This window comes from Folsomia candida, unplaced genomic scaffold, assembly GCF_002217175.1.
Source record: "Folsomia candida strain VU population unplaced genomic scaffold, ASM221717v1 Fcan01_Sc002, whole genome shotgun sequence".
Lineage (NCBI taxonomy): Eukaryota > Metazoa > Arthropoda > Collembola > Entomobryomorpha > Isotomidae > Folsomia > Folsomia candida.
In genome coordinates this window covers 171,939-222,939 of record NW_019091194.1, presented here as the reverse complement: position 1 = coordinate 222,939, position 51,001 = coordinate 171,939, and the positions used below count along the sequence as shown (strand labels likewise).

Sequence of the window (51,001 nt, the reverse complement as noted above, 5' to 3'; positions counted from 1 at the left end):
TGTCCCCACAGCCTCCGCGGCCACTGTGCGGGATATTGTTAAAGGTAAAACCACACGGAAATCTGTACTATGGTTCCACAGGGGATTGCATTCTTTTTCGAGTTTTAACATGTTCCTGAGACCCTTCTTAATGGGGTTTTTATTATATAAAAGATTATAGAAATTGTTGATAAATTGTTCAAAGGAAGGAAATTCAATAAGTATTGGTTGCTGTTAGGACATGCTGAGCGTTTCATATTCCCGCTGATACATGACTTTGAACAAGGAATACAGTCCAAAAACCAGCTTAGAATGGAGGTCTCCCAGCGTATGCTGTCAGATTTATTGCAAATTAGTGTCAACAATCGATTAAAACTTTAATTGATATGAAATTTGCGGAAGACACGATCTCTCATTGGGCACGTTTGGCAGAGATATTTGCATCCGAAGAGGAGAAAGCGTGCAGTAAATTTGAAAAGTGTAAAATGTGTCAACTTTAAGGCACTCTTTCTCCTCTTCAGATGCAAATATCCCTGCCAAACGTGCCCATTGTGAGATCGTGTCTTTTGCAAATTTCATACTAATCAAATTTGCTACAAATTGGCACTACTTTTCTCAAAATCAAGGAAGATCCCCTGGGAGACCTCCATTGTTAAGTGTGCATAGTTTCATTTTTTCGTACCGTACTTCTTCTATTTATATACAAGAAGAAAAAACAGTTAGAATGCGCAATAACTGCAATAAAATAAAACCAAGTCAAGGGAAACCCTCTGTGCAATTCTCTATTCAAATCTATCCCTTGAATTCAGTCGACCGGACTTTACTGCTCAATCGACATCAAAATAAGTAAAATGTTACACGAGATTCAACTTTTTTTTCAAGTGTCCATCGCAAATATGGTTATTGAGTCGTATGCAAGGTGCTGATCCTTCGTCTGGCATTGATATGAACGTTGAATAATTTGCATTTTGCACTGTTCATGACTTGATTCCCTGGATCCTCACGGGGGAGGAGAAACTTCATCCTAACGTGAAACGAGACAAGCAGCCATCCACACAAAATCGATCAGTTCCACACATGTCTTGTCGAGAAATGGAACAATGTTCATTGGATTGGACGGGTAGATAGCGACCCTCCGCAACACCACGCACTAAACAGAATAACATTCCCTCGTCGGACCTTATTGTTTCCTCGGAACAAAATACAAATTACTCGACCAGTGGCCGCGGAAGCTGTGAGGACATTTTGGTACAACATAGATAAATCATGTACATGCAAGTAAACGGGTAGCTAGTTAGTTATTAGAGAGTGCCTCTCTTTATGTAGCATCAGATATTGCATATCTTAATAATCTTCACTTGCTCGAGTCCAATGGCCGCGGAAGCCGTGGGGACATGTGGGGACATTACTATTTTAGGATAAAGGAAGAACGGTTTGAGAAGATGATGGGGACATCGAATATCCATGTGGACATTGTCCTTCTATCCCCACGCTTCCGCGGCAACTGGTCCCTACATATTTTGTGATCATGTACCAATGGCTGCGGAAGCCGTGGGGACATCTGGGGACATTGCCATTGTAGGATTGACGGGTTTATATAAGATGCGCGAGTGATTAGGAAATCGAATAACCGTAGGGACATTGTCCCTCTTCTGACCCCACCCTTCCGCGGCCACTGGTCCCACATATTTTGCCATCATGTCCATAAAACCCGGTGAAACAAAACTACCCGCCTGTCCATTCCCAAACCCACATCGTATAAAACACTGTTGCTTTCACTGGACAAAAATAGGTCGGAGAAAGTAACGAGATTCGTGCCAATTTTACAATATTCATTGTCAGCTTAACCGAGATCCTGCAAATAATAAAACTTGCACAGATACAAGGGTAACAATAGACACCCATTAAAATGCACATCTGGTCAAAATCTCTCTCCACGGAAAATTTGATTATTTTGCTTTCACCCTTTAAAGCTCCATCAATAAAATGGTGTGTATATATTTCCGACGGGAATCTCTGAGTAAATGTTGGATTTAGAAGACAAAGCTCCTTCATTTAGGGGAGCATAGGCCGCGGAAGATGTGGGGACATTAAAATTGTAGGATAGGGGAGGGACGGGTTTATATAAGATGGCAGATGATGCGGACATCGAACAACCGCGGGGACATTGTCACCCTTCCGCGGCCACTGAATTTGTCCCAACAGAATGGTGGAGAAAGCAGAGGACGACGACGAGAATCCGTGCAATTCGTGTTTGTATTCTGTTGTGATATTGCAAAGTATTTTCCACTTGAGTCCACTCACTGATTTATTCAAAGTCTTCTCCAACTGGAGTCCGATTCGGGAGGAGAAAGCAGACAAAAGGGAAACAGTTGTGTGGTTGGGAATTCATGAGAGGTGAAGCAGCAGCAGCAGCAGCAGTGGTCCCCAAAGTATTGGATGGACGGAAGGTAGAGCAAATGCAGACACGGGCTGAAAAATAGCAACCTTTATTCTTCGTAGAGGATCAGAGGTGCTGCATTGAAATGATGATGATAGCGAAACCGGAAAATGACAGTGTTTCGTTTTTTTCGGGGTTTGCAAAACTTGTTGCAGTGTAAAAGAAGGAATACAAGATATGTAAGGTGCTAGAAAGTGCGAAAAAGTGCAAAAAACTGCTATGAAGTGCAAAAAACTGCGATAAAATGCAAGAAACTGCACGAATCGTCTTATTAAGTCAGAGAGGATGATCACTATAGGAGCATATTTCATGCGATTTTTTTTACATTTTTTGCACTGAAAAATTTGCAAGGTGCAAAAAAACTGCACGTGCCGTATCAAGTAAATCAGAGGGGCGGATTTTCTTGCACCTTGCATTTCTTACCTAGCTGCAAGAAACCACTTTCCCCAAGCTATTTCTTGCACTTCTTGGTTACTTTCACCCGAAACACTGCTCCAAATACTGTAAAACTCGTCTGGGACCTAGTGGCAAACAACCTGGGTCGAACAAAGGTTGCATAATCATCAACATAATTTCTAAGCCTAGCAAAAAAAAACGGTAACCTGCCAATGAAATATTCGAGGTGGATGTGAAGCCAGAAAAGTAGAGACTAATTTTTTACCCAGGTCGTTATATAAATTTCCCCTTGTAGATATAATGTCACACACGACTGCTTTCTTCAATTAGTCAGCATTACAAAGTGGAGCCACCTAATTAATTAAGAAGCAAACTTTTCCAGTCATTAAAACTTTTTAGAAAGTGAAAGTGAAAACAAGTCTGAGAGACGAGCCGTATAGTGAAAGCTAAGGTATGTGATCTTTGTGTCCCTTATAGAACAAAAAAAGTAGCTTCTCTACATAAATAAGAAATCTTTTTACCAGGAATCTTCCCAACTTTGAAAGAAAAAAAGAGTGTTATTTTAACACCAAGACGAGAACATCCTCATTCTTCCGTGTCAGTGGCCGCGGAAGGGTGGCCACTTAGGGAAATATGTGTAACGCATAAATTACCTGGACACCAAAATTTCTCAAAAATACGAATATTTATTTTCTATGTTGTGGAACGTTCGAAGATAAAATTGGATTTTTCTGGATATTTTTCTTCCAAAATTGTGGAATTTTCTCTATACCGACCAATGTTAAAAAGTGGATTTTTGTGGAAAATCCTCGAAATGAAACTGGTTGAAAATTTTAACTGGTTGTTATCAGGTGTAAGTATGAAATTAACATCGCACAGAAAAGAAATTTTATTTAAAAATCAGTACAACAAAAGACGCCTCACGGCTTCCGCGGCCACTGCTCAACCCAACCACTGCTCTACCCAACTATCTGGTCAAGTCTGAAGTTCTTCCTCTTTTTTTAAGAATTTCTTAACCAAGAAGAGATGACACAGCGAAAAAAAAATCTACAGATGTTGTGTTAGCCAACCATCCGTCACCACCACCACGAACACCACGGCCACATTTTTCTCCTCTGTGCTACCATACCGTACCCGCTATTAGCGTACTTTCTCCCCCTCTTACCACCAGTTTAGTGTAGTAATACACACACTCCTGGTCCATACATAAACTAATGGCGTAAGAAAGGAGTGAGGAACAAGCAACACACTTCAACCCATCCAGCACCACGGCGGAGAAAGCAGTGGCTGCGGAAGCCGTGGGGACATTAACATTGTAGGATAAGGGAGGGAAGGGTTTATATAAGATGGGCAGATGATGGGGACATCAAACAACCGTGGGGACATTTTCCACACCCTTCCGCGGCCACCGCCTCGAGAGTAATGGTCCAAGGAGAAGGTGGACGGGAAGAGAAAGTGGGAAGGAACGTTATCTGCATCACCATCAGCATCGTGTCCACAGCTAGGATACAACTTTGACCAGAGGAGATCATGTTCCGCTTCACATTTCAGGGGAAAGTGCACATTCGATTTTCTCCTTGAGCAAATAACGGGCTAAACCAACATTCATACTTTTAAACCAAATCCAATCCAATTCTCCAACCGAACACGAGAACAGAACAGTGAACATGGAAAAAAAACTAATGCCATTTCTATATTTACTTTCTCTTATTCCACCCCGATGCTTTCTCCTCGTTCAAGAATAAATACCAAGTTCGTGCTTTTTCTGTGGTTTGGTTTTGTGAAGACGGAGGAGATCGAGGCTCTGAGGTGGCAAATAAGAGGTAGGTGAGTCTCTACTTGGACGACATAAGTGGCCCAGCCAATGACACTGTCCGTATGGACATACACGTTCATATCCTACTTATAGATTCTTGGAGAAAGCAAGTGAACGGATTTTCAGCCCGATGGAGAAAGTATATAAGTAGGCGAGGATGGATCTTATAATGGGACAATGTATACAGTGGCCGCTGAAGTGTGGGGACAGAGGGACAATGTCCCCAGGGTAATTCAATGTCCCCTGGGTAATTCAATGTCCCCAGGGTAATTCAATGTCCCCTGGGTAATTCAATGTCCCCAGGGTAATTCAATGTCCCCATCTTATACAAACCCCTCCCTCCCCTATCCCACAATGCTAATGTCCCCTCACAGCTTCCGCGGCCATTAAATGTACATGATTATGCCTGCCCACATCTCCGTTTTCCTTTACAAGGTTACGAATTATTTTCTACATTCGTCCCACGTCTCACCAACCACACAGGAAACCCCAACCAACTACCAACATGTTTAATTCATTAATCTACAATGTACATATAACAACCCGCTATGGATAATTTGATGTGGATGCATTTTTATTACCCGAAACCAATTCCAGGAGAAAGCAGCCCCTTGCGTAATCATATAATTGGCTTTTTGAGTCCTTCACCACCTCGAAAAAAAATATAAAAAGGAAACTTTCAAACCTTTATTACTCTATCGTTATTATTAAATAGCGGAATAATGACGGCTTTTTTACATTGTTATCATTTTATTACTGCGCGAGCCAGACAAGGACAGCGGTGTGGTGATGTGATGACCCATATAAATTATTCAGGACGGAGACGAGGTGTGAAAAATTAAAGCCCGTGGAATGGATGTACTTACACTTTTCATAAAAAAAGATCAACCACATTATACCGAGGGATGATGGCCAAAGTGAAAGTAAGTGTGTGTATACTTACTTACTTTCACCACAGTGTATTAAGCTTTTGTATGTATACACGGTGAACTAAGTGGCCGCGGAAGCGAGAGGAGTCACGGTTGTTTGATGTCCCCATCATCTCCCCATCTTATATAAACCCATCCCTCCCCTATCCTACAATGTTAATGTCCTCACGACTTCCGCGGCCACTGCTGCCAAGCAAGTTGCTTCCCGTTTTTGCCATATAATTCACATAACGATCACCCTTCAAGCATTTCCAGTCATTTGTTATGTCCCTGATTCTGAGGTGGTGGCCGTAAAAATGGAGAAAGCGAGCATTTACTGGGCAATTAATTGGGACTGGATTAAGCTGGATCACGTTTGTGGTCATGAGTTGAATGCGGTCGCTATCTACAGACTCACACACACAAGGTAACGTAACGTAAAGTAACGTAACTTATTATGTGGCGGTGCTTTCTCCGCCCTCGCTTTTTTCGAGGAAGAGAAAGTATGTACACGAAGCTGGGACAGGTTCCTGGTAGAAAATTGATTGAGAAAGGAGAAGGAGGAGGAGAACTAACCACGTACTTTTTACTCCTCGGCTCAAGTTTGAGCTGACGACGAGAAGAAATTGGACACACAACGATGAGTGAAAGTACGACATGGTCTGTCTGCCCGTGGTGAACTGAACTGTTGAATACATCATTAATTAAAATGACATCCCTGCCCAGATTGTATCATTTTGGACTTGTTACGTAACGTAACTGACTAATTGACTTTGGACAAGTATTATAAATTCATTGAAAATAACTCACTTTGAAGTCTGGTTTGCTAGATACATTTATATTTATGTAGTTCAGGGAAAGTTAATTGGTTAATTAATTGACACGTTCATAAAACACTCACTCATGCGACAGCTTTCACTGGAATACGTGCTATTTATACGTGTCATAATTATTTGTCGCTACATATGAACACTTTTCATTTGGGTGAAAGTCATCATCAAGCGAATGGGATTTTAACGGATTTCTGTTCTTTGTTGTTTAACCGTTTTCGTAGTACTGAAATTTTAACAAAATTTAATATTTCAATTTTATAATTACACTTGATAGCAACCAATTGAAATTTTAAAGTAGTTCCCAATAAGTGAGCATTTTGGTGAAAAACACGAAAACTCCACTTTTTAACATTGGCCGGTATAGAGAAAATTCCAAAATTTCAGAAGAGAAATATTGAAAAAATTTACTTTTTACCATCGAATTTTCCACAAATAGCAAAGAAATCCTGTGTTTTTAATAAATTTTGGTGTTAAGGTGTTGTATGCCTTATAGATATTTGTGTATTTCGTCCTCAACGGTAAATAAATTAATATTAAACTGCATGTTCTCCGTTTTTAAGAGGTTAATTTTAACGTTAATTAGGAAATTGTCAGAATTAGTGTTTGTCATAATTAGCCTAAAATCGCCACTGGCAATATATGTTTTTTATCCTGGATAAAAATACAAAACCTTTGAAATAAAACATACTCCATTTCTCCATGTGTGAAGTTATTGTCGGTCTGATTCACTCAAATGTTGGAGTACTTTTCATCTCCTTTTGTACATTTATTCTCCTCCAGCTTTGTCGGAGGAGAATTTACTCATCAAACGACTAATTATTCTTTGGTGCGTGTAACGAACATTTGTTATACTTGATAACAAGGCAGCATCCAAATTTAGTCGGGGAAGGGGATAAATTATGGCTCACATTTTGTGGCACATGCATATCTGCAATTTTGTCCGTACGTATGGCTGGTCCCATTTATTCCGCTAAATCTGAACGTTCGCATGATTTGGTACCATTGCCAAAATTAAGTTGAGTAGATAAAATAATGAATCTCGTGGCATCTCTCGTGCAAATAAATGTCATATGCGTGTTATATTGTAGCCTTAGAAAACTGGTATTAAATCATTACCGACTGGAGTACATATATGATTCTACCAGCCCTGGTAATAATGGGCGTTACCGTTTAGTAGAATTACAGTACTGTAAAATTTACCACTCAGAAGCAAATTCTCTACTACAAATCTGGTAGGAAATTATTACCAAATCTATACCAGAAAACTGGTATTAAATCATTACTGACCGGAGTACATATTTATATGACTCTACTGACATTAATTTTCTGTAATGGTGTGGTACTGAAAAATTTACTACTCAGAAACAAACTTCTATCAATCCGGTAACAAGTTATTACCAAATCAATACTAGTACGAAGTATATATGTCACTCTACCAGATAAACTACTACCAATCCGGTAACAAGTTATTACCAAATCAGTGACTCCGCCAGATTTTTAACAGTGTATAAATATACCTTTCCCCATAGTCAAATTGCATCCGAGATACCATCCATCCAACCACCACCACCACGATTTTCTGATGAATGATGATAATGACGATCAGACCGGCCTGGCTGGTTAAGCTGGATTAACCCTGAGCGAGATTTTGCTTTCCACTTCTATCAAATATACACCACAACTTAAAGTACATAACGAACGAACGCTAATCAGATTACTTTGTCAACCCATCATTCATCCTCCGCCTATACGGACCTCGCTTTCTCTTTCTCTCTATATAAATACGTAATGCTCTGTAGACAGTCTGTTATATTGCGAAAGGCAACCCTAAGGAACCACGGGCAAAATTTCTGCGGTGTTCGGCTCCTAATAGCAGTGGCCGCGGAAGGTTGAGGACAGAGGGACAATGTCCGCATCATCTTCGATGTTAATCACTTTCGTGCTACTGATAGAAAAAAATTAATTATAATTTTTTATCAGTTTCCAATTTTTTTACGAAAAACAAGAAAAATCTACTTTTTAACATTGGTCGGTATAGGGAAAAATCCCAAAATTTTACACGATAGATATTTAAAAAATCGACGTTTTACCATTTTCCAGTTTTTCACAAAATATCAAAGAAATACTCATATTTTTAGAAATTTTATTCTCAGTACACATATTTGTGTGCATATTTCGTCGTTTTCCCCATATGTCCCCACAGCTTCCGCCGCCACTGCCCCCCTCACGATGAAGACAACCAGCATCCAAGCCAACATACATAGTTGGCTTGGATGGATGTAAGTATGTAGGTCTCTGTCAAAAGTTGAGTGGAAAGCTTAAATTGCATTAGTTAATAGTTATTAGCCTTTAGTCTACTTTCACCACAATCTTGCCATGCCCCCTCAAATCTCGACTCGGTTATTATTGCATTTTCTTCTCAAGTGGAGGATTCTCCCATGCAATTCCAACCCAACGAGGACGATGATGATTAATAATTGCAAATTGTAGGAGACAGTAGACCCAAGATTATTTTCTCCGTATTTATGAAGATCCTCTCAAGCTGCATGCACCACTTGTCGGGAAATGAACAACTTACTCCACCCTGCTTGACAACCCTGTTGAATAAGTAACACGTGTAACAAGGAAAGTAAGGAACTTTAGCTTGAACTATCATCCCATCAGGGGCCGCGGAAGGGTGTGGGGACAGAGGGGCAATGTCCCCATGGTTGTTCGATGTCCCCATCTTATATAAACCCCTCTTTCCCCCATTCTACACTGTTAGTTTCCCCCCATATCCCCGCGGCCACTGTGGACGGCAAAGTCAAGCTGTCTGCTCCACAATCTCTTGCACACTTTCCCCTTCAAGTTTATAGACAAAGCCGAGTTTATAGACAAAGCCGAATAGGCCCGATCAAATAATAATAAATGACAGTGATAAAGGAAAATAGGCAAAGTCACTAAACTAAGCTAAACTCGGTCTACTTTCTCCTAGAGTTTCATGGGTAACGAGTTGTTTCTCAGGTGTTCTTGGAAAGGCGACGTCGTATAAAAAAACATGGTAAAACATTTCGTCAAAAAACCATGGTACAAAACGGGCATGCATATTTATTAAGTATCTAGTGGTGTCAGCCGCTTGGTGGGATCGTTTTGTCCGTTCGTCTGTCCGTCTGCCGGTCGGATACGTTTAGAACGCATGAGGTGAAAGTTCGAATGTAGTGTTATTTTAAATTTTGGTGCATGCCACCACTTTCTTATGTTCGTTTGATTCAGTATATTTATAGATTGACAAGGCTGAGCTAAAGATATTTTTCAACTATTGAGTGTTTCTCGGTATTGAAGGGCTTTCAAGTTTTCAATGGTTCATTCATGGTGAAAGTCGACTATTCGACCATTAGCGTCTCTTTTTGCTTGCTTTCTCCTCGTGCCTACGCATATGTACATATCGATAAGTGGGCTGTTTTGTGATATGTATGCATATTACATGCAGTGGCCGCGGAAGCCGTGGGGACGTCGGGGGACAATAACGGGGGAGGCAAGGGTCTATATAACACAGGAAATATAAAAAACCTTGGGAACCTTGCCCCTCTGTCCACACCCTTCCGCCGCCACTGGTTACACGGCCCCCACAATTTCCAAAATATGGAGTCGAGCAGCCCAGCCAAGTTTGTCAATTGGGATATAAATCATTATAATATTTTGTGTGCGACACGGACACCAAACTTCACTTTGCATGACTACAATTTACTCTCAGTCGTCGTCTCGGGCTGAATCACATGCAAGCAAGAGGATCGGATCATGAGGAGACTAAACAGCGATTTCCACCGACTTTCTTTTTTCTCATGGAACATTGCCCGATTTTCGTCTGCACAGCTGAGAACAAGGTGATACTTGGAAGAAAGCAGTCGGTAGTTCATTGTATAAGCAGCGAACACGTGGAGAGAAAGGGAAATAATTCCACTGAGCCGTGACGGCAACAACATAATACAATACATACAATATAATACTTCCTTTCCTTGATGATGATTCAAGTCGGATGCAATCTCATGACACTGACAGACGAAAGTTGTTGCTCACTGCACTTTAACAAATAAGTCTGGGGATGGAGGTGGACCAACGAATGCTCCCAGATTTTGGGCAAATTAGTGTCAATCGATGGCAAATTTAATTAGTATGATATTTGGGAAAGACACCATCTCGAATGGGCACGTTTGGCAGAGATATTTGCATCCGAAGAGGAAAAAACGCGCCTTAAAGTCTATAAATTTAGACACTTTTCCAATTTACTGCGCGCTTTCTCCTCTTCGGATGCAAATATCTCTGTCAAACGTGTCCATTGGGAGATCGTGTCTTTCGCAAATTTCATACTAATTCAATTTGCCATCGATTGACGCTAGTTTTCTCAAAATTAGAGAGCATACGCTGGACCATCTCGCTTGTAAGTCGGCCTGAGAAAAAAGTAATAGGCGGAGAAAGTAGCAACCTACATAATTCCAGAACAAACTTATAAATCCCATTGACAAAGAAATCCATATTTTAATACGAGGAAGAAAAAGTTTAAGTTTGTCTCAAAAAATATAATTTCATCGCGAGAAGAAGAGGAAATTGTCCCAACTTTTTGCTAATCCGTGTTCAAGCAAGGAAAGTGTGCCCCGAAAAAAAATCTGGTTCATGAATTGTCTCCGTTTTAAATCTTTTCCTCGCTCTTTCTCTGTTTCGAAATGAGCTGCTTCCTACATACGTCTTCCCCTCCAATGGCCGCGGAAGCCGTGGGGATATTAAAATTGTTGGATAGGGGAGGGATGGGTTTGTATAAGATGGGCAGATGATGCGGACATCGAACAACCGTGGGCAAATTGTCCCTCTGTCCCCACCCTTCCGCGGCCACTGTTGCCAAAAGTTGGTGGGCTAAAGCGTAGCCACGGGTTCAACTACGTTACTTTTATCATTTTCATATCTCCGATTAAAATTCTGTCCATGCAGTTAACCACGGACTTCATTAATATGAAGTATGGGTCCCTATTTCTTGCCAGATTAACGGACAGATAGCACAAAACCGAGGGAATGTGGGGGAAAGTGGAGAAAATAAGGGGAATTTCAGTCACTTATAATTTATACCATTACCACTCTTAAACTTGAACTGGCCAGTTTTCCCTTGAAGCACAAATACTTAATGTCCCAACTCCTCAGTGGCCGCGGAAGGGTGGTGGTGGACAGAGGGACAATGTTGTCCGGGTTGTTCGATGTCCCCATCTTATATGAACCTGTCCCTCCCCCATCCTACAATGCTAATGTCCCCACAGCTTCCGCGGTCAATGTTCCAACTACTCGGTTGAGACAAGAAGTTGGTTACCAAATCAGCTCGGAAATCTTAAAAGTATGATGTACATACACCACGGCTGCTGCTTTCTCTCATTTGAAAATGTGCGAATTCAGATACATAAGGCAGGCAGGCCTCCTCACCAGTGGCCGCGGAAGGTGTGGGGACATGTGGGGACACTAACATTGTAGGATAGGGCGAACGAGGGGTTAATGTAAGTTGGGGAGATGACGGGGACCTCGAACAACCGTGGGGACATTGCCCCTCTGTCTGCACCCTTCCTCCGCGGCCACTGCTCCTTACATGAAGGAGTGGTGTGGTGGTTCTTGTACTACATGAACAGGCTGACTCATCGCTCATCTATAATGCATAAAGTAATCCCTTTGTTCCTTTTCAAAATTCCAAACTTCCTTCACTTTCACTGCTCCGTCGTGCCCTTCATGATGCAGTCAACTGTTCGTCTCTTTCGACTAACTAACACTCCTCGCTTCGTTCCGCCTTCTTCTCGTCCGACTGTAACCATCTAATCCGTAATGAGTTTTCTGTCTTATCTTATACACATCCATAATATGAGGGAGAATGAGTAAGTTACTTAGAATGAAGGTCTCCCAGCGGATGCTCTCGGATTTTGAGTAAATTAGTCGAAATCTATGATAAATTTGATTAGTATGAAATTCGTAAAAGACGCAATGAAGCACGTTTGGCCGTAGAATTTGCATCCGAAGAGGAGAAAGGGCGCCTTAAAGTTGACAAATTTTACGCTTTCCAAATTTACGCGATGTGCTTTCTCCTCTTCGGATGCAAATATCTATGCCAAACCTGAGAATTGGGAAATAGAATATTTTGAAATCTGTTTATGATCGATTGACACTAATTTGTGAATACGTTTTGTCGAGATATTTGTGTCCTAAGAGGAGAAAGAGGACGGTAAATTTGATAAATGCAAAATTTGTCGACTTTACAGGACCCTTTCTTCTCTTTGGATGCAAATATCCTTGGAAAACCGTTTTCCAAGGATATTTGCACGTTTTCCGAAAACGTGCCCATTACTTAGGACATCGTGTCTGTTGCAAATTTCACTCTAATTAAATTTGTGATCGGTTAGATTAACTCATTGTCCAAAAATCGGAGAGTATCCTCTGGGAGGCCTCCTTTGTCCAGTAGACCCAAGCAAATTAAACGAAGCAGCCGTATACTCATGGTAGTCAAGCCAGCCAGTCAACTCTCTCTCTTTCTCTGTCGTATTGTTGGGCTCACGTCTTTTAAAAAAGTTAACATTTTCTTTGAAAACAAAAAGTGAGTAGGAAATATATTCCATAGGAAAAACTTTTTTTTAGTAAGAAAGCCCACAATGTTTGTATCCATCGTAATGCCACGAGCTATGCATTGAATCCATTCGTGTAGGAGAGATTACGCTGGATTTTCTTGTTGTTCATTAAATTCCAGACTTTCTCCATTTGAACATGGTCGTTTTATAATTGTGACAACAATGCCGCATTCTCAATCAGTTTATCGATTTGTTTTCTTTGTCCGATCCTACGATCCGTGCATCATCTGGATCCGGATAACGCAATGTTCTTCAAAATGGCTTAAATCCATAATGCTTGGGGAGATAACATGAATTGCACTATTACCGTTACCTCTTCACGGTAATGCTGGCAGTGGCTACGGAAGCCAACTGGGGACATTTGGTTATCTTTACCTCTTTTGTACTACATACTGATTCTCGTAATAAAATTTCTTTGCGACTTCATAATTAATTGCACCTGATAGCAATCAATCAAATTTTCAAACAGTTTCAAATTTTTCGATGAAAAACATGAAAAATCCAGTTTTTAACATTTCATAATCCCATCTGATGGCAACGAATTAAAATTTTCATTGTTTCCTATAAAAGACAGAATATTTATTTCAACCAGTTTCGAATTTTTTAGTTTTTGACGAAAAACACGAAAAATCCATTTTTTAACATTGGTCGGTATAGGGAAAATTCCAAAAATTTGCGAAGAAAAATGTCGATAAAATCCACTTTCTACAATCTAGTTTTCCACAAAATACTAAAGAAATACCCTTTTTTAGAAATTTTATTGTCAAGGTAATCTATAAATGTGTGCATTTCTTCGTCAACCGGAAGTAAAATACCACACAAATATATGTACTTTGTCCTACGGAGGTTAACATTGTAGGATAGGGAAGGCCGAGGTTTGTATAACAACGGCAGATGAAGACATCGAACACCCATAACGACATTACCCCTCTATCACCCCCCATACCCTTCCGCGGCCCCTGAATCCTACCACTCTCACCTGACACGACGATCACGTCATTCAGTAATCGCACTCATAATGTAATACTGCCATTGCAAACCTGCTCCAAACCCTTGTTCAGATTTATCTTACTTACCGACTTAATGCTCTACATGCTTTCACTCTCTGTCTCCGTGTCCCCCACTGCAAAGTGATATGTCCTTTGGGACTGAAAATTGAAATCTCTTCGAGAAGTGAAACTTGAAGCGAACCCGCAGAAAAAAAGAGAGGACTTCGATTCGAAAATTTTCTCCGACATGTGCGGGTACACATGCAAATTTTTTTTATCCGGGCATCCCCGCAAAGTTTCAACTTTCTCTTTTAAACTTTTCCGATTTCCTAGAATAATTTGTCATCTCGGAGAGAACAAACAAGCCGGTTTTAGCATGCGGAATATCAAGATAGTTAGTTAGTTAGACTTTCCTTAAGTGAAAGCGCCCTAATGGAACATAAGTTGGAACAGTTTTGTCTAATAAAATGCAACACTTTGTCAATACCAACGGGGTGGTGGTGGTATAGGTTTGATTTAAGGAGTTGGTTACAAAAAGGCTACTTGGGAGGATGAGCAGAACGGGAGAAAGCACCTCTTAACTTTCCAACCACAATATGTAAGTTGTTGGCAGTAATGTATATGTACATCAATCAAAAGGGTTATTTTGCCAGGGTGTGAGGAGCGGATAGGGAGCAATATTAATATTACACGTATGAGCAGAGGACGGTTATTTAATTATTTGTGAAAGAGTTGAGTAATATTTGCGAAAAAATGCCAAAATATTTACAAAACTTTTGACAAAAATTAGAATTTTATGTTAAAATTGTACTTCCCTCTAAAATATATACTATTTTTTCGCTCAATTTGTTTGAACAGAAAAATTTCATACCGCATGATTGAAATATTTTAAAAAGAAATTATTTTCGAAAACCAAATATATTACAAATTTACGCATTTTTTTATAAACGACAGAAATATTTGTACGTCTGGACATATAGAAATATATAAATAACAGTATATGAAAATATTTTGAAATTTTTATGAGTTAAGAGACACCAACAAAGTCCAACTGCTGATCGTCATCAAATGAAGATAAGTAAATACATATCCACCCTCTGAATTCCACATCCTCCAAAAATACCCTTACGCCCTTCACCCACTTGCTTCTCCCAATCAGATAAAAAAGTTGAAAATTTACAAATGCATAATATCCGCCCTCTGCATATGAGGCAACACAACCACACACATTCACATCCTCCAAAAATACATCTCCCATTCGCTCTGCCTGAACCGACTTGCTTTCTCGAAAACGAAGCAGTAATCGCAGCTGCTCCCACGCCACATACATGGCCACGCATTTGGGAGGAGTAGGAACGTTGGTATGATAATGGAAAGGGCAAACATGAATATATCGCGAGCATTATGTCGTCATCTATTCATTCATTCAAATTGCAATTCATTATATATGCATATTGGTTCATTCCACTTTCTACCCACTTATACACGGACACTTATCCCTTATTTTCACCACCAGGAAATTTACCAGACGCCATGCAACCAGTGGCCGCGGAAGTCGGAAGGGGACATGTGGGGACATTAAGATAATAGGATAGGGGAGGAAGGGGTTTATATAAAATGGGGAGATAATGGGGACATTGAATAATCGTGGGGACATTCCCCTCTGTCCACACCCTTCCGCGGCCCCTGCATCATGTTCATACGTTCGAGCCTGAATTCTTCCAGTGGCCGAGGAAGCCGTGGGGACATCTGGGGACATTGTTGGATAGGAGAGGGAGGGGTTTATGTATATAAGATAGGCAGATGATGGGGATATTGAACATCTGTGGGGACATTGTCCCTCTGTCCACACCCTTCCGCGGCCACTGCACGCCACTACAACATACATAGATTCAGTGGCCGCGGAAGCGTGGGGATAAAGGGATAATGTCCCCACGGTTGTTCGATGTCCGCATCGTCTGCCCATTTTATATAAACCCGTCCCTCCCCCATCCTAACAATGTTAATGTCCCCACATGTCCCCACAGCTTCCGCGGCCACTGCCAGCATACACTCATCTCATCACAAGCGAGTAGGCGCTTTCTTTCGCGTATCCAACCAGCAGCACATACTTAACAACTTGACACGTTCAGCCTCAATTTTACTATGATCTCCGGAATGGGTTTAAGTGCTTCAAGTGAGAGAGGCTTCAAAACACTCATGAAATTCAAATTGCGTTAGATAATGCGGAGATTGAACGTATGAAATCCATGTAAAAATTGGGTAAGAAATTTAACCCCGAATTTGTAAATTTTGTGTCGAGCATCTTTTACTAGATCAATTCAGGTGGTTAATTTACAGTGGCATGATTTTTTTATTACTGCCTGAAAACTTGGAATCCGAGGACTTTACTATTTACAAAGTTTGTGGGATAGGTGCACTGTTAAAAATTTGGTGGATATCTACTCCATACTGGTATTGATTTGGTAATAACTTCCTACCGGATTAGTAGTAGTTTTGTGCCTCACAATGGGAGCCCAAACCATGTTCAACCCAGATTATTTTTTGACCAGGTCAGTTTGCAAGAATAACTCGTTTTAAAAACAAATCTGCAAAATTCAGCAAACTGTGGGCGCCGCAAGCTTGCAAAAATACTTTACTTCTTCCAAATTCCGCTAGAAAATAGAGCCTTTTTTGCGAGCTTGCAGTTCCCAGAATTCGCAGAATTTTGCGCATCTGCACAAGTTTCGCAGTAAACGTTGTTTTTAAAGAGTTGGTCTTTCAAACTGGGATAATCAAAAAATATCTGGGCTGAACATGGTTTGCGTCCCCATTGTCAGTGCTAATATTTTCATTACCACGACATTACTAAACGGAAATGCCCCGTTATTACCAGTGCCGACAGAGTCACCTATGTACACCAATTAGTACTGATTTAACCCCAGTTTTCTAAGAGTGTGCCTGTTACGTTACGCCACGCCATGTTACGTAAGTTGTTGATATGTGAGCAGACTCACCTCCAAACTTTGAAATTCTATTGGTATCTAACAACTAAATAAATACGAGTTGGATATATCGATAAGCCTCTCCTCGAATGTCCGTGTAGACACATAGAATCCGAAATAACGAGTGATTTGTTTGTTTCTATTTGTCCAAAGGTTGATTGGGTCAACATTGCAGGGAAAGAATTGAATTCACAAAGTCTCGACTTTGTTTCCTGTTTCCTGCCCAGGAACGATGAAGGGTTGGTAAATACCTCAAACCCCAAGTGAGTGAATGACGACAACTATTTCCTCCTTTATATTTTCACCAATTCTCGATCCTCATCTAAAAGTCGCCTGATTGTATTCTATTGACACCTCTCGCCAACTTTCTCTCTTTCGCTTTCTCTCTCTCCATTGTGGATTATGTTGACAGACATCACACATAACAGTTCTAGGCCGTGCTCGAGCTAACCAACGAGGCCAACGAGAAGGGTGCCGTGTGATCAGTGGTGGCGGAAGTATGTGGGGACATAGGGGGACATGAACACTGTGGGGTAGGAGGAGGAGGAGGGACTTATTAAGGAAAGATAAGATTTAGTCGAATTTATGGGGGGGCAATTTTATCCGCCGAAAATTCGAATGGCCAGTGGCTGCGGAGACACGGGGATAGAGGGACAAAAGTTATTCGATGTCCCCATAATCTGCCGATGTTATATAAACCCCACCCCACCCTCCCCTATCCAACAATGTTAACCTCATTCGTACTACTAATTTATTCACCAAAATTTCGATTTCGATTTCATAATCACATCAATAAAATCAAACTTTCATGATTTCCTATAAACGACGGAATATTTATTTTAACCAGTCTCCAAGTTTTGCCCCTTTTGACAGAAAACATGAAAAATACGCTTTATAATATTGGCCGGTATAGGGAAAATTCCAAAATTTGTGAAGAAAATAAACCACTTTTTACCATAGAGTTTTCTACAAAATACGGAAGAAATATTCTTATTTTTGAGAAATTTGGGTATCAAGGTAACATACACATATTTGGTATTTTCTCGTCAAAGTAAAATAAAATACTGCACAAATATATTAACTACGTCCTTAAGAGGTTAATGTCCCCACGCTTCCGCGGCCACTGCCTACGACAGCAAGAAGCTAAAAAAGCATTGTTGTATTTCCTGTCATACTACACGACCGAACTCGAAATTTAATCCAGTAGGCTGGCTGGACTACGAAAATCTGACCAGAGGCAGCCCATGAGCTTTAGCCGGGCTGAGCTTGATCCTCTCCGCCAAGCCATTTCATTCACCCATTTCTTCCTTCACCCATTCTCCGTCGAGAGAAAGTCTTATTTTCGGGCGGACGGATGTAGCAAAGCCAAGGATGAAATGACTTTCAGCTGCAATAACTTTCTCCCCGTCAAAAATGAAGTGCATAGTAGGCGTCGCAAGTTATTTAAAGATGTGGATGTATGTGCAGCTATTTTTATACATTTAGTAATCGCCACTCTGACATAAAAATCATAAACTAGTCTAGCTGCCCAATACCTGCTTAAATCGGGAGGAAAAATAGTGATCGGCAGGAAAAATGGGTGATTTCATGAAAATAGGTGAAATAAATGCAATAACTTTCTCCACCTTAAATACGGCGTCAAGTTACTTAATGGTATTTTATACGGAGCTATTTTTATACAGAAATAAGCACATTTGGTAATCGCCATGCTGCCACACCAATCCGAGTTTGCCTTATTTTAACTGCTAAATCAGGAGAAAAAATGAATTATTTCGTCAAAAATGAGCAAAATATCTGTAACTTTCTCCACAATATCAAGTTATTTAAAGATATTGTACGTGTAGCTATTTTCATATAAAAGTACATTTAGTAATCGTCACTCCGACACAAAAATCAGACACTAGTTCCCCCAACCTGTTTAAACTTAGAGGAAAAAATAAGCGAAATAGGCGAAACTTTCTCCACATCCAAAACAGCGTAAAGTAATTTAAAGATTTTATTTTTATCCACAAATGCGTACATTTTGTAATCACACAAAATCAAAACCTAGTTAATCCACTTAAACAGGGAGAAAAAAATGTATAATTTCATGAAAAACAAGTCAAATAACTGCAACTTTCTCCAAATGCGTAACACAAAAATCCAGTTCAACTTACCTTCAAAACTAAATCATAATGAAAAAAATGCACGCTTTCATGAAAAAATATTTCATTCAATTTACTTCCATGAAAATGAAAAAAATCCTCTCACGGTTTTATTTGATTTTGAGATTTATATCCTCGAATGACTTAACCAATTGCATCACCCTGTGCTCTATTCCGTCCCATTTCTCGTCGACCTATGTAGGTTAACTCGGTCAGACAGCCGAGAAGTGCAGCATATCCAATATGTTTACCTCCTCCTCCTCCTCGTACATAGATTCATCCACATCACTCCTCAACTTGTGGATTTACTTTCGGATTTCAAAGCGGATCGGATTGGATGAACAGGGAACAAGAAAAGTAGTAGTAAAAGGATGATGAATGTTGAGAGGAGTCGGCCGGATTGGATTATGTTGTTGAAGCTGCGGCGGAAATTTAGGAGACCACGGCACCTATCTCGAGATGTGTGTGTGTGGGACATGCACAGTGGCCGCGGAAGAGTGACAATGTCCCCACGGTGGTTCGATGTCGGCATCGTCGATGTCCCCATCTTATATAAACCCGGCCCTCCCCTTATCCTACAATGGTAATGTCCCCAGATGCCCCCACGGCTTCCGCGGCCACTGGATGTACTCATACATGAACACATACATACCTTGGAGCACTTACGAATTCTAACTTGCGGTCGCTGGTTTGCTCCTCCAATCATAAATTCTTCAGTCCTGATTCTCAAACCAGGCTTTTAGCCAGAGTGGCCGCGGAAGCTGTGTGGGGACATGTAGGGACATTAACCTCTTAACGACGAAGTACACATGTTTGTGTGGTATTTTGTTGTTCATTTAAGACGAAATAGAAGTGTGCATCCTGCATAAATTAGTCTGAAACCAAAATTTCTTTTAAAAAATGAGCAATTCTTTTGCATTTTGTGGAAAACTCGATGGTAAAAAGTGGAAATGTTCTTCCCAAATTTTGGAATTTTCCCTATACCGACCAATGTTAAAAATGGGATTTTTCATGGTTTTGGTAAAATAAACTAAAAAATTGGAAACTGGTTAAAAATTTTATTTAATTGGTTACTGACAGGTGAAATCAACATCGTACCAAAGGAAAATTTTATTAGAAAATCCGTAATACGAAAGAGGTTAACATTGTAGAATAGGGAAGAGAGGGGTTTATGCAACTGGGAACATTGCCCCTCTGTCCTCCCCCTTCCGCGGCCCCTGTTTACCCAGGATTGAACAGAATTGAACCATGATTACGACCACAGTCTGCTTTTCCGTTATTATCATTCTCATCCTCTATTTAGACCCATGGCACATATAATTGTGAAATGATTGACCTTTTCATTATCCTCTGCGGTCTTAATTGCCTCCATGGTTGAAGGATTTACTATTACGCCAAAGTAAAAGCTAACTTTCCAATTTAAACAAATGGTTCATTTGCTCCCCAATCCAGTTGTCTTTGCCAGATCGAATCTCCGCCTACGAACGAATCCTGTTTTTAGATTTCGTAGTAGTAGTACAACTTCTTTATTGAATGAGCATTCATGGAACGACTTTAAGCCAAAATTTGGAATTCCACGAGAGAACAGGGAGCGAACGGGACGTGGTACATGGTTCTCGAGTGCCTGATAAGGTTCGTTGGTTGGTGGGTGGGTGGGCGGGTGGTAGTGTATTTTCTGCGGTTATTGCTATTAGTCCCAAGCCTCGTGCTGGCAGCTTAACGGCATTAGCACGTCTGATGACTATTTCTTCGTACATGGCCCCTTAATGCATACATATATACAGTTTGTAAGCAGTGGCCGCGGGGGCTGTGTGGGGACAATTCTGGGGACACACCCTTAGAAAACTGGTATTGAATCATTACTGACCGGACTAGACATTTGATTCTACCGGTACTGGTAATAACGGGTAATAAAAAATTTAACACTCAGAAACAAACTACTATAAATTCGGTAAAAAGTTACCGACGTTGCCGAATTCAGTAAAAAGTTACATTACCGTTCAGTAATATTGTGGTAATGAAAAATTTACCACTATGAGACAAACTAATACCAATCCGGTAAGAAATTATTATCAAATCAATACCAATGCGGAGTATATATGTAATTCTACCAGATTTTTAACAGTACATGGGCAGGTGATAAAGATATCGAAAAACCCTGGGGACATTACCCCTCTGTCCCCCCCCCTTCCGCGGCCACTTCTTACAAAGCTAATACTGTAACCAGGACTAACTAACAGTATTCTTGAAAACTTTCTCCATTTTCATTTTCACTTTCACCACCCGCACCCATCCACCCAGCTTTCTCCAGAAATGGAAATATTTCCAGTGGGAAATTAATTTAGTCGAGAGTCGAGCAATGCTATCTCCGCCATTATGAAGGCTAATGTTTTCTTTGAAATTTAGAAATGAAATAAAGTCCTTTATCGACCAAGGAGGAAGGAATAAAGTGCATTGCGAGGAAGAAGAAGATCACGGGAAAGAGGAGGAAGGGACCAGTTGCATCTACTTTCTCTTTTCTTTTCCTGTAATGAAATTCTCCACTGTTGCTCCCCTCTCGGCAGGAAAAAGGGATAAGTTATGACTTAACATTAATAATGTTTGTCTTGTCTGGTTCAAGTTTGGCTTGGCATCCTGAAAGTGGTTCTATTGCTGTGTGGGCCAAATCTGATCCTCACTCAGTGGCCGCGGAAGCCTGGGAGTGGACGGAGGGACAATCTTCCCACGGTTGTTCGATGTCCGCATCATCTCCCCATCTTATATAAACCCCTCCCTCCCCTATCCCACAATATTGGTGTCCCCACATGTCCCCACCGCTTCCGCGGCCACTGTCCTTACTCGAGTGGATATTAGGATCCGGGTGGGTGGGTGGAATGCAGCATGGGACGAAATCAAGATCGCATTGCGGTGAAATATTGGTTTGGCTACACACCGACCGGCCGTCCGTCCTCTTCATCTTCACGGCGGGGTGGATGGGTGGATTGGAGTAGAGTGTGGTATGTATTTTGTGCAAGTTTGGGGAGGCAGAGAGCACCAGGATTATTAGCCTATGATGGATGATCATGTTGGATAATGATGATTAGAAGTTAATTTCCATTTTCTACAAGGGCCACCACGGCTCGCCTACCCACTCGCAAAAAAGGAAAGCATCTTCCTCCTTTGTTTTCTTAACGGCAGTGTTTCGGGTGAAAGTAACAAGTTGCAAGAAATAATGGGGAGAAAGTGGTTTTTTTGGGGGGAAATATTTTGACCTGCTAGAAATGCAAGGGGCAAGAAATTACATCTCGTTTCTGCACTTTGTAGGGCGCATATTTCTTGCACCTTGCATTTCTTGCATTTATACAGTAAACACACAAGAAACGAAACCCTGCTAAACAGATAAGTTCTATATCTTCCCCAGGAGAAAGTGGCCAGATACAAATATCGGTTTTGATTCCGATTAATGTAGCAGGATGTTTCCGCTTCTCGGAATAACAAAGAAAACCAGGAATGATCACTCATTCGGAATACAATTGTTAATTGTATTTTTCTTCTTTGCCAAGTTTTCTTTTTTTAAACGAGTGAGTTTTCGAATAAAAATATACTTAAATTCAATCCAATATTTGATCTCTCTTTCTCTCTCAACATGAAGGTAGAAAAGTGCCCTGCTTCGTTCTCACGGGGTGTCAAAAAAATCAAGAAATTTAATTAAAAATATTCACTATCAGATTTCCTTGAATCCATTCAGAAAACCTTCTCTTTTCCTCTGATGAGGTTTTTTAGTCTTGACGACTTCTTCTTCGATGATGATGATGATGACGACTTCTCCGGCTTGAAAATCAACTCTGTAAAGACGTCTGAAAGTCGAGTTGTGAGTGATATGACCTTTTGTTAAAAGGATTCGAACACTAGGAAAGTACGAATCGAGTTTCGAAAGGTGCTGGTGTATGTGCGGTGCAGTGGGAGATCTACAGAATCTAATTCCAAATCGGGTCTCCTTCTCACATCAGAGTCGGAAATTCTTCAAACGAGAAAGGAAATCAACCTAACTCGTTCCTTTGACAGTTGGTTGGTTGGTTGGGTGCTGGTGCTGCTGTCTATTTCACCCTTGTAGCCAGCCACTCAGCGTGCTGATTATTATATTCTTCACGGGGTGAAAGTACACACAGAGAGAGAAAGTTTATAGACACACGAATTTACGTTACGTTACGTTAGTTAGTTAGCATACAAATAGACAGAGCGGAATAAATACAGAAAGGAAGGAAGTAAGAGTAAGCGTAGAGAATAAAAACAATATGTATAACTTCTTCCCAGTGCCCGCGGAAGGGTGGAGACAATGTCCCCACGGTTATTCGATGTCCGCATCATCTCCCCATCTTATACAAACCCCTCCCTCCCCTATCCTACAATGTTAATGTCCCCGCAGCTTCCGCGGCCACTGCTTCTTCCCATAATACACTTGCTTTCTCCAAGATAAAAAAAACTTTCCTTCTCCCCAACAAATGTGTAGAGACGTCTTCCAGTAAAAACTTTACATTTTACAAATAACTGACACGAACGAATTGTGACATATTGTTATTGTTTTTTTACCTCGTAAGCCTTTCGTAGAACAATATTTACAAGAATTTTTTTAAAACGCCACAAACTTACTTTTGGAGACAATAACTCGAAATTATGGCAGAATTCTTATTCACTTGGTGTCTGTGATCTGAAAAAATGAGAAAGCAGCAACAGCAACATTAAGGAGAAAGCATTGTGTTTCTCGTGTGATGGAATGTTTTGGATCCAAACGTGAATCTACACATACACACCGGAGAAAGTAAAACTGGATGGAGAGAGTGAGTCGTTTTCGTTTTTGAGTGCCTTGCCTGCCTTCCAATGTGTAGAGAAAGCCGAGGTGGTTTGGTTGCCGTGCGTACATATATGTGAGCTCCAGAGAAAGCATGCAAGGGTTGAGAAGAGCGAGATTTCCAGCTCCGGTCCATTCCATGCCAGCAGCTCTCTCGCCCGCTTTCACCATACCAGAGAGACTCGCCTCCCAATAAAGTTTCATCGATTTCTCTTTCAAACTCTCTGCTTTCACTTCTCGCTTTCTCTCTCTTTCTGCTCTGGGACTTGGATGAGCTGAGTCTCGCCAGACCGACACAGACATCAACGAGAGCCAACAAGGAGATAACCAACATGCAACAACTCGACATATCGTAGTAGAGAAAGCGGGGATACAATTGAGTCAAGTTCACAAAATATAGAAGAAGCCACGACTCTCATCTTTCACCACTGAATCATCATTATCATCACGGTATTATTAAGTGAACAAGGTGAAAAAATAAAAAGGGGATCGTGCTGGGTGAAAGTGCACTTTCTCACACTGGAATCAGGCACCACTCGCTCACCCACTCTGCTAACTTCCATACGTTGACGTTCAACAGAAAGAAGAAGAAGACGGCCAAGAAACCGCACGTTTTTTATTGACAACGGGACGGGTAGTAAGTAGTAGTTCGTGGTAGTGGTGGTGGTGGGTGGTAGATGCAACAATCTGCCTCTCGTCTTTCACAGAAAATAGGATCCCATCTTCTCCTTATCCACGTCCACCCACCGTTCGTGGTGAAAGTGTGGGTTGTCGTCATTATTGCGTTAAAAATAAAATAAAAAAACGGGAATGAAAAGTTTCCGGTTACATTTTCCCTGTGATACATACATATGTTTACTCGCTAAATAAGTAAATCTCCACTCTTGCTGCCCACGCACAAATCAATTTCCGTCGGAGAAAGCAAACCAAACCAAAGCGGTGAGATCAATTAATTATCACTACAAAGAAGAGAATTATTAATGTAGGTTTGACTATTTTATGCGAGTTAGTACTTATTTGTGAAGTAAACCAAGCTAAATTTGCGACAAACAGCATGAGATGAAGTATCAATAATGGCTTTCTCCACTCCTCCTTGCTCGTTGGGACATGAGGTTACCACTCTTCTGCTGCTTGTTACCCCTCCACATGTCTGTGAACGGAATATCTTCCTGCCGTGACGTGATGTGACATCGACATCCAAATATTAAACGCTCAAGTGAAAGAGACACAGAGACGCTTTCACTTTTCGTTATTTCTCCATCTTCTTGTATCCATGTACCTGGAAAATAACGTGTCATATGAAATTACCATCCATCACTTCCAGGAGAGACAACCACTTTGTTTCAGTCGCCAAAAACGGCTCAATATTGATTAAACGGGTAGTTGTAGCGTGGAGCTGTCAATGCGAACCACGGATCCTGCTTAATGGACGTAACGTGATGAAACTAATGAATCTAATTGAAGCAAACCAAATCCCTTCAATCAATTATATCCGTGATGAAATGGTGAAAAGTCACCCCTGCCAACAAAACCGACCCTGCTTTCACCATAACTGTCACGTGCATGTCGAGTGAAAGTTGGGTCGACTACTTCATTACGATAAGGAAAGCGTGATAAGCGGATTACCAACCAACCACAACTCTCAAGATCTTGCCTCCTAGCGTTGAAGAAAAAAGTCGAGAGAGAAAGTTGGAAGAGACGTTAACGTACGTAAAGTTGGTGTAAGTGTCGTCCAAATCTGTGACATAGACATAACATCGACATGGCATGGTGACACAATCGTGTTACCATGAAAAAAGGTGGGAGCACCTCTTTACCGCAAAATTCATTGCATTCCGGTCACCACGGAGAACAATCAGCATAATTTTATTAGTGAGATTGCGCCAACATACATGCGCTGCCGTGTCGTAAGCGCGATAGATGACACTGCCATTGGAATAATGGTCCACCAAGGCGACGGCGAGGCGACGAGCGTGGTCCGACGGTGATAAATAAATAAGTGAAAGTGTGAACAGGAAACAACGGCCCGATCTCCGTATTCCATTCTTCTACCGGAATTTTGCTCACAGACGAAAAAAAATACACCGTTCTGTTGTTGCTGCTTTCTCCTCCTGCTGACTCTCTCTCTCTCGGAGGTAAATGTGAGATTATTATAAATGTCCGCGTTATAGTTGACATTTCCAGAGTGTGCAGTGTTATTGTGCAGTCGTAGCTTATCTTATCTTATCTTGTTGTTCACCGGGCAGATCGTGGGTTCTTCATGACATCGTACTTTCCTTATTACCTTGCGCTCTTTGGACTTCTTTTCTTCATCTCTGTCATTTGTTGCTGCATTAAGGTAAGCGGTTTCAGCCTCATCTAAAGATAAGACCTAGTTTTACCCTATTTTTTGCAAAATACACGCATTTAATGCAGTTTCCGTAGAGGAAAGTATAATTAGGTGAAAGTTTTAATACCTGGTGGTGAAAGTTGGGGAAAGTTGAACTCTGGTGAAAGTAAAACAGCGTGAAAACTTGGGAAAAACTAACATACTTTTTTTTGCTTTCCTTGCAACTTAATAAACACCAAAATAGGGCCGGGTTATTGTTAACCGGGCTCTAAAATTAGATTGAAATAATGCAATAATCCGACGAAACTGGCAACGGGATGAATTATGAGGTCATATTTTTTCCCCGCTTGACACACACGTAGCGCATATTTTAAGAAACATCCATTATCTCGACAGTGTAATAAATATTCGTAATTTTCCTTCCGCTTTCTCTCTGGGAAAAAAGTTTAAATTATTTTGGAAGTAATTAGCTTCAAAGGGTTGGTGTGAAAGCAGCGTGGTTGTGAGTAGATGGTAGAACAAAGCATACCAAAGGCCAGCAGTGGCCGCGGAAGGTATGGGGACATGGGGGACATTAATATCGTAGGATGGGGGAGGGAGTGGTTTATATAACATGGGGAGAACATTAAATAATCGTGGTCACATTGTCCCCTCTGTCCCCACGCTTCCGCGGCCACCGTTAGTTTGGCATTACTAGTATCACCATGGAGCATGTACATGCAGTGGGCGCAGGAGCCATGGGGACAAGAGGGGACATTAATATTGTATGATAAAGCAGGAAAGGGTTTATATAACATGAGGGGATGATAATAACGTCAAATAATCGTGGACACATTGCCCCCTCTGTCCGCACGCTTCCGCGGCCACTGGCAACCACTGCATTCCAACGACATTCTCGTCACCCGCTATCCTTTTCTCTGCTTTCTCCGCTTCTTTAACAAAATATTATCACTCTTAGTTCCTCTTCTTAATAAATTGGGTGTGTGATTTGCAGCTAATAGACATAATTGACCAGCCAGTTTCTCGACCAAGCACCAACATGCCCGCCTGGAACTACGCCAACTACTTACAAAACAGCCCCGTCGCGATCCTAAGTCCGCAACCGGACCCATACTTAAGATGTGCCATGTTGGCAGAAAACCACGGTGAGTGAGTGCACGTCACTATAATTTAGAGTTACTTTCTCCATTTTAGTGATTAGAGAGAAGAGAAAAAAATCCATTCCCGATTCTTCTTCCAAGTAATGATTAAAACATTAGAGTATCTAATAATAATACTGGGCCTCCTCAGACACACGAAAAATCGTCGCTTCGAAGTTTGCTTTGTTTTTCGCTTATCGATAACATGGCAAGAATTATGAAAATTGTAAAATTTTGTTTCGACTTCAGCTAACCGACCTTAACCCCACTTCTGAGTTGAGTTTCTGTTCGCTTATCCCAGAGCTCGCTTATCAGGAAGCAAGCGAAAAACTTAGCGAAATTAGAAACGACGATTTTTTCGTGTGTCTGAGGAGGCCCACTATCTAGAGTAAAAAAACTCCCAAAATCAGCACCTTTTTTTGTTTTGGTACAGACAAAAAATAAGGGTGCAATAATTTTTTGTGTAACAACAATTTCATATAGTTTCATAAACAATCATGCACAAATTTGGATTTTGGATGAAATTATGGGCCTCCTCAGACACACGAAAAAATCGTCGCTTCGAATTTCGCTTAGTTTTTCGCTTGTTTCCTGATAAGCGAGCTCTGGGGTAAGCGACCAGAAACTCAACTCAGAAGTGGGGTTAAGGTCGCTTAGCTGAAGTCGGAACAAAATTTAGCAATTTTCATAATTTCTGCTCTGCTATCGAAAAGCGGAAAACAAAGCGAAATTCGAAGCGACGATTTTTTCGTGTGTCTGAGGAGGCCCTATATAAGTATACATTTTTCGCAGATTTGCGGTCACTTTTTTATGTTCAAAATAGGTAAAAAATATTTTTTTTGAAACCATGTGACACTATACTTGTTATGCAAAAAATTATTGCACCCTTATCAGAGTTATGGGAACACAAAAAGTTGTTATTTTCAAAATTCACCATGGACTTTTCCCCTCTAGATATTGGATGTACTCACGTCAACCTTCGCATATGTAACTCGCAAATTGAGCAGAGCAACAAAACTTAAGAAGTTTTACGAGATCTGCAAGATTTCGCAAAAATTTTGCTGGAAAACCATGGGATTTTTTTCGCAATTTGCCATCTTATTATCTCGCAAACTCATCCTCACCATCACCAGCAAGAGAATTACAGAAATCCATGGAAACAATATTAAAATTGGTATTTTGAGTAGATTTGCGAAGTCATATTTTGCGAATCCACACAAAACAGAATTATTTTGTTGTTCGCTAGTTTGTTGAATGAGTTGCAATGCGAAATAAGATGTTGTCGTGAGTACGCCCATTATTATTAGATACTCTTACTCTTAGCAACCAACTCTTTGTGCGAATGGAGAGTACGCGGGGTGAAGCAAATTTTCGGCACCATGTAGCATCCAGAATGGACATGAAAAACCAAATTGAAACCTCGGCATATTGTAGAAAATATTAATTAAAAAATATTTTCTCTATACAATTTTTCGAAATCTTTCGTTTCTGACCTTTTATTAATGGGTCAAGTCCGCATTATGATTTCTTGAGAACGGATGCGAATTTCGAGATGCGATTTTCACCAAAAGCGCTCAGATTTCGCCCTGACGTTGACGGTGAAAACCACATGTCGAAATTCGCATCCGTTCTGAAGAAATCATAATGCGGACTTGACCCATTAATAAAAGGTCAGAAATGAAAGATTTCGAAAAATTGTATAGAGAAAATATTTTTTAATTAATATTTTCTACAATGTGCCGAGGTTTCAATTTGGTTTTTCATGTCCATTCTGGATGCTACATGGTGCCGAAAATTTGCTTCACCCCGCGTACTCTCCATTCACACAAAGAGTTGGTTGTTAAGAGTACAATACTCTTAAAATAAAACCTTTCTTTAAGCTACACCGACATTGTTAGATAAACCGTTAGAACGATTAATATGTAAAAAATCAAGCCAAAAATTAGGAATCACGTGGCACTTACAATTCTTCTTGAACGACCCATTTAAAGATAAATGAGCACAAAGTTCACACGTCTGACCTGCTTTTCACCCCATGGAAGAAAAAGCGAGAGAAAATTTGCCCAAAAATTAAAATTTGGCGCGACAATTTTTCTTCAAGGCGGTCATTTAATGGAAAGATAAGCGCCAAGTGATTTATAATTTTTGTCTTGATTTTCTTTATAACTCGTTACGCCCGGTTTATACCTTCGCCATTCGCAGCTCAATAACATGGAAGGGATAGGGAAATTATTGCCATCCAAACCATGTTATTGAAAGTATAAACCGGGCATTACACAATCCCGGATTCGCTTGAAAAAAGGTTCCATTGTAAGACTAAAACTTTCTTCCTGCTTTCTCTTTTTCATTCACTCCGTATTTCTCAGGCCTCACGGTGGAGGAATACCTCACCGCCGCGGCGAGTGGTCCAGGCCTGTACACATCCACCTCTCGAGACGTGATATCTGCTCAGTACAGCAATACAGCTGCTAATCACCACAGTTTGCCTGCACCCCCGCCACCCGCCCCGGCCCCGTCGCCCAACCCGCAGTCGGGGGGGTCGTCATCTCCACCCATCTATAGAATTCCAGTACCTGACTTTGCAGTCCAGCCGACACCGTCGCCCCTCGCTCAACAACGGTCAGCCCAGTCGCGCCGGAAGCGGGAAACGTTTCGCCAGTCTTCCCTGAGAGAAAGGGAAAGTCGGGATGGAGGAGAAAGTAGTGGGCCGACGAGGTCCCGATCAAGGTCCAGCATGCGGGAAGGACGTCAATACCCACCAAAGTATGAAGACATTTGTTTCGATGTCTGACTGCCACTATCGCACTTAATCTTAGCTAGGTTTAGGAGGGAGTGAAATGGTCCCAAGAGTCTAGACTTAAGGGGGCAATTGATTAAAACGGCGAGTTTAGGAGAAGGAGAAACCAATTGAGCTCTAAACGAGCCGGTAATTTATGATATTTCTTTTATGAAGCAATTATTTCGGGATATTACGTACCTTTATTATCCTTCTGAGAAGTAGTAGTTACAAGGGAGGTTTCCCAGGGGATGCTCTCAGATTTTGCGAAATCTAGTGGGAATCGAGGACAAATTTGATTAGTATGAAATTTGTGAAAGACACGATCTCCCAATGGGCACGTTTGGCCGAGATATTTGCATCCGAAGAGGAGAAAACCCGCAGTAAATTTGGAAAGTGTAAGATTTGTCGACTTTAACGCGCGCTTTCTCCTCTTCGGATGCAAATATCTCTGCCAAACGTGCCCATGGGGAGATCGTGTCTTTCGCAAATTTCGTCCTAATTAAATTTATGCTTGATTTCCATTAGTTTGCTCAAAATCGGAGAACATCTGCTGGGATTCCTCCCTCATTTAGCTTACACATTTACAAAGGCTAGACAAACCTGAAACCTAAACAGAAAAATGAATCGAACCGCACCACACCAACCATTTTATTATTGTAACAAAAAACCTCTTAAAAATAATCTTTTACAATCTCTTCTCCGTATAAATCACAGTTTATATTTTAGACCATTTTTTCTACCCGTACTAACCAACTGCATCCTTCCACAAATATATAAATATAAATATATATTGCACATCATCATCTCTTTCATAATCCGACACAACACAACACATAATATTCTAACAATACGAGACCAAAGTTAACAAATTACATAAATACTTATCTTCCAGGTACATAAATATATAAATAATATTCACAATTTAAAACATGTATGTAGTTTAATACAAAAGAATTTTATCAACTCTACATATAAGACGATGGGGAACCGGATCGACCTACTAATACTCACTCGATTATACATAAATACAGCAGCTAATCATGCATAAATATTATTAAGAATTATAAGAATGGCCATTCTCGTAAGATGTGTGCTTATTATTAGAAAAATTTCTGTAACTTGACAATGGAGTAGATTTATTAGAGAGGTTGCGCAAGAGAAAATTTTCGTGGTCGTGATTGTAATTTTGTATTGTAGATGGATCACTGTAACACATTTGCAATCAAAATTACACTCACAATCACAAAAAATTCCTCTTGCGCAACCTCCCCATTACTACATGTGCTATTAAATTTAAACGTAATTAATTTACTTTTCTATTTAATAGGTTCTATTAATCTTGATGTTTGAGATATAGTTATAAACATTCTTTTCCCAGGTGGGGTAATCACTGATTAAATCTAATTATTAGCAATTAATTAATTAATTAATTAATTAACTCTGTAAGGAATGAAGTTCAGCCGTCAAGTATGGGAACTAATTTTTTGGTGTGTTATAAGTCACACGCACCTCAGAGTTAGTCCTTATGACTTTTAGAATGTTTGCTGGGGTTGTGAAAATAATTGCTCAAAAGCTCCTAAAGGATTGATGATGCTGAGATTGCAGGAATTTAGGAATTACTTACTAAAAATAACATTTTAGAAAACTAAATGTTGGTGATTATGCTGCTGCAAACAACGAAAAAATTGGTGCAGCGTGTCTAATAATTTTCATATTGAATATGTAAACTAACTAATTACGTAATTATGTTGCTTAAATTTGCTTTCCCTGATTCACTTCCTCCGTCAATGAAATGAAACGAATTGCTCCATTTACTCTGATCTGCTCCCATTAATCTATAACTCAATTACCTTAACTCCCTTCAATTGTCGAGAATCAGCACTATTTAGAAATTGCCCATATTCTTTACAAGTCTGGCTAAACAATCCCCCACTGAAATGTTGCAAGAAATGTGACGAAATCGTCTCCAAATTAGAGATTTGCATCAGCAAAAGTCATGGATTCGGGTGAACCTGCCTTTCTCCAGGCAAATTGGCGGCGGAAGCAAGGGGACATTGTCCTCCAGGAAAATCGGCGAAATCGTACTCACAATGGAATCTTTTTTCAAGGTACACCGCCTTTTTTATAACGAGTTATATCAAAAAATCGAGCCAAAAATTAGGAATCACGTGATACTTTTGTTTCTGTTGAATGGCCATTTCGAAGAAAAATATTGGCGGCAAATTTCAATTTTTGAGCAAATTTTTCAACCACAGAGCGAAAACTAGGGCGGACTTTGAACTTTAACGTCTATATTTCTTGAAAAGCACCATTCAACGGAAACATAAGTGTCACGTGGTTCCTAAGTTTTGACTCTATTTTTTAAAATAACTCGCTAAAAATCGTGGTGTAGCTTGAAAAAATGTTTTAGTCAATACGTTCCTTTTCCTCCAATCCCACAATACTAGCGTCCCCACGTGTCCCCCACTCCAACTTCCGCCGTCACTGTTCCTCCACATCTTCTGTATAAGCAAAAGCCAGCCAGCCATCCAAGAAGCACGGAAGAAGAAGAAGAATGTTCAATTCAAATCTCACAGGAATCAAACCAAGCAGACTTCAAAGAGCTATTCAATGAATAAAGAGCACCCAACCGAGAATCATTACTATTTTACTCAATGGCTGAAAAAGCTCCGAATCAAAATTGATTCCCTACCTCGAAAGAAATAGTTTAAAGAAGATCACAAAAATTGCTCCGCCTTCTCTCTTTCTTTCACTTATTTGCCAATTCCACCCATTTTTTGCGACAATTTTCACCTTAATTGAATCGGATTGATTGAATGTGCAGAAATAATAGTGTGGACAAAAAGCGTGTTATCATTAAATCAATTACTAACTAGTTTATCAATCGATAGCAGTGGCGGCGGAAGCAGGGGGACATTGAACCTATAGAAATTTATAAAAATCCTATGTTAATAAATCAGGGTATTCCGACCTGAGTTTTAATGGGTTGGGTTTTATTGGGTTTTAATGGGTTTTAATGGGTTGTAAATGAATAAAACCCACTGGGTTTTACCATGTTAAATGGGTTTTATTTGGGTTTTAATGGGTTTTATTGGGTTTTAATTGAGTTTTACCTTAAAACTACATTTTAAAAGTTAAATACATCTCCTATACGTTAGAAGACGTTATCTCAATTCATTCTAAAGCAGTTTATTTCATTACTATTCTAGTGTATGAAAATTCGGAACAAATCAACAATTGACTCCATCCTTTAGCATCACAGATTTCAAATGTTATAAAACAAAAATAATTTCCGAATCACAGATTTCAAATGTTATAAAACAAAAATAATTTCCGAATCACAGATTTCAAATGTTATAAAACAAAAATAATTTCCGAATAGATACAAATTCCGAATTATTTTTGTTAAGTTATTACATAAAACTAATAAACCCCAATAAAACCCGTTTAAACCCAATAAAACCCATTAAAACCCAAATAAAACCCAATTAACATGGTAAAACCCATTAAAACCCATGGGTTTTATAATTTTTGATTAAAACCCTGGGTTTTTCCGAACCCTGTATAAATCCATCTTTTTTCCTATCTCAGAATGCTAATGACCCCATATGTCCCCCCCCCAACTTCCGTGGCCACTGATTGATAGGGTTGATTCCCGAATTTAAGAATTATGTATCTACCTTGGCAAAACCGGATTAAAATACTTGCTAAATCATCAACCAATGACCGCGGAAGCTGTGGGGACATTAGGATTGTAGGATAATGGGAGGGAGGGGTATATCAAATTGGGAATGATCGGGTCATCAAATATGAACATATTGCCCCACTGTCCCCACGCTTCCGCGGCCACTGAAATCAACGCATTTTGGAGACCAATTACATACATACCTATATTTCAATTGGATCAAATTTTTAATTGAATTTTGAACCTCTACCTTTTGCACCTGGATCTTTTTTACCTGTTACATACAATATCGAAAAAGACGTGATTTTGAAATTTTGAAAGACTTTTTCACAGAGTTTTGAAATTTTGAGACTTACCTAAAACCTATATACAAACGGATTCTGCACCAAATACCTATCTAAATAGTAACCCTTGGATCAAAAAACCGAATCAATAACCTTAACCGTTACCTAAAACCTATGTCCATCTTGACCACAGCCAACCATGCAACCCTCCCATTTTTTAAGGTAGTACTCGACGACGTATTGCCAAAATGGTCAAAATTAACACATTTTTAATCATTTCTGCGCACTGGAATTTATTTTAAAATTCTGAACTACAAATGTGTAGTCAGTAAGTTGATTAATAAAATAGCGGTGAGTTTTTTACACCAGTTTCGATGAGTTCCAATTTTTTTGAAGGTTTCTTAAACTTAAGATCTCCTCCATGAAAAAGTGTCAAAATCTGGAGTGCATATTTTTAAAAAAATTGGATATTCCATGCTCTAAAAATTTGTCATTCAGAATTTTAAAATAAATTCCCAGAGCGGAGAAATGATTACAAACGTGTATATTTTCACCATTTTGGCCATGAGTCATCGAATCCCACCTTAAATACATTAAAAACCATACCTTTCTGCTCATTTAGTTAACAATTTAATCCATTTTTTATCATATAAATTTAACTACTTACTTACTTTTTAAGTACATATATAAAAATTGTACACGGTAAAAAAAACTAGTCGGTAGCCAACAGCGTAAATAATGTGTAAGATGTGTTCATTTTTGTATAGAATTACATATGTGTAACAAATATGTGTGAATAAATTCATTATTATCTCAGAACGAAATTCATAAATCCTACGTTTGGTGAAAGCTACATCATTTACATGTCATCCACCAACTTTCTCCACGAGCCCGGAGTCACTACTTTTCCTGTGGATTGGATTCAGGTTATTCCGACGCAGGGTTGTGTTTTTTAAGGTTTTAATCAGGGTTCGGAAAAACCCAGGGTTTTAATCAAAAATTATAAAACCCATGGGTTTTAATGGGTTTTATTGGGTTTAAATGGGTTTTATTAGGTTTTATTAGTTTTAAGTAATAACTTAACAAAAATAATTCGGAATTTGTATCTATTCGGAAATTATTTTTGTTTTATAACACTTGAAATCTGTGATGCTAAAGGATGGAGTCAATTGTTGATTTGTTCCGAATTTTCATACACTAGAATAGTAATGAAATAGACTACTTTAGAATGAATTGAGATAACGCCTTCTAACGTATAGGAGATGTATTTAACTTCTAGAATGTAGTTTTAAGGTGAAACTCAATTAAAACCCAATAAAACCCATTAAAACCCAAATAAAACCCACTTAACATGGTAAAACCCAGTGGGTTTTATTCATTTACAACCCATTAAAACCCATTAAAACCCAATAAAACCCAACCCATTAAAACCCAGGTCGGAATACCCTGGTTTTAATGGGTTGTAAATGAATAAAGACAGTTAGGTTTTATCGTGTTAAACCGGTTTTATTTCGGTTTTAATAGGTTTTATGGGTTTTAACTGGATTTAATCTTAGAACTACATTCTAAAGTTAAAAGCATCTCTAAAATGTTAAACGAAATTATTTCAATCCGATCAAAAAATCGGAAACTTATTTGCTTATCACGATATTAAAAGATTAATTTTGCAACAGAAACCAATCCTAATACAAGAAGAATTTGCATATGATTGAACTTGATAGGTAGTTGACAAAGAAATCCTTTTAACTCCTATAAAACACATTTCAATCTCATAAATCCCATTAAAACCTATGGGTTTTAAGTGTTTTTGTATTATTAAATCTCTAAGTTTTTCCGCACCCTGAATCTGGATTTCCTACAAAACATTCACATCCAGACGTAAAACGTCCTTGTCTAAATTAAATCAAAACTTGTGTGCTGTTTTCGACATTTTGCGCCGCGCCATAAGTTTCTGAGCCTACTTATTTAAAGGTTTGAAAGGTTGAGTGAATATCTATCTTTGCTTGTTGAAACTTTTCTTCAAGATATTTTGTTTCTATTTGAAGACGCTGATTGAAGAGTGTACCTCAGAATAGAGTGGAGTACTATGTACGCAACCAGTGGCCGCGGGGACATCTGGGGACATTGCCATTGTAGGATAGAGGAGATAGAGGTTTATATAAGATGGGGAGATGATGCGGACATCGAACAACCGTGGGTGTAACATTGCCCAGGTGAAAATTTTAAGGGATTATATGCATAAATTTGGCAGGTTTTTATGCAGAGAATTGGCTGGATTTTATGCAGAAAAATTTATGCCGGAACAATTTGTGCACAAAATGTGCAGAATTATGCATAATTGTGCAAAACCTTTCTGCAGAATATACTTGTCAGAAGTTTTATGCAGAATCGTTCATACTTTTTCTGCATAAACCATTGGTCCGGGCAGTTGTGTCGAATTATGTCAAATTCTGCATACGATTTTCACCTGGGTGTCCCTATGTCCCCATGCTCCTTCCGCGGCCACTTTAAAACCCAAGGCAAATCAAAGGGTTTACAGAGAAATCAAAATAGCCAGCCAATAAGTCTAATATTTCCCTTTTCACTTGTCAAGAGGAGGAATTCTGTATCGAATATTTGCAAGGAACAAATATAAATAAAACGTCTTCTCGAGTCAAAAGTTATTTGATTTCGATCCACTTTCCACACAAGGAGATGCTGAATCAAAGGTATGTAAATACTTGAATAAACAGCGGTGAGAAGATTTGTACCCTGCACTTACATACTTACGTAAGTATTTACTGTATGTATGTACTTACAACTAAATAAATGCGATCGCCACAAGCCAATTTATTTACAGAGGGTGCTCCCTTTATGTAGGAGATGATTTCATTTAACCAGTGCTTCAGGTGAAAGTAAAGTAACGATTTGCAAGAGATAATGGGGAGAAAGTGGAAATATTTTGACGTGCAAGAAATGCAAGGCGCAAGAAACTACGTCCCGCAGCTATACTTCATACAGCGCGTGGCTACATGGCGCATATTTCTCGCACTTTCTCCCAGTTTCTTGCATCCTGGATTTCTTGCGGTTCTTCCTTTCCAGCGCAAGAAATGCAGCAAACCCACCCGCAAGAAACGAACCACTGCACTGAAAAGTTTGCTTTGGTCCAATTTGTTTTCTCGGTTTGGTCACTACTACACCGATTTGCTAATCGTGTTTGACTACAATTATGCTCTCCCGTCCGTCATCCATCCATAAATATTCTATTATTTCCCTCGATTTATATAAATCTGCCACGGCTTCACTACGCCCTCGCATCAATGAATATTTTACTTTCACCACGAAATCCATTATTCACTGGATCACACGGACCGTCCTGGTTCTCATCATTGGGACGACCATCATTAAAATATTTCCTAAACAGTGGCCGCGGAAGCGTGTAGAAAATGTCTTCACGGTTACTCGTTGTCCCCATCATCTCCAATCCGACAATGTCCCCACTGTGCTTCCGCCGTCACTTTTCCTGAAATCACGTCCACGTCACGGAATCCAAAAATTAATATTCCCACTCGGCCATCCTACTCGAATTCGTTAATTAATCAAATCAATGGATAAAATCGCAATCACACAGTTTAATCGGTCGGATTAAGCGGAGTACAATGAGGTGCAGACAGGCATACGGAAGGGTGGGTGGGTGGATTGGATGGGAGACCGGTTGTGGGAGGATGAAGCAACACATTGTCCACTTGTTTGCACTATTTGCTTACTTGCTTTCACTTTGAAAGAGCCATTTGTTGTCTGTCAGTTATGTGGGAAGAGGAGGAGCAGTGGAACCATCATAATGCGGTAGTGGTAGCACCGGAGCGAAAGAAAGGAGGCTCTCGTTCCCATTGTCAAAATGAATGCAGGATGTTTCATTCATTCATAAACTCGAAATACATAATCGTATTTGACTCTCGGTTTGAATATGTACAATTGCGCAACCACTTTTTTATGGACGGGGGGATGGATAGATGTATATTTGCATTGGGAAAAGCAGTGTTTCGTATGAATTAGAGAAATTAGATTAGAAACGGTATGACAAAAATGGTCTAAAATTGTGGTTAAAATGAATGTTTTGTTTCGTGAGGGTGAATAAATGCGCAATAAAAAATACGCAAATGTGAGGTGCAAGAAACTGGGAGAAAGTGCTTTGAATTCACGCCTTGAATTTCTTGCAGGACAAAATATTTAGATGCAGGAGAAGCCCACTTTCTTCCCGTTATTTCTTACAGGTAATTACTTTCACCCGAAGCATTGGTAAAAAATACTTAAAATTCGTGGAAAAACGAGGTCCAATCTGATATTTTGTGCACTGCAAAGCAAGAAACGCAAGAAATGCGATGTGCAAGAAACTGGGAGAAAGTGCAAGAAATATGCGCCATCTAGCCACGCGTCGTATGAAGTACAGCGGCGGGAAGTATGCAGTTTCGTGTGGCTTGCATTTCATGCAGGTTAAAATATTTACCTGCAAAAAAACACTTTCTTCCCATTATTTCTTGCAAGTGGTTAAATACGTGCTTTCAAGACACTTGAAAAACCCGCTTTCTCCATACGTTTAACATCTTCTTACATAAGTTATAATATCACAATTAAAAATAAACTTAAATTAACCTTGTTATGAAACCAATCCCATTAAAAATTCAGAAATGCAAATATACACGCTGGCAGCGTGTACTTTCACAATGTAGCCAACTAATGGTAAAAAGAACACAGAGCGCTTTCTTCTCATTGCATAATTTTCCGACTGGCTCAATTCAACGTGTTCGCCTACGCCTGCATGTCACGCCGTACTTGTGCACTACATCTGACACAAAATGACATAACATTTCGCAAACATTTCGCAATTTGTCACGTGGGCGTCCCAAACTTTTAGTGAAAGTAATAAGCTTTAAATAAAATACGGCCGGCATTACTCGCAACGAGTGAAGTTTGCCAAGTATCTAAAACTATTGGTGTATATGTAGCAGTGGCCGCGGAAGGGTGTGGACAGAGGGACAATGTCCCCACGGGTATTCGATGTCCCCATGATATCTGTTCACGTTCATTTAATTACTGCGAATGAGAGAATGAATGAGTGAATGATTCATTGAATGAATGAATAATTCAACATTTCAAAATGAATGAGTAGAGTTTTTATTCATTCATTTTTGCCCTATGTTAAATACAAGGGGCGAATGAATGAATGAATAATGAATGAATAATTCTAATTTATTTTCGAAGTGAATCAATTTTGGATGAAGGAAAAAATTTGAACGTGTATGGTCCCCATCGTCTCTCCATGTTATATAAACCACTCCCTCTCCCATCCTACAATGGCAATGTCCCCACGGCTTCCGCGGCCACTGCAAGTAATTTGAAATCAGTACGCTCTTCTGTTCAGTTCATAATGCAAATGTTCAATTTGTTACGCTTTCTTTGTTACCTGCAGAATTGATTAATCTTTTCAACTTTTGGTCGTCTCGTGGCCAAATAAGTACTCATCAGACAGACTGTGATCTCATAAGCTGAAATATATATTGGCACGAAACTTTCATTGCAATTTGGGATTCGTGAAGCTTAATGTTTCTAGGACTTGATGACGCATCGTCAAAGTTGTTACAATAAATACATTCGTTAACTTCTGGGAATTTATTTTAACCCTTTAAACTGTAACGACGACAATAGTCGTTTTATAATAAATGGTTTAATTCGGGAGTACGACTAAAGTCGTCCTGAAAAATCGTGGTCATGGCGCGGAAGGACGACAATTGTCGTTTCTATGAGGTCATTGATTTTCACCATTTTCTCTCCGCGACCTAAAATTTGTTGCAATTTTGAGGGATTTCTCCTATGCCAACACAATGCTAAATTTGAAGATTTTCTTCCCAAAAATTTGGATATTTCCCTATACAACGCAATGTTAAATTTTTGATTTTTCAGTTTTTCGAGTTTTATTAAAAACTCCTGAATTTCTCCTCCCGCGCCATGACCACAACATACTTATAGTGTCCCCGATTTAATGCAATTTCTTGTCGTTAATCATACACGTTAAAGGGTTAAAATTCTGCACGACAAATTTGTAGCCAGTAAGTTGATCAACCTCAAAACGAAGTACACACGATTATGCGTTTGTTGTATTTTATTTTCCGTGGACGATGAATTACACAAATATGTGCACTGCATAAATTACCCTGACAAAAAATACTAAAAAAACGGGAATTTCTTCGGCATGGTGTGGAAAACTCGATGGTAGAAAGTGGATTTTTCTTAGGTGAAGGAAAAGTAACCAAAAGGAGATCATGTTAAAAGATCACCATGGTTACGGCGAAGCCTAAGTATGCATTCAGCTGCAACTTTGAAAAGGTCGCACTGAGATGTAGCCCAAACCGTTCGTTGCATGGAAAACATGTTGAAACAAAAAAAAACAGAGAATTCTGTTTTACAGATACGTTTTTTTTTATTTTTTCCGAAATTTTAATTCCTTAAGGTAGAAAGTCCGATGCCTAAAGTTTAAAATCCATTTCTTGGCATCAAGGAAGTGTTTCCGACCGGGGGCTTGCCATTTTTATTATTCTCCTGGATAATACGCAAATTTTAAGCCTTTGTTGGACTTAATCGGATGAAAACTCACGGAATTAGAGCTTTTTGAAATATTTCCATTAAGCAACCTATTTACGTATGTATATTTACGTGTTAGGTTACTGGTTGCTAACGTGTGCGAAAAATGTAAGGTGTGTTTAGCATATTTGGCTGAAACAATTAGCAGCGATCAAATTGCATGAAATACAAATATTAACGCATGCATACCCTGGGAGACTAATTTAGTAGGGCCGCATACACACCCACTGCGGGACTAGTTTGGTATACCAAGCGTCCACCGGGGGATTAAATAAGTATACCAAACGTCCACACCCACTGGGGTATTACTTTAGTATACCACGCATCCACCCACAGGAGAATTATCAACTTTTAAGATTTGATAATTGCATATTATTTTATGCATTTAAGTTCACAAATCACTAAAAATAATTAAATAAATAAATTTTAAAAAACAAACTTAGGTGAAGGACGCGCTTAAAATATTAAAACAAGAAGCATTACAAAATGTCATAATATCGTTTAATATTTATTAACCTTTACTTCACCGTGGGCCCAACTAATACAGGAGAAAAGCTATACTTTCAGGCATTTGGAACAATTATTCGAAATACGTAGTATTTGTATATTAAGCTTGCAAGATGTGATTGGTTATCTTTCAATAAATCGCGACACCTGTTATAGAGGAAATTTGTTCATGTTCTGGCATATTTTAGTAACTCTCCATGTAACGGTGCACTTATTTGTTAATCAAGTCGTTAGTTTAGTTACATTTATTGTTAATTATTATGAAAAAGTTGGGCCCACTGTGAAGTAAAAGTTAATAAATATTAAACGATATTATGACATTTTGTAATGCTTCTTGTTTTAATATTTTAAGCGCGTCCTTCACCTAAGTTTGTTTTTTAAAATTTATTTATTATATATATTTTTCTCCTAAAATTTTGGAATTTTCCATACACCGACCAACGTTAAAAAGTGGATTTTTCGAGGTTTTCGTCAAAAAACTAAAAAATATCGAAACTGATTGAAAATTTTAATTGGTTTGCTATCAGGTGCAATTATGAAATTGACATCTTACCGAAGGGAAATTTTATTAAAAAATCGGTACTACGTATGAAACAGGACAATACAATGTCAATGAGTTTTTAAACTAGTTTCGGCAAGTTCCAATTTTTCTGAAGGTTTCTCAAACTAGAAATCTCCTTCAAAAACTGTCAATATCTGGAGTGTATATATTTTCATGAAGTTTAGCAACTTCCTCTACAAATTCGTCTTCCACAATTTTAAAATAAATTCCCACAGCCAACAAGTAATTCAAAATGTGCCGATTTTCCTGAGTCATCTTCTCCCACCTTAATAATATCCTGCCAATACTTGAAGAATGCACAATCACAGCGGAGAAAATATCCTCGACACTGTTGTTCATCCACCACCAGGATCCCATGACGTTTCGCACTTCCACCAGGAGCAGGGCTATTAATCCCGTCGAATATTTTGGTCCGTCTGTAAAAAAAGAAAAGTGGCCGGAAGGGAGTAATGGATTGCCGTAGCGTTTCACCAATTGAGCCCTTTCCGCAAGCGGAGAAAGCACGAACGGAGGCTTCTCCTCCTTCGTTCCTCCGCCTCATTCAATTTCCATCTCCCATCCGTCCATAAACTGACCGAGAATGGAGAAAGTGTCGGCGGAAGGAGGCTATTCATCTCCAACATGCAATCCAACATCTGTCCGACTTCTCCATTAGATAAATAAATAAGACCAATTTGCCACTAGTATAATTCTCATCCGTTCCATCTTGTCTCTCAGACGATCATACGACCCACCAACCAACCAGCATCCAAATAAAAACTTCCGCTCGTCTGACATCCAGCAGGATGCTTCATTTCATACGTACGGATGGATGTATGTATCAGTTAGGCAACATTTATGTAAGCTGAGGTGCACTCTTAGAAAAGTGGGATTAAAATCTGTACTGACCGGAATGTGTGTATGAATGCCTCCTAATAACTGCTTATACTAAAAAATTTACCAATAGAAGAATTACTACTACCAATCTGGTAAGAAGTTAATACCAAATCGATATACTCTTCGAAAACTGGTCATTAATTGACCAAAGTACATTTTCATACACACGACTTAACCGGCACCAGTAATAACGGGCATTACCACTTAATAATATTGTGGTACTGAAAAATTCACCACTCAAAAACAAACTTGTACCAATCCGGTACTAAATTATTACCAAATCAATACACTCTTAGAAAACTGGTATTAAATCATTAATTGACCAGAGTACATACTTCTATGACTCTACCGGCACTCATAATAACTGAGATTACAATTTAATAATGTTGTGGTACTGAAATATTTACCACTAAAAAACTTACTACCGGTACGAAGTTAGTACCAAATCAATCCAAGTCCGGATAATATATGTCACTCTACCCGATTTTTAACAGTGTCTGATCCCTATGATCGAATAAATGAATGAATTCCACCTTCGTAACACTCCTTTCTTTCCATGTATCTCACACACATACTAGTAAATAAATAAGAAATTGATGTATACAAATTGCTCCCTCTTTTCTTACAGCCGTGCAAATATATACGCATCACTGTCAACATTTTCTCGCTTTAACAATGCACAAATTATTATTGACCCAGTGCCCAAAGAGAAAGCGACATGGATACATTATTTGCACAACAACATTCATGAACACTCTATCACTCACTCCCTTCCGAGTTCTTTTATTCGGTCTGGCTTCTTCTGCTGGGTGGATAATGAATGGAATTTCTAGAGGAAGTGGATCTCTCTCTGCTGAGATGGACACGACTTGACTTCAGAATCCGAAGCCGTGCCGTGTAGCTCGCAAACAGCAGATTACTTTCTTCCCAATGAGCAAGCCAAGCACGAAATAAACATAACAGCAGCAGCAGCAGGAAAAGAGGAGAAAGTCGAGATCCACTCGATTCGAGAGTCCTATAGTAGCAGACACTAAAATGTCAGACATAAGCACCAGTACCAGCATGATGAGTTTTGCTTTCACCCACCTCGGGGCAAGGGGAGACTTCCGCTTTTTCGGATAGATATGATTATCATACATTTATTATTGGATGGATGATATCTTGCAGGAGGAGGAGGAGAATTATTAACCTAATTTTTCAATAAATGCCATCTAAAATTGGGGAGAAATTGGGGAGAAAGTGAAAATCTACGACCTTACAGATCCATATTTTAAGTACATCGATAAGATTTGTATTTCACATTTTTGCCTAATTTTCATTACATGATCCATATTCGGTAAGATTTGGGCATACATTTTCATTGAAAAGTGGATGTAAATGAAAATCTACGACTTTACAGATGTATAAGATTTTTACATACGTAAATTTTCACTGGTGGGAGAAAGTAGTCGGAATCTACGACCTTACAGATGTATATTTTCTGTAAGATTTTTACATCCATGAATTTTCACTGCTGGGAGAAAGTAGTCTGTCGGCCCCCGAAATTATGCAGAAAACAAGACAAGGAAGCAGGATACATACGTATCATGGAGAAAGTAGGAGAACAAACAGTATTGCCGGTGGTGTGGAATTGTTTCTCCCATCGGGGGGGACTCTTCCTCACTCTTATTCTTCTTCCTCAGTGGCCGCGGAAGGGTGTGCAATGTCCCCACGGTTATTCGATGTCTGCATCATCTCCCCATCTTATCTAAACCCGTTCCTCCACTATCCTACAATGTTAATGTCCCCAGATGTTCCCACGGCACCTGTTTCTCCTCCTCATTTCTGCAGAATTCAGAAGTAAATTAGATAAGTGGAGCAGCTTTCTCCTCTTCTCCTTCTTTGTACTCACTCGAGTTTTATTATCGTTCCCCCAGCGGTGTGGGCTTTTCTGATGAAATTAAGAAAATAGTGGTGGTGGTGGTGGTGGTAGCAATGGAAACGGACACGGATAAGAAACGGATATTCATTCAGAGTAAGTGTGCAATAATGGAGAGAGGGAGATAGATGCTCAGTGTGTACAAAGAGAGCATAATTAATTACAGATTTCTGGGAAAGTCTTTTATTAAGTGATTGTAAGGGCGTTTATCGCGAAATTCTGCTTGCTCACTAAGACTACGACGGCATTCTTTGTGAGATGAGATGAGTGGGTGCTAAAGGATGTTAAAAGAAGGGAGGTCTTCCAGCGTATGCTCTCAGATTTTGGACAAATTAGTAGCAATTTCGATGGCAAATTTAATTGATAGGAAATTTGCGAAAGACACGATCTCCCAATGGGCACGTTTGGCAGAGATATTTGCATCCGAAGAGGAGAAAGCGCGCAGTGAATTAGGAATGTGTGAAATTTGTCAACTTTAATGCTCGCTTTCTCCTCTTCGGATGCAAATATCTAGGCCAAAAGTGCCCATTGGGAGATCGCGTCTTTCGCAAATTTTATAATAACTAAATTTATGATTAATTAACACTGATTTGCCCAAAATTGTAGAGCATATGCTAGGAGACCTCCATTTTAAGTATGTATTTAAGTGGTGCGTTTTATCCACCCAATTTTTGTTCTTGTCTCGGTTCATGTCACTCTTAAAGAACTATTTCCACCGCGTACCAGACCCTTCCTCCTTTTCATGGAAGCCTCATTCGTGTGTTGTTGTTGTTGATGAGGATGACTTACATAGCTCTTCGAGTTAGCACTTTCACTTTCACTTAAGAAGACGAACTTTGCATTGTGGAAGAGGAGGAGAAGGAGAAGCTTTTATGAACTGGATCTGCACCACCGATCAAAAAGTTTCAGATTCATAACAAGAAGCCAAAACCTGACAGGGGTGGAGGTGGAGGAGGACGCGCTATTAGGAGACTAGACTCACTACACTCTTAGAAATTCAGTATTAAATTAATACCAACCTATACCAAAGTCGGTTTGATAAGCGATACGGTGTAGTAACAGCTCAGTGTTAAAATTTTACCATATCGGTAGAAAATTTTTGCGCGCCGGTATGACCTTAATACCAAGCGGTAGCAACAATGTAAAAATCTAGTATTAAAATAGTATCAATCATTATTTATGTATTACCAATGATCAGTGATCGGTTTCATAAGTTATTATTTTACATTTACTGTCCACCCAATTCGTTTGCATCCAAGGACATTACGAGATTTTATAACCATTTGTAATCTTATTCTCAAGTTCAGTCTTTTCCTGATTCTTTGACCTGATGTACATGTCGCCGTCTCAATTATACAAATATTTTATCTTACTTAATATATACTTCTCAATTTTACCTTTTCTAATTGTATGAAATGACAAAATACCGATATGATAACATAATGTGTCTCCTTACTTCTTATCAAATTATCCTAATTCAATTAACCTTCAAAATGTAATTTAACCAATGCTCAACCAATATTCTTTGCCACTCTTCTCAAACTTACCTTACGAGCCACATCAGCCCAATTCATTTTAAGTTCTAACCATTTTTATGTATGACAAGGCTTGTTTTTTAAACTGAAGTAAAACACATTGAGCAAAATTAACTTAACAAGCTGTCCGAGAACTCTTAATTTCCTAAAAAGTCTGTCCTTCTCAAAACCACGCCATCATCATCACAAAATCTTCCATCCTCAAATCACACCCACATCAATCAGTAATACTGTGTAGCTTGGTTTTAAAATTTTACCATATCCGTATAGCAAATTATTACGGACCAGCATAACTTTAATCCCAAACGGTAACAAATTTAACACCAAGAAATCAATATCTGCCTGACTATACCAAATTTCTAAAAGTGTAGAAATCCAATATTTTAATGTTAGCATATCCGTACTAAATTGTTACGGACCGGCATAACTTTAATCCCAAACGGTAGAAAATTTACTACCTACTGTTCAAGGCAATATTAATAGTCTGAAAAAAATCTGAGAGGTTTCCTGGCAGATTATGTCATACTATTTTCAAAAACCAAATAACCTCTCAGAAAAATTTCTAAAGAATTGAGACTTTTAATATCGGCTTAACCGTAGAAATCAATACCTGCCTGACTACACCAAATTTCTAACAGTGCACTACATAATAGTCCTGGTGGTGGGAATAGCCTCCTGCTACAAACATGTGTAAGTAGGCGGGTAGAAGGAGAAAAAAAGAGCAAACGTGAAAGTTTTGTGATTGGGAATTGCAAAACCAACAGAGCGAGTGGGCACTCGGCACAAGGTAAGATTTTCAAGTGGTCGAAATCATCCACCAGAACACCACCAACCATGCCAAACTTTCCCTCATCTTCTTTCCCTCCAGGCGCATTGAGTGGGAGTGAGTAGTTGAACTTGAGAAGAGCAAATGCCAATTTTTAAGGTTAACTTGACCAATCCGTCGGCCCTGTTGAATTGATGACAGGAAAAGTGAAAGGAGACACGTACACGAAGGAGAAAAAAAACTTGTGGTAAAATTCGGAACGTTGCCCATCATCCGGACAAAGAAAAAGATGTAAAGTGGTGTTGACGAAAATATTATGAATACAGTAATAATAATAGCTGTTGAGGAATGTTTTAACAGTGTTTCCTTCGGGTGAAAGTGACGACTTGTAAGAAATAACGGGGAGAAAGTGGTTTCTTGCAGGGAAATATTTGACCTGCAAGAAATGCAAGGCGCGAAAACTATGCAACGCGGCGTATAGTTCATACGCAAAGTGACTAGATGGCGCATATTTCTCCCACTTTATTGCACCTCGCATTTCTTGCATTTCTTGGAAAACCCGTAAGAGAAACGAAGCACTGCCCAAGTGTCAAAATCTCCAAGTATTTTCCCTTTCTCAAAAACCATTACCAAATATATTACCACCACCATTTTAACACGGTGATACATCCATCCACGCGCGGAGAGATTAGTAGAATTGAAAATTTCCAATTTCCCCTTTCCTCCTCCTTCAAACTTTCTTTCTGATCTTTCATCACGTCATAAATCCCAAAGTGATGAAAGGGACGTTGGTGGTATAAAGGACACAATTTCTGTGTTTCTTAATCACACGGGCACAGTTCCTACTTTCCCCACTTTTCCTATTACTCTACTTCTGAGAAGGAATCGGTGGTTCGGTGGTGAAAGCTTGTGCTTTGATCAACTCGTTTTAGTCAAGCCTTGTCACCAGTACACGGTCCACAGTGGCCGCGGAAGCCGTGGGGACATCTGGGGGACATTAACATTGTAGGATGGAGGAGGGAGGAGTTTATATAAGATGGGGAGATGATGGGGACATCGAATAACCGTGGGGACGTTGTCCCTTTGTCCCCTCGAGCTTCCGCGGCTAGTTTAGAACATTCGTATGCTGCTTTCTACCATCAGTGGCCGCGCAAAAGGTGGGGACATCTGGGGGATATTAACATTGTAGGATAGGGGATGGAGGAGTATATCTAAGATGGGCAGATGATGGAAACATTAAATAACCGTGGGGACATTGTCCCTCTGTCCCACTCTTCCGCGGCCAGATTATGACATTCATATGCTGCTTTCTACCATCAGTGGCCGTGCAGCTGTGGGGACATTAACATTGTAGAATAGAGGAGGGAATGGTTGATTTAACATGAGGAGATGATGATGGGTACATCGAATAACCGTAGCGACAATGACCCTCTGTCCCCACCCTTCCGCGGCAACTGACCGTACACACATACATTTCTGAGTTAGTCAGTTCCGTCGGATGTTGTTGGACTCGGATGTTGAACGACTTAGACTACTGAGTGACAGGCCAAATATTAAACTTTTGGTCCAAGTCTCCAGGTGGGAAATAAGGTAAAGATGACTCCGACTCGGCGGAATATTGGCCACTTACATTGCGCTGGATCCAATCTGAAGTAAAAGTCCACGAGTGAGTTCCAGGAACCACAAAATATGTATGCATAAAGTTGACGGATCTACCTCGTTAAACGAATTGGACAACTTTTTACAAAATTGGAATAAGTGAAACAAATTTAACTCTTTCTCTTCTTTTTTGCATACCATTTATCCATCGTATGAAGAAGAATGTCAGTGACAAATGGTGCATTTTGCAATAAAAAAAATGCATAAAATTTACCCGGGAATGTAGCGTTTGTCACTTGTATTCAACGATGACAGAACAATACGAGACACATAATAGCCCATAATTTCATTTCAAATCTATAAAACTTACAATGCGACCCTTTCTTAAGGTACATCGGGATTTTTTAGCGAGTTATATCAAAAAATCAAGGTAAAAATTAGACACTTATTTTTCCCTTTGAAGACAAATATTTGCGACGAAAGTTTATTATAAGGCAATATTTAGGAAAATTTTCGCTCGCTTTTCCTCCACGGGGCGAAAACCAAGGCGGACGTATGAACTTTGCCGCCAATATTTTTCTTCAAAGGGGCCATTCAATTAAAAGATAAGGTCATGTGACTACTAATTTTTGACCTGATTTTTTGATATAACTCGCTAAAAAGTCCAGGTTGAAGAAGGATTCCATTCATTGTTAGCTCTATCTGACAAAATTTAATTTACGGGGTAAATCTTTTAAGATAATTTATAATTCATAAGCATTACTTGTTATTTTACTTTTACTTTTGGGGAAATGTATGAAAACGTTATTTTTTGGACTGTTTAATTTGCACCCTAAAAAATATATCAAACCTACCCGGGAATGCACGTATGTAGCGATGTAACTTATGCTCAATAATCACGGAACAATACCCGTTAACGAAATACCCCAACACACCGATCATTTCATTCCAAATCTATAAAACTTAACGCTCCCCGACCCACAAACGAGGAGTACGTACTCTTTCATTACAGGTCTCCTCCACCTAGAGCTGATTCCTACGGATGATGGGCCGTGGAAACACTACACTGCAACACGACGCATCTTCTCCCGTCTTGGGAAAAGCCTAGTCATAAATCAAATTTTCTTCAGTCTCAACCACCCCGGGAAATAGATGACAAGCAAGATTTCACGATTAGGTTACCGTATTTGTACGCTTTCTCTCATCACCAAGCCACCCACCTACCCAGACGTGAATGTATACGTATCTGGTTAAGGAGAAAGTACGGGTGTAATAAGGGAAGAGAAATTACGAAGGGACTTTCCACCAGCCGCGGTGGGAATTGTTGCAGCAAGTAAGAAGGTCTAAAAATAACCCAATTTTATAGTAAATGAAACAGGTGAGGATGTATATACATAACTAACAATGTGATGGTGCGAAGTGTAAGACTCAGATTTGGTGGAAATTTTGGAATTATGAAGTTCAAGTCAACGTTTCTTGAGGAAGTTTGTGCGATGGTTGGAATTTGTAAAAATATTTGAGGTGAAAGTTGGAAAATGGGCGATTTTTCCCTTCGGCAGGGGAGTTTTCGTAGTAAAAATCGCACATTTTTTAAAACTTGACCTCAAATATTTTGACGAATTCCAACCATCGCACAAATTTCTTTGGACTGCAAAATTTCAAAATTTCTGACTAAATCTGAGTCTTACACTGGACACCATCGTATCATAAGCAAAGAGAAAGTTGACAGCATTGCTGATTACCGATATGGACCCTCATTTCACCCAATGATCCTGTCTTACTCCTATGATATTTGCACCGTACGAGTTAAAGTTGAAGTGAAAGCTGGAGAAAGCTGAGCCTTTGGTAGTATAGAAATCAGAGAAAGTAAATGTTCCGTAGTCAATTGGGTAAAGCAAAATGTGAGTTTTGGCTTATCCCCCTCCTCTCATTTCGAGACGCAAGAGTCATCCATCACCTCAAAATGAAAATGGGAGACCGACCCGGTACCCGGGTTTTCTCCGGAGAGAAGGAAGATGTCATGCCAGTCCGGGATGGAGAAACGGATGTGGGATCCACAAACAGAACTTATTGAGACAACGGTTAAAGTAGCCACAAGGGAAATATGCTTGATGGGTATGCAATTACAAACAAATAAAACACGTGTGCCTACTTATTTATTGAGCTGAATCTAATCGCACATAATTTACTACCATTAAGCAAATATTAATAGTCTTGCAAAATTTTCTGAAAGGTTATTTGGTTTTTTGTAAATATTTTGAAATAATCTGGCAGGAAACCTTTCAGATTTTTTTTAGACTATTAATATTGATTGAACAGGGACAATATTTGTTTTCATATAGCAATCATCAAGACTGAGGAACTTATGCAAATGAGACACATGTATACATAATTTACATAAATACATTTGCATCTCTACTTTCTCATTAGTTTCCACCTTAACATAAAGACCTCCTTCTAG

At 39.5% G+C, this 51,001-nt stretch overlaps 1 protein-coding gene across 1 annotated transcript; it reads left to right on the top strand.

Annotated features, from left to right (window-relative positions):
* Positions 1-24,217: 24,217 nt before the first annotated feature.
* Positions 24,218-30,490, top strand: LOC118434660. Its single transcript, XM_035848700.1, has 4 exons — positions 24,218-26,078; positions 26,190-26,281; positions 27,267-27,417; positions 29,778-30,490. The coding sequence occupies exons 2-4, from the start codon at positions 26,204-26,206 to the stop codon at positions 30,200-30,202; spliced, it is 654 nt and encodes a 217-aa protein (XP_035704593.1). The 5' UTR covers positions 24,218-26,078; positions 26,190-26,203; the 3' UTR covers positions 30,203-30,490.
* Positions 30,491-51,001: the final 20,511 nt, after the last annotated feature.

Excerpts from the sequence above, each read along its gene's own strand:
- LOC118434660 (XM_035848700.1), top strand. The coding sequence starts at position 26,204 with ATGACATCGTACTTTCCTTATTACCTTGCGCTCTTTGGACTTCTTTTC. Across the intron at positions 26,282-27,266 it reads TCATTTGTTGCTGCATTAAG|CTAATAGACATAATTGACCA; the intron begins GTAAGCGGTTTC and ends TGTGATTTGCAG. Across the intron at positions 27,418-29,777 it reads CATGTTGGCAGAAAACCACG|GCCTCACGGTGGAGGAATAC; the intron begins GTGAGTGAGTGC and ends CGTATTTCTCAG.